Below are 72089 nucleotides of genomic sequence, written 5' to 3' on the forward strand. Positions count from 1 at the left end.
ATATTTTATACAATGTAAAGTGGAGGAATATATTGAACAAGTAATTTCCGCACTTTCCGATCACGACATTGACTAAAGAGTGACCAAAGAACTATCTATATTGGTTATAACCCCTTCTCTGGCTTGGTTTGAGGAGCAATGTAACCAAACAGATGTTAGAACCTGCCCATCAAACTTTGACAAGCAAGGTTGACAGATAAACTAAATTCATGAAACACCGCAACAGTGTGTCATTAATTAAATAAATGTTTCATTAATTAATTAAGTGTCAATCATTAAATAAATGTTTCATTAAATAAATAAATGTGTCATTAATTAAATAAATGTTTTATTTAATTCATGAAACATTTATTGATTGAATTTTGGCACTTTCAGTTCTCATAAAAATATTCTAGAATGAAAAAGAAAACAAATGAAATAGTCAAACTCCATTTATACTATGTATTATCAATATGTACATACTCAATATCATCCTGCTTCTTCTCTATAAAAGTATTTCATTACAACACCATCATGACACTCTGATCATTAATTTCCATATTTACTGTTTGTTGTGTATATATATTAGGAATGGGACAAGATCTCGCGAGATCAAACGCCACAAGATTTCTTTTTCGGGCAAGCCACGAGATTAATTTCCTTCTGACCTATTAAGAAGGTACGGCTTATTGAGCCAAAAGTGCAACGGAGGGCATCGCGGTTGGTGGATAGGCGTGAGTGCTATACTCGTACAGCAGGTGGCGGTATACACCTAAATGTTGTTTGCAATCCGCCATTAATTGAAAAGGAGAAAGGCACGATGCTCCGATTACTTTGAAATCATCTATGTGGCAACATTTTGGTTTTCCGACTGTGGAAAACGCTTTTGCATTGCTACTGGACCCATCAAGTGTGAGAGCTACCAAAACAACACAGGATTTCAGTATGTACATAATGCTCAATATGAAGCCATTATTCACGGAGGAAGGCAGTGGATTCACCCCCTTAAGCCGCGGTATTCAGGTACCGTCACAACATCACTTTTGTCACACAGTAGTTCCAACTAGGCATGGGCCGGTAAGCGTAATGGCATTATATCACAATTTTGAACGTCGCGGTTATTTAAAACCGGCCAAATTTGTCAAAAATGGTGAAAAAAAAAATAAAATTCTCTTTAGATTGTTAGATCTCGATTTTTTCTAGATCTAGATTCGATTTAGATTAATTGCTATTGAGTTAGTTAATTGCAGCCAGCTAAAAAAAATACAAAATCATTTTGAAATTGGAAAATTTGAATTAACCGTTTTTTGTTTTGTTGAAAATGTAAAAATCTCGTCATATCTCGTTCTCGTGGACTGTGTTGTGAGATATCTTGTATCTTGTCCCATGCATTTTATTTATACATATTTTATTTATACATATTATATATATATATATATATATATATATATATATATATACACAGTGGTACCTCGGTACTCGACTGCCTCTATACTCGACCAAATCGGTGCTCGACCAAAAAATTCAAGTAGATAATGCATCGGACCTTGAACAGATTTTCGGTTCTCGACTAGCCGAGCCGACCCGACCCGAACGCGCTCCCCGGCCCTTCTCGGCCAGCGGGTAAGCGCCAGTTCCACTCAGACCGCCAGCGGAGTAAGACGTTTGTTCGAGTATTTCTTCCCAGATTTAAACTTTTTCGTGTTGCTCTAGCCCTTAATAATGGGTCCAAAGAAAGACAGTGATAAGGGGAAGGCAAAGAGGAAAACAACGAGGACCACTATTGAACTGAAGAAGGAAATTATAGCAAAATATGAACGTGGTGTACGAGTGTCCGACCTCGCGTCGCAGTTAGCTAGCGTCATCATGGAGTAATCCTCCCTCCCGTCCTCTCCACATCCATTCCTGTATGCCATCAACCACTCTCCAAAACGTAAGTAAATTATACAAAATGGTTTATAATGCTTTATTTATCTTTATCTTTATCATGTACTGCTTGTGCACATTTACCTGTGCACACATACTTTCCATTATTTCTTATGGGAAAATTGGTTTCGGTGTTCGAACAAATCGGTGCTCGACCACCACCTCAGAACGGATTATGGTCGAGTACCGAGGTACCACTATATATATATATATATATATATATATATATATATATATATATATATATATATCAATCAATGCAAAAACAGACAACAGGCGCAACCCAAAAAGGTTGACAGGCAGGTAGGAGAGAGGATATAGAGAAGTTTTTGGAGGCAGTTCACTGAATCAAATGTCCAATGTGGTACTCCAGCTTCTGTTTCTTGACAAATATAGAGTTCCCTTTTTTTTTTTTGTCCAGCAAAAACAGCAAGTGACTACAAATGTAATGTCTGGAGGGGGAAGAGCAGCATGACTCTGAAAACCTTCCCAGCAGCACAAGCGATTGGAAGTTTAAGCCATAGTATACCCGTAGCTCCCACAATGCAGCGCAACCAGGAGGCGGTCCTTCAGGATCTCCTGGCTAGGGTATTCAGGCAGTTTCAGCATGTTGATACTGAAAACGAGAGAAACATCAAGAACTGCTGTGAGAACTGCAATAATACTCAGACCATAGCACATTGGTCATAGTTTGCCTCATGTGCAGAAGAAAGATCTTCCAAAAAATAAACAAAACAAATGCACAACAGTCTGTGCACGTGTCCAGAGTCAAAATGATTTAGAGTCTACACACCTCTAATATAAAGATCAAAACAAAATGAGACCAAAATACATTTTCACAACTTTAGCTGTTATAATCTCAGAGAATATATATGGTAGCAGGTGTGGGGAAAGTAAATTCACACAATATCTCAGTTGTATATTTTTACATCCACTCTCAAAAAGATTAGACTTTTTTTCTAAGTGTTTCACAGATTACAGGGAACGTTAATGGTGAACAAGGTTTGAAATTCATCCATCCCTTTTCTAGAGCAGCTTATCCTCACTAGGGTTCCAGGCTTGCTGGGGCATATCCAAGTTGTCTATAGGTAGCAGGCAGGGGACACCATGAACTGGTTGCTGGCCATTTGCAGAGGTTTGAACATATTTTTCCAATTTTTTATTTTTATTTTGTATGACAAAAACCAGCAGTGTGAGGTTGGCGAAATGCTATGGCTTTTGTTCTGTCTTTTGCATGAGAGTACTGTAGTTGATTTAGCATCAACCATTTTGAGCAGTACAAATTTGAGAAAATATGTTATTGTCATTGCTCAGTATCCTTGCCTCAACAAGCATCTGTTGTGCTCTCCGTCATCTGCGGTAAGTCACAACAGCTTGGTGGAATGCCTACTGAATAGGAAATGCATTGATAATCTATTTGAAGTCAAATAACTGCATGAGTAAGACAGAAGAAAGCTGCTGAAATGAGTTCCCCATCTCATTTATCATTGTGCTTTAGATGTACATAGCTATATAATGCCCACAATGACGCAGAGTGATTAGTGTCCTTTGAGATACTTTTGACAAGTAATCCGACTGCTCTTGCCAGCCAATATGGGATATTTGAGTGCTACTAGCTGGTGACAAATTTATGCTAGATGCTGGGCTAAATGTCCATATGATATCTTGACTGCTTATTCTCAAGGGTTGCGAGTGTGCTGAAGCCTATTCCAGCTGTCTTCGAGCAGGAACTGGCTGCCAGCCAACCATAAGGCAAACAAACGAACAACCAGTCACACTTGCAAACAAACCTAAGGACAATTTAGAGGTTCCAATATACCTACCATGCATGTCTTTGGAATGTGGGGGGGAAACCAGAGTACCCTGAGCAAACCCACGCACGCATAGGGAGAATATGCAAATTTCAGACAGGAAGGCCGGAGCAGGAAACAAATCTGTGACGTCTGCACTGTTAGGCGTGCTAAGCAGTCTGCCACTGTGCCGTCCCCATACAATACAATGTCTGCTGTTAAGCTGTTTCATGGCATCCTGAATTGGCAATTGAACATGATTTCAGAACAACACTGTGTTGTTTTATCGGGACTAGAGAGCAACCGTTTCTGCCATCGAAAGACGAGTCAAGTCAGCGATTACGCTGCAACAGGCTGCTGGGAACAACTTGAAAAATAAAAGCACACCAAGGCATTCATGTCTGTACAGCATCCTATATAATATTACCTTATTTGATAAAACAAGGTTTATTTTGAAGTTGGCCTTCTCAGTATGTTGGTGGCATGTTTTACTGTCATGGGGGCCATTAACAAGCAAAGCATTCTCCTGTGTACATTGCACAGGAGAGAAATCTTAGGGTGTTTTAATCTCGCAGGATAAAAGATCTCATTCCATCCCTAAATCACTTACATCAGGGGTGGGCAATTCCGGCCCTTGAGGGCCAGTGTGTCCTGCATGTTCTCCAGTTTTCTCTCCCTAACACACCTGATTTAAAACATTAGCTCATCAACAAGCTCTGCTGGAGCTTGAAAATAATCCTAATCATTTGAATCAGGTGTGTTTGAGAGAGAAAACGGGAAAACATGCAGGACACCGGCCCCGAGGCCTGGAATTGCCCACCCCTGACTTTCATAATACTTGAGAATAATCCTAAAAGACTAGATTGTTATGATGGAATTATGTCAATGGGTGTTTATGTCAAAGGGGATCCAAACATTTGGTAAACAGGCTCAGTCGTTGCTGCAATGTAACCAACCTAACAATTCACACACTTCTGCGTTGTTTGCGTAGAGAACAACCTTCACATGCCATACTGCTAGTGGGCAGTGTTACTTTTTGTATGCTTAGAGGGTGCTTGGGGAAGCGGGGAGTTCAGTCATTGCTGTGAGCGTGCAGGAGGCAGTTGCACAGAATAAAGTCGTATAGCGTTATAAAAAATGTGAGGTTGTTATTTAAGTTAACAATCTGCACATTCTGAACAAACACAAAACTGGACTGAGGTGAAAAATGTAGTGTGGGGCGGTTACCAAGTACTGGAGGTAGGCAGAAGGTTGGAGGTGTATGGCACTGCAGCAATTGTGAACTTTTGTAAACCGCTGCCCCCCATCAAATAGGCAAAACCACCATGAGGAACTCTGGAACTGAGAGTGAAGGGTGAAAGTGGGTCAAGGACATTACTTTAACAGACTTTCAAACAATGTTCTTAACTGTGAAGTGTCATTGGTGCAAACAAACCTCCCAGTGACAAACTGAAGCATCAGGATTCGTTCCTCTTGAGTTAGTTGGCGCACCACTTGCCAAAACCACTGTAATCCACAGTGGACAGTTAGGTAAGATGAATGCTAATAGCAACTTGTAAACTATAATGAATTGTTTTCCCCAACAAAACAAAACCCTCCATATTTTATTCATTCAATCCTATCGCAGACACTGTTCAAAACCCTGAGCTTTCAAAACTAAACAAAACAAAAAAAAACACTTATTGGTTTGCAGCAATAAGTAGAAGAAATTTGGGATTTGGCCTTGAGGGCTAAAATCTGTGTGTTGATTATGACAACAGCAATGTCAAAAACCCATGTTGATGTGGGCACATCAGAGCCAGATGCACTGACAAAATAAAGGTACCATCTGTCTCTCCCATATGACCAACTGAAACTGAACAACGAATATAACAACTCAGATATAAATATCGTTTCTCCGAAGGGATTTATTGTTTTTTGTTTATACTGTAGCTCGGTCACAAGTGTTCGCTGAAATGACCTGTGTATATGCATCAATCACATTGTAATTAACCAGTGTAATGCTGACAAAGTTACCTGAGAAAGCATAGCTCGAAACGAGCGCAACATCTTTGAGGTCTTTGAGGCAAGTGCAATGTTACTCAAGACATTGAAAGGCCATCAAACAGTGAATACTATTTAGTTTGTTTACAATTACAAATAGTTAACATATTTCTAAAGTTTTATGGCTAATTAATGATGGAAAGTATACTGAAAACATTGTCTGCAGGTTAGCCTGTAACAAATCATTTTATTTTCCAATTCAGTATGATGTACAGCTTTTTTTTTTTTTTTTAAATATGGTCAACATCATGTAAACAGCTCAGTCCATATATGAAAATCAGCATTAAATAAAAGTAGGCCTCTAGATTGCAAGCCGTCCTTTCAAGTCTTTTCTGATCAATGTGTTTGTACCGCTCGGAAAGCAATAGTCAAGATGAAGTAAACGAGTCTCTCATCACATCTTGAAGAAATCAGTCCAAGTGGCTGTAGTCGATAAAAAGCCCACCTGGATGACTAGCTCCTGAGGGTCATAGCCGCTGGTGTACTCGGTGTTCCTGCACCAATCCTGCACATCAATCTCTGGCATCCCTGACAGGAGGAGCTCCTGCGCACAAGCACAATATGCAGTGAGGGGAATTTATTTTACACAGTGATTGGCTTGTTATACGGAACGTTTCATCGCTAGTAATATGTCACAGCTGTTTGTGTATTTATGGAGCAATTCAGCATTCACTATCAGAGGTCCGTGAATCATTATGAATAAGCTGTGCAGCTGATCTGGCTGTGGTGTTCACACAGACAATAACAATAAGTTGAAGCTAGGCCATTCAATCTTTGTGGCACCAACAACGGCAGTGCACAAAAGTCGACTAGCAACACAATACTGAAAGGCAAGGATACGCATAACACATAATATTACTGTTGGACATCAAATTAAAATCATTTCTGTCATGATCCTTGGACATGAATGGGTGACTTAGAGACATACAATTAGATAGTGAGAGTTCAAGATCCTTGTGGACAAAAAAATAAATAAATATTGAATTTACAATGAAAAACTGCAGCAATTTGATGCAGGGAAGTGGCATTTTCAGAAACTCAACAGTATTTGTACAATTTAAGATTTTGAGAACAAAGTCATAGCTTGTAGTCAGTAATACAGTCGGCCCCCGGCTTACGAACACCCTGATTTACGAACAATTCGCCTTACGAGGGTGGATCACGTAGATTTTTGTCCCCCACTTACGAACAAACCTTTCGCCTTACGAGCAATCCGACATGCCGGCCATTAAGTATGTGAATACGTTTCTCGCTTAACTGCGTCAACAAAATCAGCAGATGCGTCATTTAAAGCTTCAGTAAATACTTGTGGCAGTAACGTGAACGCTATTGGTCTTACAACGTCACAGTGACTGTCTCAGTCACAGTGTGTAAATATATTACCATTTAAGTGTAGTGTTTGTACAGCTAAAGGGAAAAACAGCTGACATGAAATTAAATGTGCAGATTGCAGGACAAAGAATTGTCATTGGTTTAAATGTGTTTTTTTTTTTTAAATTAATTGTCAATACATTCCAACCGTTTAAAAAAAGTGCGAATAAGTATCAGTCAGTCACGGAGATGCCAATATGATATTGGTCGATTAAGGTCACCCGGTCTCACTCACGGAGATGCTATTGGCCGGCGTCACACGTCAATCACAGAAGTGCCGATATGCTATTGGCCGAACGCCTTTATCTAGCTTGATGGCACAGCTGGTTGGGATGGAAGGAAGGAGAGAAAATGAGTGAAAAACGGAAGGGAGGAATGTTGTGAAGACTTTGCAAACTTTATCTGTTAGACATAGCTTCCAAAATTACTAGCAGCGGTAAAGGAAGAAATAAGAGGATGATGTTTTAGTATCTCCGTGATTAGCACCCTGACTGAAAGAGTTACTGTGACACTGTAAGACCAATAGCATATCTACTTCGCCGTGTTAACTTTGAGCGATGGTCTCTGCTCCCCTCCGCTTCCACCCAGCTCAAGTCACGTCATTTCAAAGGTAAAAGTCATTTTTCCTTTGTACTTATTATTTAATGCAAATTTACAGTAGATTATGTCACTCAATTTTAATAAATGTGTACAGTCGTGGTGTTTTTACCTAGGGCTTTTGCGCGCGTTGCACGCATTCACGAATTAACATGGGTTTGGATTGCCCGTTATACGAGCAGTTCGAGATACGAGCGTACCCGCTGAACGGATTAAGTTCGTAACCCGGGGGCCCACTGTACTTGGAAATAAAAAAAAGTTCTCGTTGTTAAGAATGTTTGCTCAGAACAGCGTCTACCGTCAGTTGGTGTTTATTTATTGTTTCCCTGTTTCCCTGTTTAACAAAGTTAAACCTAAATGTGCCCCAAGTAATTAAACATGATACAAAACAAAGATCATTTATATCTCGTACAGGCAACAAAATAATTTTTTTCTCGAAAAGAGAGCCGGATGGGCGACATCTACAGGAAAACAATGGTGAAGCTGAGCATGGAAAGTCAAAAGCCCATTCGAAATGGACTCAGAAAGCAATCATATCTGAGGGTATCGCTGGCATTATGAATGTTAGACCCTATATTTACGAGCCAGATGCTTAGAAATTCCGAAAACGTTTTAGCCTGGCCGACGCGGAATGCAGACGAGACCCAGATTAGAAAAATGTTAAACTATAAAGCCTTCTGTTATTGTCTAGCATTTTTACTTTTTTTCTCTCTCAATTCAATGCTGTACCATGCTGTATTTCACGCAGGAAAAAATGACCCACTAGTCCATTTATTAACATTGCTAGCACAGGCAGAGTGGAGAAGTCATGGAGCAATCATATGCATTGCCTACATTCGGCTCATCCAGCTTTAATGGCGGCTCGAGTGGGAATTTAGACCAATATGAAAATAAAAATTTCCCAATACTGTGACATAACATTTGAAAAATCTTAGCTTTTCAGTATGACTGGTTTGTGCACTGAAACGGACAGGTTACAACAAAAACTGCAGTCTGTGTGTATGGTAGTGACCTTCTGACGTCGGGTAGATTAGTGTATGAATAAACAAAATATTGTTTCGTACTTTTCAGTTGGAATTCAACCAATGTGACCTTGTGTTTCGCTTCAAATTGAAATACATTCATAGTGTTGCAGGTAGCGACAAATGAATTTGTGTTGTCAAAACATACATTTCACAGTCAATACTTTCAAGTGAAGAAATGACGGCGTGACCGAGGCGTGTCTAACAAACGCAGGGTGGAATAATGCAATTGATCCATCTGCGAGTGAGAACATTAAATGTGCCGACACACAAACATCTGATAGAGCTAAATAAGGAGGAGGGGCTTCAAGGTGACCCCAGCCTCCTGTTTCCACCCCCAAGCTAGGCATGGCTAATCAATCCGTATATCAGATGCAAGCAGGACAAGCCAGCAGAGGGGAACAAGGAGAATACCAACTGTAAAAGAGGAGCACAATAGAAAACAGGCAAGGACAAGTACTTACCAATTCGTATTCATCAAAAAGCTGAATGAGCGAAGGCGGGATGAAAGTGTGGAATCCTTGCAAGAAGGCGTTTATCTGAGGCTGGATGGCCCTTGTCATTCTCAGCTCAGTGACCAGCTGCACATACTCAGCCTGGCATGCACACACAAAAATTAAAGTCTTTGAGAAATGTAGATAGACAAGTGAAAGACACCAGGCTCATTGTTATCCTGTACTTAACTCAGTCCAAACTTTATAGTTACAGTGCCATCAATAGAGAGAAAACGGTACTGCTCATCATGTAACGAGCACCCAGCTGCCATCAGAATCACCAACATACATACATGAATTCAAGTTTCATTTTGATTGCCTTTCTTGTTTATAAGTGTAATAAAAATTGCATTCTAGAATTCATGAAATAAATAGAACAAAGAACAAAAATATTTGAAAAAAAAGAACCATCACAACTCACAAAAATGTATGACATAGTAGCAATGTGAATTTTTTTTTAAATAAATAATTCTTAGAATTCAATAAACCATGAAAATCAGATAAAGTATTATGGAGAAAGGTTGCTTTTTTATGGAAAAAATAGAATACCACCATCATTTCTGGACACATCGCTACAAAATTTTACAGGGGAATGTAACGGTACTTAACTGTGCAGGATTCTAATTTGAAGTTTAAGAAAATGTTCAAGCAAAGGCTCACATTGACAAAAAAATCTTAGAGCGGGCTAAACCTTTTTGAGGAAAACAATGAGGCTCAGCTGTTCGAATTTGAACATTATGTATGCAATCAAAATCGAACTTTAAAATGATAGTAAATCTAAACATATCTGACTTGGTTGCCATGTTACAGAGATAATTCAGTGATTTCATCAGTGACTATTTCTCAGGGAAGGAGCCTACTTACTGGATTGGGCTGAAACTTGCTAGGTGCCTACATGAAAAGCTGTTGAGTACAAGTATGAAGTTTGGTGTTACACAAATTAATTTGACTTGATTGTAATTTGCCAAGCATTTAAAGCCCTTCTTTGGTAACCATGACAACAAACTTGGAACAATTTATTATGAATGGCTGAAAACAATCTTATTTGCCTTGAAGAAAGTATCAAGCAAAACCTGTGTATATTTATATATGTGTGTATATAGTTAGCTGCTATAGCTACCATGGACAGAGTAAATGTTTTGAGGATTAAAGCTTTGTGTCATTCGCTCAGTCAATTCCATTCAAACGGGTGGCTTTCTTCAAAAAATTATGTAAGAATATTGATATTTTGTTGGATGTGAGTATAGTTATTCAAACAAATTCCAGGGTAGAACCTACAAGACTACACAATCACTGTCATTTTAACAACCATAAGGAAAACAACCTACATCAACTGTTTGTTTTTTTCCCCCCTTTCATGGTGGCTTAAAGCAGTGAGTAGTTGAGCTGGTTTCTTCATTAGAGACAGGGACATGGAGATAGATACAACCATGCACATTGTTTTCTGTAGTTAGAAGAGACAATCATGCTTTGTTAGTGGAAGAAACAAACAAACGTACCGAAACTAAATCGATCACTACGCTTTTTTTTTTTTTTTTTTGTCGCCTGAGGACACGTTCAACTATACAGCTGTGCAATGGACGATATGCAACGGATCAATATTAATTGTTCCTAAAGGTTTCAAGGAATATATTAAGATTGGGAAGATATCGCAAGTTCCCACCCAGAAAGGCTACATTTTCCGTCAACTTTGACCTTGTTGTACAAATGTCCACAGCTAAAATTGTTTAATTGTGAGCGCTACTAGGAGAATCACTTCTTCAATTAGTTGACTCGTTTCAGCCCAAAATATTCATAAGTAGGCCCCAAGAGGAACGCTTAAAATAACTGTTACATTTCAAACATCAAAAATTAAATTTAAAGACTTAAATTTCACCAATTAAACACTTAAATCATCAATTATTTCTCATGGCTTTATCAGTTATAGGGGGTTATATTTGAGGTTATGTTTGAGGTGCCAAGTGCGGTTTTTTTTTGGGGGGGGTGGGGTACACCAAGATGACGGCTCTTTAAAAGTGAATTGTTGATTTAAAATCCTGTATAAATGAAACACTGAAAAGAAATGTAATAGCATACATAATTCAATTAAAATTATGATCAATCTATGCATAAATTAATGAATTTTAATATACGTAAACCTTTAAATTAAAAAATAAAAAGGCTTCTCTCATTCATAATTTGTATTTGATTTGGATTATGGTCAGTTAAAAACAATCAAGTAACAACTGCCCTGCATTTTTGGGATCATCCTGCCAATTGATCAAAATGTCAAAAATGCTAAAGTAAATCCTAAAAGGCAAACACTGTACTAGCTTTTGCTGGGGTGACATGCTTGTATATGTTGTTAATCACTGTACCTTATTATCTTGAGTCACAACAATGCTTGTGCCTCCTGGTTTGAGTGGAACTTCCTCCATAGCACCGAACACGTCTGTTTCCACGGAAAAGGTGAGCTCCAGACCCAGATCACTGATGTCATTGTCCAAGATCCACTGCAGGTTTTTGGCATACTCTGGATCAATGGATGACACATCCTGGTAGTTCACTGGGATTCCTGAAAGTCAAATGCATACAAGCCCCCAAAATAAGTAATCTATACAATCATATGAGTGAATCTCGACAATGCTCCTTGACGGTAACAAATGGCACGGTAGTATGGGAAGTCAAACAGGAGGTGAAGTTGAATGATACCATCTTTATTTTAACTAAAAACAAAAAGCCTAAAGGTTGTACTACCACCCCACTCCCACCCCAAACTAAGAACCAATCTAATGTTGAGACTACAAATATATATATATATATATATATATATATATATATATATATATATACACACACACACATACACAGTATATATATATATATTTTTTTTATATTCATATTGCAGCATTACTTTACCTAGGATGTGTTTGTAGAAGGAACGGGTGAAATAGATATTAACTAGCTGCCTGTGATACAGAGCCAAACCCAAAATCTGGCCTGCGAATCGGAAGTAGTTCAGGTGGTCTGGATTTACTGAAGAATTACTGTTGGGCTGGAAAGTGGTACCTGTATCACAACGTACATAAAAATCCACATTTTAATTGAGCAGTGTTTGTGTGCTTGTTTAATTGAAGGGTCAGGAGAAAAGATAGACACTGTGTACCATCAGCTGACTGAGTGAAGAGAGCGTAGTCTGGATTGATTATCTCGTTGGACAGGATGTCAAACCATTCCCGAACAACACCCTGACCCTGTAAAAAAGACAAGACCAAAAAAGATCCCTCAGAGACATCTGGGAAGGTCAATAAAAGTTTTCTCGCTCAAACAAACAAAAAAGACAAACGCCACCATTCAAAAACCTACCATCCCCTCCTCGCCATGAAAGCGGACAGCAATACCTTGCTTCAGTTTCTCGTTGGTAGACTTTGAAACCATCTCACAGCTGCTCCGAAATATTGAGTCTAATTTCATGAGAAGACAGTCAATTAATGAAATACCCTGACAAGACCATTAATGAACAAAACAAAACAAAAACAAAGGAAACAAAAACTTTATAACAAGTGTTTCTAGTATTTTGCCTCTCTTAGCAGGTAAAAATTAGAATACACACACACACACACACACGCACGCACACACACACAAACAATATTGTGTTTGCACCTCGATGGATGAGCAGGATGTCACTCTCATTGACTGGACGATGAACCATGTCCGAGTCTGGCTGTCCAGCCAGAAGATGCTCATAGAACCACTCGCAGCGATCCTTGAAAGGCTGCAGTGGAAAGCACAACAAATAGTGTATCACACAAAGCACTTCGCCTGTTCTTCTACCTGACCAGTCGGAATTGCTTTCAAATCTATGACAGTAGATCTAACAATATGAGTTTCAACCAACAGCTAGAAGGATTTCACTGTTGAAATATTTGTCTACTCTAAACTAAGTGTTATTTGCAAATTGCGTGCCTTTGTTCTTTAAGTGGGAGAGCTAGAGCAAAGGGTGAGCAAGGAAGAGTGAATAGCTTCATCCCTGGGTGCGGTGGGGCGTACCGAAAGAGGAATCAGATGAAATCAAATTCACCAGATTAAAGTTTGTAATTAAAACAGCGGCGTGCTCCCATGTGAGCTATAATCCATACGTAATAAGGGTTCAAAGCACCAAAATCAAATATGAATAAATATGACAAGTGAGAGGAACACAAAAACTTTTGAATTTAAAGAGGGGTCATGCAAATAGAACTTAAATGGGCAGTGTGTAAGATTTAGACCACTTTTCATTAAAAAGGAATAAGTGATAGTACATTTCAAAAACTTGCAAATGAATGTGTTCATAATGACCAACTAGTTATCATTAAATTATGTTACATGGGGGGGGGGTGACACATCTCCAGAGGTTTGTTATAGTTACAGACAATGGTAAATGCAGCACCTGCAGCACCTCCTGCTGTCCGTAATGAAAAACGTTCTGAAGCTTACACACTATCCCTTTAAGAAGAGTTAGCAAGATTTCATTTCTGGGGGACGGAAAAATAGTATCACTTAATCGTCATGTAAATTCTTCAATTTTTACCTCTGCATTTTAGTTATAAATGTGTTTTTTACATTTAAAAAATTTATAACACCCTTTTTGAAATTTTCATATATTATACTGTATTCCAGGGGTGGGGAACTCCGGTTCCTCGAGAGCCATATCCTGCTTGTTTTTGATGTGTCTCACTTTCAACACACCTGATTAAATGATCAAGATCTTTATCAGGCTTCCACAGGGCTTGCTGATGGGCTGATTATTTGAACCAGGTGTGAAAGACGAAGGAGACATCGAAAATAGGCAGAACATGGTTCTTGAGGAACTGGAGTTCCCTACCCCTGCTTTATATGCTCCAATTTTTAAGCAATTTATATGGGCAGAAGGCGCAACAACCGCGGGTCTTTGTAAAGAAAGCGCAATTTTTTTAAAGTAACTCGCCGCAGGGCTGCAAGACAACATTTTAACAAATGTCAAAAAGCAGACCCAGAAAGTCCTCAACATGAAACTTTTTCAGCATCACAAGATGCTATTTTGGGAATAGTTTGTCAGCTTCCAAGATGCTATTCTTGTGTTTAAAATTGTACATGGCATCGCACTACCTCTGTTCTCCAACTTCTTACACCTGAGCAGGAGGCAGACTCGATGTGACTCCTCCAATAATCTGTCAGTCTCTCTGAGGAACAGTTCCTTCAGACAATCGTCCTTTTCAGAGCAGTTTACTTTAACAATGCAATTCCACCACATACATGTAATGTTGGCACTCTTTTATACATTTAAAAAGTAGTATGGCAAAATGTGTTATTTTTGGCACTTGGCATTTTGAGCCTGGAATGGGGCTCCTCCCAGTTGCGGGCCATTCTAAAGGCTTCTTATGTTCCCCGGGTGGGGTTTATAAATTTGTCTATCCTCTTCTGGGACCTTTGTTCACGGGATGCCGTTGTGTATTTATGATGTTCTGTGGGGATGCTATCTGTGATTTCTTTTTCACTAATGAAGCCCTTTGACACTGTGGTGATTCAGAGCTATACAAATAAACTTGAATTGACTTGACTAAAATGTGACATAATGTAATAGCATTCAAAATGACCATTGGAAACTTTGTTTAATTATTTTGTGCTTCGTGCCTGCTTCTCTTGTACAGATGCTCTTTTTACTGTACCAGTACACATGCAACTGTCTTTTTTTATGCACTTTTATTAACTGATTTGATGTAATTTTCTTTTTAGCTTATGCATTTGACACTTTGAACACTGACCACAGTTGAAAACGTTTTTGCTAAAACGGGCACGTTTAAAAAATGTATATTAATGTGCACCGCTCCTGTTTGAAAATAAGCGAAAACAAATCCATCCGTCCTTCGTTCAAGTGCAGTGAGATTTATGGCAGGTGAGGTGGCTAAACTTTGAATGACTGTTTAATGTGCAATACATAGTGGTAATACTTGTCAATGAATTATCAGCCCAATATTAAAAACGAATAAACTGTTATTCGATGAAGCAATCTTGATTTAAGGAGAGAAAAAAAAAAAGGTTTAACACAATATCTTCCGTGTTTGGCTTTCACAAGGAGCAAACTTAAAACTGCAAGTGCCATGTGATTTTCACCACAATCAGGCCAAAACATTCATTCATCTTTCCGAATTAATTCCAACTTCAGAAGAAAGAAGATAGACTTTTCCATTGCATGAGAGAGGATGGGTGAGTCAGTGTAATGATTAGAATGGCTTAGTAATTGATGTGTTTTATGTGTATCCATTCAGAGTAAAATAGTCATTCATAAATAATTAAAATAAAAAAAAATATTATTATTTAGTATTTGTGAGATGTTTAGGGACACCTGGAAATGTTGAGGCCTAACTGTAACTGCACTTTAGTGAGGCAGAGCATTGCCTGCATAACCTTTTTGCGATTTGAAAAGGTGAACACCGTATTTTCCGGACTATAAATCGCACTGGTATGTAAACTACAGCAGCAAAAAAACATTTTTTTGTCACAAATAAGCCGCACTGTACTATAAGCCGCTGAACATAACATCAGATATTTATGCAAAAATATGGTAAATGGAATTTTTTATATTTAAATATTTTTAATTGCCTGTCAACAGCATCATTCTGTCTTTAACAGACTCAACAGGCCTGCATATTTAGCACCAACATATTTATCCAAAAATGGATCGATATTTTCAACATAACACCAACAGAATACCTCAGAGTTAAATAGCAGTTCAAACTCAAAATCAATACTGTACTTCGATAGCATCTTATTCTGTCTCCCTTTGTTTAATTGCTAGTTTATTTTAGTGAACATATAAACACATTGCAGATAAATCATATATACGATCATAAATATATAAACACAATAATATATTCTGTATATCAAATTTACAAGTCACAAACTTTTATACGCACTTATTAAATTTAGACATATTTTTTACTATTTTTAATACTTTCCTTTTAAAACTGTTTTTGAATTCAGCCATTGATTCGTATCTTTTCAGTTCTATTTCATAGTGTTCCATAAATTGACACCTTGAACAGATACACACATTTGCTTGACCGGTGGATTGTCTCCTGGTGGCTGACAATAATTAAAAATAAATAAATAATAAAATAAAAACACACAGGCACACAGATAAGCCGCACTGGACTATAAGCCACAGGGGTTAAATCACGAGGAAAAAGTTGCGGCTTATGGTCTGAAAAACACGGTATAGAAACATTTAATGCAACACTATACTACACTATACAATACTACTATACTATAGGCCACTATTAAAAACCAAGAAAACATAATTACATTTTTAAAGTTGCAGTCTCATTATTATTTCCTCTAAACAGAGAAGATGTCTGATTGTATCTCTCTTACCTGGCCCTTAATGATATGCATGAAACGTGACATCAGCTCTGGACATTCCAGCAGAAAATGGAAGTGGTTAAAGATTATCTTTGGATTCCTACAAAATAGAAGCACAAAGTGAGCAAAGACAGATATTAGGATGTGAACGATGGGCAAAAAAACAAAAGTCAAAGTGATCTGATTGATGTTTGTTTTGTTTTTTCTATCAATAGCCAGTCTCTTGGCACTGTGAGGAGTCTGATGCTTGACTTAGTCCTACACTAACTCACCTGTTTACAAAGCACTTCAGCACCTCGTCATGCTTGCACACAAACTCAATGAAGTGAGGGGATGTCATTCTGGGTGAGGAAAGGGAAGAAATGATGAGTGAGAGAAGGGGATGAAACGGACAGCAGCAACAATTCTGTGGCAGCCTCTGCTTTCCAATTAGATATAGATTACTCATCTGAAACAGCCAAATGTCCACACTGAAAATAACGAATTGCCCTAGCAGCCTAAACCTGACCAGACTCCTAATCAGGAGCAAGGTGAAAAACACAACAAAAACAGAAAGATTGTCATCGTATTGCATCAGGCAGGTCAACACAGGAATTGTATTGGCTGTTAAGTATACTTAATGATCTAATGGAGCATAGTTACAGACTGGCTGAGAGTTGAATGAACTAACGTTTGGAGAGAAATGTGAGTTCAAATAAGGAGGTGGATAGACAACCCAGAGGGTGAGGAAGGTTTTTATTTATTTTTTTTTAATAAGTACTATGATGGATTTTGCCCCTCCCATAATGTACAATCTATGACATCAGTGGAGCAATACTAAAAGATGGAATTGTAGGAAAAAAAAACATCAGTTGTAGTTGACTGAATATAAAGTTCAAAAATGCACATCATCTAATTTTTAAGATATTAAAGACCCTAAACAGGCCCAATTTTAAAGACCACAACAACACTTCACTACTTGTAGTAAGAAAATTGTCGAGTCTCTAAATAACAATTTAACCATCCCCTGTGGTACAACAGTAAATGTACAGCAAATGCTGAAGGTTAAATTACTTTCTGTAAAAAATAACAGAAACACTACCTTTCATTAGCATTTTGAAAAGGGACAAAATACTTTTGTGCCACAACTACATTCTGGATGAATTACCGTATTTTCCGGACTATAGGGCGCACTGGTATATAAGTTGCAGCAGCAAAATATGAGCAAAAAATGATTTTTGTCACGGATAAGCCGTACTGGACTATAAGCCTCAGGTAATAACATCAGCTCTTACGCAAAAAGATTGTATATGAAGGTTATAATTTATTTTTGGTTATTTAAATGTTTTCGTAGTTGTCTGCCAACAGCATCATCCTATCTTTAACAGACTGAACATGCCTGCATGTTTAGTTCTAACATATTTATAGAAAATGGATGGATAGATAGATATCTGCTAGTTAAATAGCGGTTCAAAATCGAAATCAATACTTCAATAGCATCTTTTTTGTCTCCCTTTGCTTGACAGTTTATTTTAGTGAACATAACACATTCTACATAATTCATATACAATCATAAATACATAAATAAAATCATATATACTGTGGACTGTATATAAATACAATATATATTATATATATATATTATAATATATATATATATATATATATATATATATATATATATATATATGTATATATATATATATTATAATATATAGTTTTAACTCTTTTTGAGCACAGCCACTGAGCCACTGATTCACATCTTTTCAGTTCTATTTGATAGTTGTTCCATAAATTGACACCTCAAACAGATAGACACATTTGCCAGCTGGTGGCTGAGTGTGCTCAGTTAGTACAACTAGTTGTTTATTACCTTTGTGCCCATTTTTAGATGGGGACATCTTTAGAAAATCAGTCTCTTAGTGAACTTCAGTTCAACACAACATTTGTTTTAGGTATGTGAAAGCATTATCATTTGATTCTATTTGTTGAATAGGTGAAAATAGGTGCCCAAAGGCAGACTGGGGCTTCTACCATTACAATGTGTAATGCTACAACTACAAGTTCCCTACAGTAAAAGCCACGCTTCAAGTCAACTCTATAGATTGATAATCATTGCAGTAGACAAACCCTTGTGGCATCTGGCAAGAGCAGCACATGTAGAAGGCCTGGATCACTGCACTGAGCCGATTGGCTGTCATGGAGATAACGTCTTCCCCATCAGCATACACTTCTGTTTCCATGACAATCTGAGGGTCCAGGGAACTGGGGAGCTTTGGTGTGGTGCTAGAGTGATCGACTTCGCGCTGCTTGAGTAGTAGGGAGGCTATCTCACTGTTGGAAGTAGTGTCTGAGGGGTTCCTGTTTCTGTCTAGTTCAGTGGCAATCAGTACGAGCCACTCGTCCAGGGAGTGCCAAAGCAACTCCAATGGCTGAAAACACAAAATGTGAGAGAGGAATGAGATCAACAAAAAGGCAGAGGTTATGTTTAATCAAGATAGAGTAAAATAGGAACTGATTTTGCCTTCAGGGTATCTTCAGGTATCACAGCTAAATTATAGGCTTTAGTTAATGTTTTATTCTATCAATGAAAAAATTTAAAGTAGTTCAAAGGATAATCCACCTCTGTCAAAGGCCACTATGGTAACATTTTCAATATTTCTAAGGACCTGAAGATTTCCTGTCATGCAGCACCACCCCACACATTTTTAAAAATCAAGATTTCTGCAAATAAAAAGGCAGGGGGAAAAAAATTGTGTTTTTTCTTAATGGTGTGTAATTCATAATCATACTCCAAATTAGCAGAATAGCTATCTTGGTCAATTTAAATTAATCCTGGGTAGTATGATTTTGCATCAGAATACTATTACGAGAGTTCTCTATTTTTCTCTTTTTAATGCATGTTAATTTCTTATTTCACGCATATGTAAAGAAAGACATTTAACACCGCTTGAAAACTGTTGGAATGATGAGCCTGTCAGGGGAACTATATACCGAAATCATATAATTGTTTGCCTAAACTTTGTGATTATATAACAAATAATATTTAAAATAATAACAACTGTAATCCCCCACAAAACAGTACATGATTAGAAATGAGGAGGGAACAGCTCATAATGTGAATGAGTTGACATAACACTGAAATAGAACATGCACATTTTATAACCAGAATTGACCTTACTACAATTTAATTGAGTTCTGAGGAAAAACTGAAGTTTTGTATGAATTGAAAAAAAGAAAGAAAAACTGGGTGATGATTCAGATTTCCAAATTTGATTTGGTTTCATTCCATTCACAAGGGCAGGATTTGATAGAAATCTCTTTGATCAATTTTTGATTCAATTAAGAATTTCACGCAGACATTTCATTTTTTTTTCATATGGAATACATTCTGAGAAGAGTGATGCTGTAAATTATAGAAACCTCTTTGTATAACAGTGATGGGTAAAAATATGAATATTTACTTGGATTGAACCCAATGCCGTTAATCATGTACTATACGTTTTATTGAAAATAACCTCATTATCAAAAAAAAAACTTAAATCAATTTCAGCCACACAGCAGGTGCTGTAAATAGTGTCAAAACACAATGAACTCATGACATTCACATTCCAGTGACTGCCACAAAATGAGGCAAAAATAACATTAAGATGTTGATATAAATTGAAGTTGAAAAAAGTTTATATAAATTTTTAAAGTGCAAAAAATGTATTTTAAATATGTTTCAACTTTCAAATATCTGTGACTCAATTTTACGATCAGTGATCAGATACTACAAACAGATGAATGTAGATAATAAAGTGAAGCGAATTGCACGCTGTTCTTCAAGAAATCTGAGCTCATCCCAAATATTTAGAAATAAATAAACAAAAACATTTTTGTAATGTAATGGTGATCTCATCAGAGGGCCGTTATGACTGAAGTTAAAGAAATTTTGAGTACCGTTAAACATTTACCTGGCCTTGAAATCAGAGGCCAGAAAAAAATGTTCAAAAGTGGGATTGTAAACAACAACACAAAATGCTTGTTGCCCCCCCCCCCCAAAAAAAAATAAATAAATAAAAGAGTAAAAACTACTTGCAAATTTGGTATTTTGGCCAGAAACTTGAAGTTGTAAGCGGCGATCTGCAGACAATATAAAATGATGTGGCAGGGCAGATCTGCCTCCCAGGCCTTGAATTTGACACCAGTGTTCTAGTATTTGCCATGTATTTTTTTTCTCAGACTCTTTTAACAGTAATTTACTGTAATCCATCCATCCCTTTTCTATATCTTTAATCTCGCATGGAGAAGTAAAAGGAATCAAGCAATCATACAAATCAAGGAACACAAAGCTTTGGGTTAGGCAACAAGGACAATATAAAGTGAAAGCAGAATTTTGTGATTACAATTTTTAACAATTCTTTTATTATTATTATGATTCATGACGAGTGATTTTACTTGAGTTAGTACTGGAAACAGATAAAATATTGACATTTTTGCTTTCAATTGCCTAATCCAAATTGTATTTGCAAAAGGATGTATTTGCAAATAAAAAAAGATCCAAGAGGAAAGGGGTTAAATCAAAAAGCCCAGTTCATAGAAAACCCCCAATGTAAATATTCATTGTTTGATTGCATAAAAACCAATAAAATAGAAATGTCCATGGCTCACGTCTAAAATAGCAGCTGTCCAAGTGTCTTTTGGTACAGCATCCCCTTGTCTCATACGCATCTGCAACCAGCAGTAAAATGCAACCAGATGACAGTTATCGGATGATATTATTATGGACGGTGTTTATTAGAAAAAGAGAGAAAAAAGAAAAAAACTAAAATTAGATGTACTACCATTAGTGTAATAAAATATTGTCTGTTCAAAAGTCGACCTTCCATTTGACAATGGTCTCTGGCATACAATTTAATCAGCTATTGAGTACACAGTGTGAATGCCAATAGTAATCACGTTTTGTAAAGCCAAGCGAATTTGGAAAGGGAAATGACAAAAAAAAAAATCATTTTCTAAAAAAAACTCTTTAGCAAGGATTGACAACCTGTAATATGCTTTGAACCTATTTCATTTTATTTAATCTGAACAACTTTATTTACACATAAAAATAAAAAACTGTAAATCATTCGCAAATATGTTATGTAGATATTTTCAACCTTGCATTATAAAAAGGAACAGTATACCCTTATTCTTGGAGCATGAATAGCAAAATTATGCATGTAAGTTGTATTCGAGTCAAACGCCATCGTTTAACCATCTTACACGAAACTCATATTTCTCAAATGTACTTGGAGGTATGCAATTTTACTAGTCATGGCCGTCCTCAGTATGAACGTGCTTTACAGGCTGGCATTGCAGTGAAGCCAAATGAAAGCGCTTTACTGCCATCTATAGGTCACAATTATAATAGCACACACACGCACTTGCACACTGGCCTTTAAGTAGCCAGCATGCCCGCGATAGCGGGCAAAAAAAATCAGCACATATAATGTAGTCCGCTGCACCACCAGTACAGGGTACCAACCTTAAAGACCTGACTACGGGGAGTCTTGTTGCCGTTGTAACCCATATCATTGCCATTATTAGGTGACGAAGGTCCCAGGCGGAAGACATGGCAGAAAATGCGAACAATCCTCAATAGGCTCTTCATCTGAGCATCGTAGCTGCTGGATAGGCTGAAAAGGGAAAGAGAAGGGATGGGTATAATGAATATTTACTGCATTCTGTCATCCCTCAAATCAAGTGTCCTAAATTGCACCACTTGGGTGAAAATTTAGCTAATAACGGTGATTAGTATTATTATTATTAATGCAGAGAGTAAAAAAAGGCGGGTTTATTTGGTGATTGGCGCTTGTTGTTGTCAGTGGTTCTCAAAATAGGGTACAGGTACCCCTGGGGGTACTTGAAGGAACTCCAAGAGGTACTCAAGTTTTTAAATCAAACAAACAAACAAACATGCAAAAATCCTTTAAAAAATAATTACAGTGGACCCCCAGTTTACGACGTCCCTGCCTTACATTTTTTTTCATCTTACGATGTGGACCGTGACGTTTATTTTTCCCCTCTATGCCATTTTTTTTTGCCTTATGACATAAAAATAAAAAATCTCTTCTCAAACATAGCGGTCAGTGTGTGCGGGTCTACTTGGGGCAATGCGCTCATACGCCACTACAGTCGTCACCACTTACATCAATAGAATGCTGGTCCACTATTGGCTGGCGCCACGACTCCCTAAGATACTGGTCTACTATTGATAAATGTCACGAGTCACTGAAATGCTGGTCTGCTATTGGTCAGCGCACTGGGTCACAAAGATGGCTGCCTGAAGACTTAATCTCTTGTGAGAGTGCTTTCAATATGGTATTTATTGTGCATTTTAGTGCTTAATTCAAACTTGAATTGGTTAACCATGGGTCCCAAGATTGCTAGTGATGTTTAAGAGAGAAGACGATGATTACTATGGAAACAAAGGCTACCCTCACTAGGGAATATGGCCATAACAAGCTCGTTATGTCAATTTGAAGGTAAATAAATCCATTACTGTATATATTTTTTTATTTGTGTTATTTATTTGTATACATCGATATTACATATAAATAAGACTTACCATAATATTTTGATACCAATTTTTAATATGTATAAAAAATGTTGATGTTTTTACCTGGGGTTTTACACGCATTAGTTAATTAACATGGGTTTGGATTGCACGCCATTCGGCGATTTTGCATCACGATCCCAACCGTGGAACGGATTTATCTCGTAGGGGCCCACTGTATTGAATAAAATATTTCAAGAAAATAGAAATTCATAAAATAAATTTTATGTTCAGTAGGTTTTCAAATTTCATTATTTTTAAAACACAGATTCGCTCCCATACTAGAATGGTTTCACCCAACTTGTCACATTCCGCCTTTATTTATATTTGTGAACATCTCTACTATAATCCCAATAAAGGGCATTTTAAATGTAATATTTTTCTGTGGACAAAAAAAATATTTATAATAAATACTTTTTGAGAACGAGTCTGACACTTTATGTTGATTATTTTTGTGGACAAATATTTATTAATAGTCAAATTAATGATTTATTTTTTGTGAACAGATCTCTACTGTAATCCCAAAAAATGACACTTTGTTTAAAATGTTTTGTGAACAAATATTAATTTACAATGATTTCTTTTTGAGCACAAGTCTCACTTTATGTTGATTTTTATGGACAAATATTTATGAATTATTAAGTTAATGATGTATGTTTGTGAACACATTTCTACTGTTCCAAAAGATTATGCTTTTTGTTTAATGTTTCTGTGGACAGGTCTGACACTTTTTTATTGACAAATATTTATGAATAATTATTTATTTAGACGTCTTGTATGATCCAAAGAGGAAACTATGTTGATTATTTTTTTGTGGACCATTATAAATACCTTTTGACAGGGTTATAAAATTTAATAAATCAGACACTGATGGCATGTTTTGTTTTATTTTTTTTTAACCCAAAAATGCTTTGCACTGGTTAAGGGGTACTTGGCTAAAACATGTATTACAGGAGGTAGGTACATCACTGCAAAAAGGTTGAGAACCACTGGTTTAAGTGAATAGACTAACTGAGGCATTCTAGTGAAGGCCAGGAATTGAAGGATACAGTTTGTAACTAAAGTAATCACGTCCTTATAAATAGTCACTTTAGGGAGAGCATTTAAAATACATAAATTGTCAGACTGCCCCTAGAATAACAAAGGCAATTTTGATGTTTGACAAATGACAGGTTAGTAAAATGATTAGAAAATATTACGTTTTGCTTTTTAGTTGAACAAACAAATCATGTTTAAAACACATACCTGAGCAGTTTATGTCCATTAGTGGTAGCAACTTCGGCCAGACTTGTCAATATTCTTTGATAATTACTGTCACTCTGCTGGGAAACATGCTCCAATACCTGCCTGAGCTGCACACAAATACACATTGTTTTAATATTTACTCAATGATGTTGATTCAAAGAATCCCCCGTCCCCAAATTTCTCTGACCATATTCTCTTTTATGTCATCATTCTGGGTCATCTGAATGAGTATCTGGAAGAGTCTGCTATGGTGCTGAATGAGGATTTCACAGGTCTCCCCATATCCTCCCTAAAAAATGAAATGGACAAATGGTAGCCGAAACTAAACAGAACAAGGGAAATTGGGCCTGAGGTATGCTGAAATGCTAACCTGCACACAGAGATCGAGAGGAGTAACACCATTTTTGTCTGCAAGGTATTTGGCTCCACGAGAAAGTAGGATCTGTGCTGTGTCTCTTTGGCCATGGCTGCACAGTTGTTTGAGTGTTAAGGTTAGTGCACTTCAAAAATGTAAATCCTTTAGTTTTTGGTCACAGCTTTTTGGACTTTAACAGAGACAATCATTTCCAGCAGTGCATTTTATCACATTAAAATGAATTTACTGTTGGCAAACCTGCAGGCAAAGTAAAGAGGTGTGGCCCCTGAGACGTTTGGTCGGTTGATGTTAGCTCCACTGTCCAGGAGGCACAACACCGTCTGATCGGGCACAGCACACATATCATGTATACCAAGTGCTAGAAAAGAGTAAGTCTTATTAACAATGACCAGAGTTTTAGCTATATGCAATAGGATCTGAAATATTGCCATGTGAGCTGGGAAAATGTATAGGAAGTTGTTACTTGGTAGGTCTGATACTGCAAAAGAATCAATCTGAATGCATACAATATGTAATTTTGTCAAGTTGGTGTGTTAAGCACTTAATTTGAAAAAGTTGAGTTATGCAGTTATGTTATTATTGAGACAATATTAATTCAAAGTTGCAACAGAGAGCATTAAAAAATACAAATTGTATTATTTTTCAAAATCATTCATTTTATCTTGCCAAAATCAATCATCTTTAACTAGCAGGCTGATGGATTCAACTTGTCAATTGGTGTGCAGATCTGTGTATGTGGTACTTGCAGCACCACATCTCCAATTACCATCATGATGCGGCCAAATTCAAAACTGTTTTCTCAGACATGTTTAGAAATAGGGGTATCACAGAAGATAAACTTGGCTGAGTAATTTTATATAAAATAATACTGCAATAATTTCAAACTTGAAAGTGTCTTACAGTTTTGTGTCCATTCTGACAGGCAACATGCAACGCAGTTTGCCCCATGGCATCCTCAACATCGACATTGGACACATGCTGGACGAGATCGTAAAGGAGCTCAGTACGACCATTCACTGCCAACCAATGAATCTAAATCAGAGAGGTGGACAAACAGGCCGTCAGTTCGAGAGCTCTGACCACCTTTGCGGAGTTGAAATAAAACACAATTTGAGTTTGTTTGAGAAACTGATTACTGGGATTTGTACAGCACATAAACCGGTGGCAACTGGACTACTTTATATGTCCTAGAAGACATTTACCTCATTTGAGAAGGCTTTGTAAGTTTATGCAACAGAATAGGCCAGTCTGAGTTGGTGTGGAAAACCCAATTGTGCTCTAAGTTGGATGCACGCCCCAGCATCGAAATTGGGAATGCAAATGACCATCATTAAGACTTGAAGGGAGGCTTATGTTAATCAATATGTCAAAACGCTCTCATTAATGTTCCTTTCAAACATTCCCAAGAGATGCAATGATTATCCTTCCTACAAACAATGGGGCCCCTATGACTGCAGAGGTAGCTCCCAAGCTTTTTAGAATTGATGAAGCCTTCTAAAGTGAATGGCACAATGTCTTCTAAAACACCCTAGTTGGGATCAATTCAATGCCCTGAGAAAAAAAACAAAACAAAACAAATGAATGAGAATATCCACAAGCATACATAAATGAGACAAATATTAACCACTTACTGCAGTCAGTCCCTCATTGTTACAAATGTTCACATCTGCGTTATATTCCAGTAGTTTGCCCATACATTTCTTCTGGCTGAAAGAAAATGCGCAATTTCAGCTTTTGAAGAAAAGGTTTTTAACAAAGGAACTTTCTCTATTTAACACAGTTATTAGACAAACCAAGCCACTGGTTTGCACCCTCTCGCCTGACCAAGATTTTTTAAAGGGGCTTTTTCACCTTACCACTGTTAACATATGCATATAAATGATGAAATCTTACCAGTGGCACTGCGTGTATTTCTTATGAAATTAAATATGAGTTTTCTTGGTGGCTGGATTTCTAAACAGGAGTGGAATGGCTTGTTGATTGAAACCCCGCCACTCAGGTGTGGCTGCCCACCCCCTTCTTGATGTCGTTCTAAAGCCTTCCGCCACGATAAAACAATAGCAAAAAGAGCAAACGTTGCAGCGGAAGAGGAGTGAAGGAAGAAATCAAAAAAAGGCATCTTACTGACATTGAAATGAACTGGAGTTGCCAAAATAGCAAAAGAAGAGTCAAGAGAGCAAACAAGCAACAGCCATTCCTCCTATCAAATTGGTCTCCGTGGGACACAAGTGTTCATAACAGCAGCTTAGGCTGCGGGTGAATTATTTAACACAAACATTGATTGTGCAGCCATGTGCTCCCAAACACACATTTTTGCCACTTTTTCAACAGGGAAAAAAAATAAATAAATAAATGAAACGTTGCAGTTTACCCAAACAACTTTGTGCCAAATCTCTCCTCCTCAGTTTGCACGATCTTTCATTCATATGGATCAAGACATTAATTTATGTTTTGATTATTCCCATCCATCCTCCGTCGAAGAACGCAAACACAACAATGAGTTCTCACTTTATAATCGATGCTAAATAGGTGTAGAGTTTGAAGCTATGTCTTTATTCACTTTTAGTATTTTTTTCAACCATAAACTGCAAGATACTTTTTTGTTCTCAAGCAAATCACTGCTTCTCGTTTTATTGTATGAAATTTACAGCAACTTACAGCTTTTCCTTTTCTCATTTTCTCAGATGAAAATGTGCTGTACATAGTATTTTTAAAACTATAGTTAATTTAGTTTAAACTGTAATGTAGAGCTTTCTTACATTTTATAAATACTGTAAAAATAAATCAATAAATAAATCAACAAATACTGAACTGTAACCCAAATACAAATGCAATTCAAGATACACACCTTGAACGGGGTAGGAGTGATTGTGGGTTTAACTATAGCTATAGCTTAACAGGGGGTCTCTTAAATTCACAGGACCTTATTTCAAACACCAAAAGACAGGCAGACTTACCCATTTCTTGCAGCAAGATGCAGTGGGGTACAGCCTGAGATGTCCTGGTAATTTGGGTTGGCACCTCGCTTCAGTAGCAGAACAAGGCACTCCACTGATCCACAGCTATGCCGAGACAATCAGGGGAAGCTCGAATAAGCATGACATTCCAAAAAGAACAAAAAGATGTAAAAATAACAATGTAAAAAAAAAAAAAATCTTTCATCTACCTTTCCAATTCTTTTTCTCACTTATACTTTTTCACCGTCAAACCTCTGTGTCAAGACGCATCAAGCACAAGCGTTTTTTTTTTTATAAAACTATAAATGTTGCAGTTTGACTGAGTAGGATTCATTAAGACAATACATTGAGAGTCTTTTGTCCCTTTATGAAAAATCGGATTTAAAAGAAAATTGAAGGCATTTTTTGTTGCCAATTTGTGAAAGTAGTGCACAGTGGGGGTAAAAAAGCTCAATTTGTCAGATGAAAGAAGGCCTTACTTGGCAGCAATGTGAAGCAGACTTCTCTTCACACGTCCAAAGGCATAGTTTACGTCAAACTTGGAGTTCAGTAGCAACTCTGACACTGACCTTTAGGAAGCAAGAACCAACATTTAATGTATCAAATTAGTTATATTAAATGGCACAACGGTAAATTTTATGAGGATTTTTTTTTTTTTTTTAATTTGGTTTGAATCCCTACCTGTGTTGGTCCGCCATAACCATTGGCATAAGCGTGTACACCGCAGTTTCATTGTCTGTGGATGAAGGAACGATGAGAGGAGAATTGTCAACATTATATGTCATTATAAATCAGAACTAAGCAAACTTACTCTTCCAAATATGTTTATGCCACGAATGAACCAGCAAGCAAAAGTGAGTAAACCAAAAAACACAAAAAACTGTTTGACGTGTTCTTCAAAAAGCTAAAAGGACTGAATAATTAGAAAGAAAAATACCTACAAATCCCAAGAAATATTGCCTTTAGTGAATGGTAAATGGTAAATGGACTTTCACTTATATAGCGCTTTTCTACCTTAGGTACTCAAAGCGCTTTACACTAACTAATCATTTACCTACTGATGACGTAGCATCAGGAGCAACTGGGGGTTCAGTGTCTTGCTCAAGGACACTTAGACATGGTCTTGATGGTCGTGGGATCGAAACCACGGCCTTTCGGCTGGGAGACGACCACTCTACCACAAAGCCATGCCGCCCCAGTGAAGAGGCAAGATCAACAATTCCATTGACTACGCTTCTATTGCCACAGGTGCAATGCATGCAACAAATCCACATACCTCCGCTAGGACCGAAAAAAATGTGTTTGGGAACATACAGCCTGACAATTAACGCCAGTCGTAAATAATGTACCCGCCATCAGAACTATTGTTATGAATACTGCGTTCCCACTGGGATTGATTGTATAAAAGGAATGGGTGGTAGTAAGAGCAGTGTACTGATGCTGTTCCACATTTTAAAATCAGTAAAACTCCTTTTGGCCCTGTTATTCACACTGTTAGAATAGTCTACATTAAACCTTGACTGGGCACAGCTTTCGACCTTTAGTCTAAACAGGCAAAAACGACCTTTATCAGGCACACATTTTTCCATTTTTTAAGTCCTATTCAGGCAAGAATTGTCAAGATTTTAGAGAAATTTAGGGGTACGTTAGAATAAAATCTGGCTGTTACGGACACCTCCGGCCGTTTTGCCTGTTTAGACAATTGGCCGAAAGCAGCTGCTGTGCCCAGATAACGGTCTAGGTAATGGATGGATGGATGTTTTGTGGTCAGCTGGCATTCAACGACGTCATGAAGGGGGCTAGGCAGCCACACGGTGAGGGGTGCGGCCTCTGCAAACGAGGCATTTTACTTCCTGGTTAGAAACAGTGCCATAAAACTAGTATTTAATTCGAAATCAAATCACCAATGTGACAAATATAATATATGCAAATAAATTACATTTGGAAAGTGGAAAAATACCACAATCTATGCCCTTTATTTTGTTTCAATGCCAGTCCACCAAAACTTGACTTTACTGGTAAGCTGTACGTGGTGCAAAACGTTTCTGACCACTGCGGTAAAGGAAGTGTATAGGATCTATATTATGAATGCATTAAGGTTGGTTGCAAATGGCACCTTTTGTATTGTTCAAGAGTGAAAATTATGATGACAGGTGAGGGAGGGACCTATCATTTGAAGCGAGTGAGCGCAATGGCCTCCAACAAGTGAGGGCAAAGGTGATTAAGTCTCTACCATCTCTGGCAGTTCTGGATGGGGGGGATGACCCCAGCGAAAAGGCTTTGTTTATGTCATGTGAAGTGTAATTGCAATAAAATAAAAGTTTTCACATTTTCAGGCACTTTGATATACTTAGTCTTTTTTCTGTTAGACTAAGTTATAACCCACATAGACACTAGAAAAAAAAAATCAACAGTTGTTGAAAGTTGATTCCTATTGCTTTTTTTTTCTTTTGTTAATGGGGGGATGTAATTCTAGCACTCGTCTATAGGAAGTTGAGCAACAATCAAAAAGACGCCCATAGCGGCAAGTCCTCATAAAAGCAATATTTTTGGACAATTTGGCATCATCACAGAAGATCAGAACTATTACAAAGATCCAGTTTAAAAACAATGAATTAATCTGGTCGATATATAACAAAATATATTCCAATTATGGGAAACGCGGGGAAAGGTTTTAAAGGAGACGTCAATATCTCAATCTCACACTATCTAAACTCCTTTTAGACTAACACTCGAATATTTATGAAGTAAATTACAACAGTTGTATGGGGGGGGGGTTCTACGAAAAGTTTGGTTCATTTGTTGCCAATAAAGGTACAATTCTCGATGCAATACAAACTGGATGGCACACAGACACATAACGTACAAACACGTTAACCAGCAGCGGATGCCCACATTGTAAGAGAATGACGAGTGCGATGCTACGTCCGTCTGGTGAGGTGACCATCACCATGATCATTTCTGTGTTACCTTCGGGAAGTTCCACAGTCCTAGCCCGACGAAGGGAGCGGGTCAGTCGGTTGAGCTGTACGTTAAGCTGCTCCATCGCCCGTTCCATCATAGGTGGACAGTCAGCTGTGAGAAATTTGGGGGGAACCGCCGTGTCATCCGATCAATTTATTTGCTCCAAATTCGAATACGCTGTCCCTGGGCGTCGCCCATGGGCGCTGCGGGGGTAGGACTCTTCCCTGATACAGTACACTACAGCTAACTCATTATTTCCCTTATGTGCTGCCCTCCTTCACGCCAACGTTTACTGCCCCATTTCATACTTCCTGTTATGATGACGTCTAACGGCCATAGTGTTCCATGGGTAACGTAGTCTTTTAAGGTTTCCCGGTTTCCACCCACCTTTGTTTCAACTGAGACTATTGCAATTTGAACAACCTCATATATATATATATATATATATATATATATATATATATATATATATATATATATATATATATATATATATATATATATATATATATATATATATATATGTTGCCATTTTAAATGTAGCTCATTATGCTCATTACACGTCCAGTGAAAAGTTGGCTTAAGCCAAAAACCAGTACAAATCATTTCATCTGTATTTTATTGTAAATCTTTAAAGCCAAGATACAAAATTGTTTTTTTTGGTTTTTTTTTTTTTTTTTTTGGGGGGGGGGGTATTTTTGTATACAGTAATGCATTGTTTATGCTATAGCCAAAAACAGTTTGTGTATTTCACAATTTCAATGTTAATATCTAAACTCAAGATAGCTAGGTTGGCTAGGTTAGACATATGTTTAAAAAATAGATGGTTTTGGTGGGACTAACGTTAGCAGCTAGCCTAAATCATTACTAAGGTGTTTGACGTACTGGCTACCATGAGTTTTGTATGCTTCATCTTGATGCATATTGAACAGTGAAAATTAATGTTAGCTTAACTTCTCATTATTGCGAGTTGCAACAGAGATTTTGCTGACAAGGTTTCCAAATGCTAGTGAATCCACCGTGGAAAGCAGCAGCATATCTCCTAACGAATCTTCTAACCTCTTGATGTCGAGGTGTCATCCCTCAGCGAGAGGGCGAAATTTTCCGCGTCTTTTGTTTTCGCAAACTTCACTATTACTATGGCCCCCGCTCTAAATAGTTTGTCAAATTACTGGTCCTATTTCACGTAGTGGACTTTAGGTGTTTACTTTGTCTTCTTCTCTGAGGAACTGAAAGTAATGGTCACATTACAAGTAAACATCTTGTGTCCATATTGTCCATATTGTCTATATTCAACATAATGTTTCATCTCAGCTGCAGTAGATCAGCAAGTAAACATTTTGCTCCGGACCTGTCTCCTCTGATTCTGCTGCTGTGTTTTTTTGGTGAATTGGGGGGGGGTGCATTGTAATGAATTACTTTACACTCATTTGTAGTGAGTAAAATATTACTGTTTTTTGTATTACATATTTGATTGTTTTTTTTATTTTTTGATAGTGGATGTATGATGTTCAAGTAACAAAGACACATTGCACGTGAGAATTTATTTTAACTTTTTTGCCAAAGATGCAAAAATGAACACCTGTCTATCCATCTCATGGATATACAGTATGTACCAATACACCCAAGATAAGTAATTACAGCACAATGTGAACCTCCTAATTTTGTCTTGGTGAAACTGACCGTAAGCCTGGCAGCACATGTCCCACGGAAAAATTAAAATTGGTATGAATTCCTGGTAGATATTTGTCTCAAACTATAGGACACTATCTGGTGGATCAATTATGTCATTCATTAAATGTGCAAAAATGGTGTTGTATATTTAGTACAGTCAATGATTTGGTGGTGGTACTTATCTGGGCCAAATTGTCATCAAAAGCTTTGACTTTTTAATCATCGGTCACAGTTCCTGCAGTCAACTCTGCAATGTGTTGCCGGTTGCATTCAGTTATTCATAAATTGTACTACATTGGCCCCGGCTAAATTATTAAAGATTAGGATATCAATAAGATCTGCCCTTAGAGTAGTAGTCAAGTCAAAAAATTCTTTTACAATAATAAAAATATCACAATTCCACAAAATTCAGAACGTCTTGGTCACATCATATAAAATAGACAGCTAATAAAATGTAATTAACTTTACTTCGTTGTTTAAAATAGCACATGATGGGTGGGTAAAAACTCCAAAGACCTAAACAATTAGCAATTAAAACAGTTCCACAATATAAAGAATAATGATAATGGATACGTAGAACTAATACAGTAATAATACAATACTAATACAATACTTTGCCCTTCTGGTAGCTAATTTCAGGGGATGCAGTTTGTAGTCATGAAGCCCTATCAGACACATTTGCGATTAAGGTTTATATAAACAAATTCTACATATTTCAGCACACTATTACAAAAACAATAACTAGCCAAATCAATTCATTTATCTTAGATATTTTTTTTTGTGTGTGCGTATGCGTGTGTGTGTGCGTGTGTGTGTGTTTGTTTGTTTTCCCCATGTTAGACTTCCTCAGTAGATGTACTGGAAAGACGACAGGATTTGGAGGGATGAGAATCAACAAAAACATCATCCTCCATACCTTCTTCAATCGGTTTCATTTTTGAAGAGGCTTTGGCACCCGGTGATTTTTCTAGCCAGAGACAGAAGAAAAAAGAGCAATTTGATGCGAAAACAATTTGCAACAGAATGACATCTTAGAACAACTCAAAACAAGATAAGCCATTGTTACTCAAGCAAATACTGTAATCCACTTTTCAGTGTGTTAATATCCACAATGTGCCCGCCGCCTCTAGAACATTGTGGATATTGTTAAACTATAAATAGAAGTTGATTCCATCAACACAAACTGTTTCCATATTTTTGTGCTAAATAAAATGAGACTCTCTTCAGCAGTTAAAAAGCCTCTTGAAGGACAACAACCCTGTGTGGTTTTTAACAGACTGACTTTGCCTGCAAAAAATATTTGGTTTAATGCGTGTAAGTACTTAAATGACATCTAGTGTTATAGTGAGAGCAGGGATGCATAAAGAAAAAACACATTTCTTCATGATCTATACTAAATACCGTTAATAGAAGTTCAGTATTAGCCACTGTGTCAGCAAACAAATATTGTTATGGTAAGAAAATTAGGCAACTAGTGCTAGAAAAAGGCAGGTCATATGGTAAGGATAAACACTAAGTAGCAACAATAGTGATTAGAAGGTAAAAAAAAAAAAAGGGAATGACTTACTTGTGGAGATAACCAGGGCAAACATTTCTTTATCAATTTGTAATGCAAACACTCTTGAAATATTAAATGGTCTGATTTAAAGTGGAGGCTGCAGAATAATACATTTTACTCATGCTATCAAGAGATTAAGGCATGAATTAGGATTTGTAGTTTGTGATCAAAATAATCTCCTTTTTTTTTAACCCAAATATTGCACAGAAAAATACTCAATTTTTCATTAATTTGTATACATTATGTCATCGTGGTAGAGCAAAAGATTGACATACATAACGCATTTGTAACCATCCATCCATCTATCCGTTTTCTATCGCTAGTTATCCTCACTAGGGTTGCAAGCTTGCTGGTGCCTATCCCAGCTGTCTTTGGGCAGTTGGCGGAGGAAACCCTGAACTGGTTGCCAGTCAATTTCAGGGGCACATAGGGAGAAACAACCAGTCATACAGCCAATCACACAGGGACATTTTAGAGTGCCCAATACACCTGCCATTTATGTCTTTGAACTGTGAGGTGGACATGCAAACCTCTTCCATCGAGGCAGCCACCTTCACTATTTATCTTCTTCTTGTCAATCACATAATATTTAGTGATTAACGGAAAAATAAAATATTATCCATCCTGTCTGTTACAGATTTGCTCAAATGAGGGGATTTTTTTACTTTAGTTTAGCAGGTTACATTAGTGTCTTTGTTTTTATCGTTAGTTGTGGCTGCAGTCGTTGCTGGATGCTTTGCTTTTATGTTGTCACATCCTGCGTCCCTAATGTGTTGTCCTGTTTGCAGATTGGGGAGCAGAACCACTGGCCGCACACCTGTTCCTCACGCCAATCAGGAGACTATTTAGGTGTGGTCAGACCTGGAGGGTATCGTTGGATTATTGCGTCTGTAGCCCTCTCGTGTACATGCCAGTTCCTCGTTCCCTCGATTCCTAGCGCCTTTGCCCTAGTGTTTTATTTGCTACTTTTCCTCCTTGCCTCCAGTCTGCCAGTTGGTCAGCACTTTACTTTGTTACTTTGTATTTTCGGCGACGCCCTCCTACTGGTTCTGCTCCCCAAGTCTTAGTAAGTTACTTGCTCTTTTGCATAGTCTCTTTTAGTTGTACTTTGAGTCCCCTTATCATCTTTTGTTGTACTTTGAAGTAATTTTGTTAGAAACCCACGCGGTGCGTGCCTTTTGTGTTAATAAACCGTTGTCTCTACTCCACGCTGTCTCCTGTGTCCCGGGGTTCACAATCAACCCGCCCGAGTCACAATTGTGACATATGTGATAGGTTAAACTTGAGCTTTATTAAGTGTTATTAATTCACAATTAATCTGGTTATCTGAAACCTCTACTTTTTATAAGAGGTGACTCATAAAAACCTCACTGACTTACGGAGAGAGGATCCTGCAGATCCTCCTCTTAGGATTTGATTAACGACATCATCACTGTCACTGGTGCTGGCCATACTGTTCCGCATTTGCATCATAGATAATTGGGAGCAGAGGCTGGGCTGGCGATCCATCTTCTTCACTGCCTGCAAACCAGCAAAAAAATCCATTTAGAATCTGGTATACAAACATGCGTTTTCAGAAAAGGCAAATTCTAGAGTGCCAGTATATTTAGCATTTTCACTCACCTTTCAATTCTGACAGCGTATTGTGTGCTATGTCTATGTAAACATGGTTGGTATCGTATGAAAGATTGATTTCCATTCCATACTTAAAATTACAAGTATGTAATGTAAGTGTAGTATGTATGGTAACACTGTTGCTCAATGCTCAGTTATCACTAGAGTGTTCAATTGGCTTAATGTTAGATAAGCACATGTCAAGGGTGTCAGTTACCCTCCATATAAAAAAAAAAAAAATCAGAGGTCATCTTTACATCGTTGCGCATACCTTGTCGCTGAGTGTAGGGTCATTGAGAGAATAGAGCTTGTTGGTAATGTCCTTGCCAATAAGGTACCTAAAAACCTCATTGAGGAATGTATCTGACTCCAAGAAGTAGGTGAGTCTTTCTCGAGACCAACACAGGTATTTAGAGTCCTCCTCCGCCACAATTGTTACCTGTTAGTCATATTAAAAAAAAAAGACAAGATACATAAATGTTTCATTGAATATTTAGATGAAAAACAGTTCCAGTTCTGTTTATCGGTGTAAATTATGTCGTTTTCTACTGCATATGTGTAGTCCTAAAGCTGAAGGTTGCTTGCACAATACTATAAACTAAAAAAAAAAAAAGATGTTACTGGGGAATAACCCCTTTTGTTCTGACTAATTTTATATACATTTTAAGGACATGTAAAAAAAATAAAATAAAGACCTGGAACTTTTCTCCTCTGTGCATTAAAGTGGACCGGAACTCTGGGGAATCAATAAATGCATTGATATAGATGTTGTGAAGAAAATGGCCTCGATAGGACACTTTCATCCTGTTGCAGAGAAATTAGAAAATCGGAAAATACAAAACATCAGAACAAACCTAAGCTAACTAACCCTTGATTGCCATGCATCCTTCTAAATATAATCATAACATATTCATAATGACTTTAAAAATATTCTTTTCTTCATTTACTTTCATTACTTCACTAATGAAGTAAAGTTAAGAATCCCAGTAACAGTCACGAAACAGTACATACTTCCCTTTGAGAAGAATGCTGAGTCGTTCGTCCACAGAGGTCTTATCCTCAGCAGCATAGGCCTGCCCTTTCTTTAGCACCTGTATGGTGCAGAACTGCCCCGTGAGCCTCCGAAAGAGAGCCTCATTCACATGTAGGGGTTCAAACATCCGCTTATACACTGACCTCAGCTCCCGGTCAATTTTAATCTAAATGGAGCAGAAACATTTTTTCATTTATTTATTCTTTGCAAAACAAGACACTCTTGAATTGACATAAACATACATAAAATATATCATCTGGTGCATTTAATTCAACACAAAAGAGTTGGCGCATTGGCTGGTCTCGAATTGTATTCTGAGGTCCTGCTCTGATTCTGTCACTTTGCTGCTGGCACATTATTTCCCCCAAACCCCCCAGAGGTCCTTTTCTATTTTATCAAACTTGTATCACATTACTACAAGGCAGAACCAAACCCAGGAGGATACATGTGACCTCCTTCCCAGACAATGCAAAAACTGAAGCCTAAATGTCAGTATAAATAAAGACATACGTCTGGGGATGGGACAAGACAAAAATCCCAAAAGACGAGGCCTCTCATGAGGTTGAGTCCATGATAAAGAGACAAGATGAGATTTTGCAAAATGTCTACAATATTATAATGCCTACTACAACTTTTCCAAAGTTTTTTCCTTTTTCCAAAGTTTCCTTTTTCCTGAGCAGATTGTAAAAACATCAATGATACAGGGTGCAAATGTAGACATGAAATGAGACTCAGCCTCATTTTTCAGCAGCAGCTGAGATCATTCCTTTTACTGAATAGTTCAACAAAATCCATGTGATGTGTGGGTTTATGTTTTTTGTTTTTTCTTTTTGCAGTGTCTATTAACTCTCTGGTATCTGTCAATATTTCAGCCATGCTTTACTTCAACTTGAAAACCAAAATTTTGCCACAGGTGATTTGACAGTAACTAAGGCATCCTGTTTTTTCTCCTGTGGGGCTGCTTGGAAGTGTTTTTGGTTTAAAAAACAAATAAACTTTTTGCTTGGTAAAAACAAATATATTGACACAAGCCCAAATGACCCATTTCCACTTAATTATGAATGACCAACACTTTTTTAATAATCAACAATTTTTTTAATTAAACATAAGCATTTTAAACAACTCCTTGGTACAGACAAAGTGACGAACGAAGTAAGCGGTACGAACGGTAGTTGTCTCGGCCTGTCAAAATTTATTGTAAGTGTGCAGAGTCATTTGCATATCTGTCAAACTGTTTTTGAAAAGTTATCCGACGACTCTCCCATACCTGTATGGAGCACTCCAGCGCTGCTAACTTGTGTCTGATTCACGCTAAATGCTGCACTATTCAATGGCAACAGGCACCGTATGATAAAATGTAAGTGTGATTTTTGTGTGTGTGTGTGTGTGTGTGTGTGTCCTGAATAGTGGATTGAATGAGATTTCAGAACAACGCTGTTTTTTTTTGTTTGTTTTTTTTTTTTTTATATATATCGAGAACCACAAATGGCGACTTATACATGTGATAATAATTCTCTACAATCTACAATTTTAAAGTGGGAGCAACAGTTTGTGCAGTAGTCAAGTTAGCCATTGTTGCAACATGCTTCCACGAACAACTTCAAATTAAAAGCACACAGAGGTGTTCATGTTCATACATTATTTGGTACGGTGAGATTTATTTTGACGTTTGGTGGCACAAATTAGCCAGAAAGAAATAAGATTTCATGCTGAGCAAGCTCGAGAATTCCCGTGCCTTTCTAAACATGCAAAATTTCATTGTACGAGATCTAGTCCCATCCATTGACACTTCGGAAGCCAAATGAAGTTAAGTTAAACGTAATGCATAACTCACCGGCCTACGTTTGTACAGAAGAAACAACAAGTGCATGGTGTTGATCACCAAAAAAACCACGTTCCAAACCATCACGTCCATGTTACACCTGTAAAATGTTGCCCAAGCAATGAAGAAGCCACATCCTGTAAGGGTAAAATAAATAGAAGAAACAGGAGCAAAAAAATTTTTTACAGTACATTGAAATAGAACATATCTATACTAAAAAGTAGCTTGAGAATCCAGCTATCCGATATTGTGTTTGTTTCTGTTTGTCTGTTTCTGTTTGATTTTTAAGTGACCCCTTTTTCCTTTGCAATCCCTCTGAACCATAGTTCTATTAATATCCTATAAAAAAGGACCATGCACGAGCACTTCTCCCATGAATCTTGCTACTTCCTGTCCACTGTCTGTTTCCAAGCGGAAGATAAACATGTTGTAAATACATTTTCCATCCAACAGCATATTGTCCTTTTCGCTCTCATTTGTTGGAAATGTGCACAAGAGACCATAATTTTTATGCATAGTTATACACCCTTCAGAATGCCACCAGAAGTGTTTCAGACAGACCTGTTGCTAAAAGGAGACGAAGCAGGATCATGTGCAGACCATGCGTGGTGGGGATGACCAGGCCGACCAGCAGAGACATATTGCCCAGGTGGAAAAGAAGATGGTGGGTGTGTTCCCACTCCTGGCAAGCTGTGGCATTGGCTTCCGCTGATGGGAATAATGTGGTGGCTGAGTGGAATGGGGGTAGGGTTGAGAAGAGGAGGGGGGAGGTCGGCCCAGGGGTAGAGGACATCCTGCTGCAGGGTCACCTTGGAGTAGAGGGCAAAACTATATGCCAGCAGAAGTAAAAAATTACTCTGGGTTGAGGCACTGAGCTTTGCCCCAATTGGATTTCTTTTCAAAAATTTTTAAAGGGTAAATATGTTCTCGGATTTCAAGAATGCAGAGAAAGCAAAATTGCTAAGGTTTGCAAACAGCTGTTTTGTTCTGGATGATACGGAAGTACCATTGTCTAGGAAACGTTTTAGCAGCAGATGTTAATAAAATGACATTCGATTCCAACATACTGTATTAATAAAGTTGTTTAAACATATTGGTAACGTCTCAAGTACCATTATGGAGAAAACAATGCTCTTACCAACAAGCCCATTTAAAAAAAAAAATGTCCTAATGATATTACCAATATGTTCAAATTCCAATACTTTCTTTTGTGTTGAGACACTATCAAGACGATGGAATAACTGTACTACTGGAACGACAAAGCCCAGTCAAAAATGTTTACTCCATGCTTCTTAGTTACTGTACATGCTTCTGTAGAATGAACTCTGTGTCAAATTTGTATCTTTTTCTGACTAAGTACAGTCAGTGAGCTGATTATGGATCCGAACGGACAACAACAAAACAGTTTTACACAATTTACCCACAGTAAAACATGTTAGTAAAACATGGAGAAAAAAAACCCTTTCTAAATGGGTGTAAGCACCAGATAGAACTTATAAATACAAAATATACAAATTCTTTGAGTGCAGTTTAAAAAAAAAGAATAATATTCGTTTAATTTATTATGTGGTCAAATGTACTTGCTTTTGGTTCTGTTCATTTATCATATGCAGTTAAAGCCTAATGTTTTTGCAGGAAGTGCCACAATAGATTTTTGTCAATCTATGGTGAAAGGAAATAGTTTATTTATTAAACACTCGATCACACAATACAATCGTTTCATATCTTTCCCAAAGATTGTCTCTATCAGATGCTGTTTGTGAGCTCAGCTACAGCTGATGTGGCCAGCACTGGAGGGGGCAATTTTAAAAATAGACGCGCACATGCTCAGTTTCCAGCGTGGAATTTGTCACACCTACAACTTTCTGAGTTTTTGAAGAGAATATAGATGTGTTACTTACCGATTCAGCAGCAGCCAATAGGTTATTCGTGAGGAGCAAGGATGGAGGAAAGGGCTGTGAATGAGTCAAACAAGGAGCGAGCAACAGAGCATTTGCAGAACACTCTGATAGGAGAGTGGTAGAGGGGAGGGTGTGTGTGCGTGTGCGTGTGTTGAGGGGGGGAGTGGCGGGGGCGGGAGGGCTGCCTAGTGCCTGCATGATGTACGTCGCACATTCCACGGGTTTGACAAGCAGAGACTAAAATGGACAAGGAGCGCATCTGTAGTGAATAAGTACTTCGACAGGGGGAGCCAGAACACATTTTGAACAATATTTTTTGAAAAATCTCCGATCCGCCAATATGTAGAAAATAACCCCTTCAGCACACCAACATAAGGTAATAAATTGTACGATACTGTATACTATATTATATAAAACAAAAATATTTATTAATGCAGTCAATAATGTTCACATTTATGTTATGATAAATTGTTCTATTCATTACTTGTTTAGTTGTTTGACCCATTTCTTATTTCTCAGAGAAATTCAGTGAGCCAGCTCAAATTTGGGTAGAAAAAACAATTTGAAAGTTTCTATTTCTGTTCAAACGTTGAACCCGGAAAAACTGTCTGAAAAACACTGTCCGCCGAATTGTTATTCATTACATGTCTGTCTATTACAATGTTGTAATATTGTTTACTTAAAAATAATAAAAAATGTTGACATGTCCTACTATCTTTATTAACAAACCCAGTGCAATGCACAAGGATGTTTTCATTAGACCATTTGCACATTTTGACGACCCACAGGATATTGAGTTTATTATCTTGTCTATACATCAAATTTACTAAATGAAAGCATACACTCTCTTCTTTCACCAGAAGAACAAAAAGTTAGCTTCTGCTCATTTGTTGTTGTTGAAAAAAGGTAGGTTGCCTGAAAGACAATTTCTCCAAATGGACTCACAATATGTACTGATCTAATTTCTAAAATGGGGCATCAATATCATCTAATGTTGGCAATGCATCAGTAAAGTTGTTTCCAAGTTTGAAATTTACAGGGGATCAGCAGCAGTTGCTTTCCCAGTTATCCCTTTTGTAAAACATAATGGAAAAGTGTAGCGTAGCCGCCTTGTCAAAGGCAGTGAATGTGTAAATACAAAACTTTTCAAAAGAAACCCAACCCAGTAGTAATGAAAAGGGTCTGCATTTAATGGCTTTGTTGAGGTGGTGACCTCGAACCACTCTGGCTTACTTTGGTAAAGAGGTGCACACTTGTACTGGTTGCCATTTTGAATTCTGTCCTACTCTGGATAGAAACTTGATGTTGGAGACTGTCACCATACAGCTACTGACCTACAGTATACAAAATGGGATACACACATTATTACAGTTATTTAGGTCAAGATATTGACCTATTATTTGGTAAAATTGAGTGGTGCATGCCAATGGCTCCAGTAATCCCGACTGTGTAAGGTCTATACAAAAAGTTACGACTTCATCAAATTGAAATGCACCAGAAAAAAGCAGTCAAGTGAGTTAACTCAGTGTGGATCACTGATTTCTTTTTTTCATAATGTTGCAGAACCACAAACAAACAACTGAAACATCAAACTGCAACATCCTTGGTAAAGGTAATTTGACATTACACTTAAGTATGTATATTATTTAAACAGCAAAAATGTTCATCTGTCTAGCATCTTTCTAACTTTATATAAATTAAAACATTGACAATAACTATAAAATACTAATGCATGACAACACAACTACAACTGCATCACATACTGTATATTGTGCAAGTTCTTTTTTGACAAAAACTGTAGCTGAATGAATAACCCCGGTCATTTCTATGTACAAGACAATAATTCACCTTAAAACCACAGATTTAAAATAATTATTATGATGCACTAATTTATAAAAAATGAACAGTGAGAAATCCTATTTTGATCCCATTATATTTGAAGTTTACACCTCGATACATTTTATGCTCATTTATTAAGATTTAATATAAATATTGTTAAAATGGATGAAAACAAGCTAGCCTACATGACACCATATAGCGTTTGTGTGCTCAAGCAGACATTTCAATCTGCACTGATTCTTTCTCTGGGACATCAGCTTTTTCTAATTCAGTCCTTGGCATGTGACAGTAACTTGGTAAGCGGAGATCATAGCGATGCCCAGAACAGTTAAACGCGCTGTCGTTAAGGGAGTACAGTTTCTCTGCAATATCATTCCGCACAACCAGAGCAAAGATCTTTGCTATGTAGCGGTGTTTAGCAAAAAGAAGATACAGTTTCTTCCTCCTCCATGCCACATAAGTACATGGGTTATCAGCTGATAGCGTGACCTAAAGACAGAAAAATAAACAGTAAATGATAGCAAAGTGGTTGCACTGGAAATGTTTGTCTCAGTAGATTTCTGACCACTAGGGATGGGACGAGATCTCGTACAAGGAGATCTCACGAGATTAAAACACCATGAAACTTTTCCATCCATGCACAACATGACAGCTTTCTTTTTTTTTTTTTCTTTTAAGGGCCTCAGGTGCAATGGAAGACAAAGCAGAATGTGCTGGATGCTGGATTTTTTTTTTTTTCACCTTAGAATGTGGACCGAGATGTTTTTTTTTTGTCCCCTCTTTACGCCATTTTTTTCGATTAGTATGGAAACAAAGTTGGAGATAATCAGGAAATACAAAATGGCTAAGGTAGCCTAGGCTACCCTCACTAGGGAATATGGCTCTAACAAGCTAGTCACGTCACTTTGAATGTAAATACATCCTTTATATATTTTTTATTTATTATGTTATTGAATTGTATACACATAGCACTTTAATATGTATACACGATTTTGATGTTTTTACCTGGGGTTTTACACGCATTAGCTATTTAACATAGGTTTGGATTGCCCACCGAATTCGCGTTACGATCCCAACCATAGAACGGATTAATCTCGTAAACCAGGGGCCCACTCTGTGTGTGTGTGTGTGTGTGTGTGTGTGTGTGTGAGTGTGTATATATATATATATATATATATATATATATATATAGTCAAGCACTGCAGCTAACACAGCTGCAACTGAAAAATGAGCCTGTAACAAAAGTGACTCTCCTGTTTATGTTCACATTTTCACTTTGATTAATATTTTTTCTTGCCCAAATCTCATCTTGTCTTGTTCTTGTGGATTCAATCTTGTGAGACATCTCGCCACATGTTTCTCTTCCCATCCCTACTGACCACGAACACAGTGACAGTGATGACATCATGGGTTAAAGTTAAACCCATCGTATACAATTTTGCAAGTGTATATGAATGGGAGTTGACCTGGAATACACCTTCCTCTGATGGTCTGAGGGAGTCCCATTCTGGTGAATCCAGAAACTGGAATGGATAGATGTAATGCAGAAACTCGCCGTCGACAGTCACTCGGATTCTGTAGGACAAAAAATATAGACATCAGATAAGTGATATTTTTAGACATTTCTGCCACCTATCAAGCAAATGTATTTAAGCCCGTTTTAAGGAGGGAGGTTTTTTTTTTATATATATACTGTATCCCTTCTTTCAACATCATTTGGAAGTAGAAGTCAACCCCATTTTCAGTGTGACATCAACACACAGTCTGATTGATCAGCAGCCAATTGCAAAACAGTTTTGAATGGGAATTGATCCCACATCGACTGCATGAAAATCTACTATATAAATTACTACAATTCCAAAATCAATTATTTGGGCTCATGGTTTATTTTGTCCATAAGTTAACCATATAGATAGCCAAAAATACTCCAACAGGTACTGCTGGATAATTAGACTACTAGAAAAACATTTTGTTTACAATTGTCAAAATGGACATACTAAATTGTCCTTTGGTGCGATTGGGTGTGTGAATGGTAGTGCGTCTCTGTGTGCCCTGCAATTGGCTGGCAGCCAGGTGAGGGTGTCCCCTGCCAACTAACGGAAGTCAGCTGTGATAGGCACCAGCAAGTCTGCGACCCTGGGGATAAGAGGCTATAGAAAATGGATGGACGAATGTCAAAACTCATGCAAATACATTTATTTAAAGCTGAGCAATGCATGCAAGATGTGTAAGTGATGAATTTGTTTTTAGAAGTATTATTCTTCATTTAAAAAAAAAATAATAATTGGGGTGAATACTATAGTTTCTGTCAGAGGGCCGGGATGACTGTGATAAAATACATTTTGGGTGTATTTGTCACACTTCCTACTAGTTTTGAAATCAGAGAGAGGGTGAGAGCAAAAAGCGCTTGCTTTTCCCCCCAAACAATTTCAAATTGACTTACAAATGTGATATTTTGACCGGAAACTTGAATTGGAATGGGCATTTTGCGAGCCACGTGAGATGATGTGGCGGGCCGGATCTGGCCCCCGGGCCTTGAGTTTGACACCTGTGCTATAGTATGATGACATATTGATGAATTAAGTTTTTCCCAGTTCACAGCTTTGCACCAGTTCACAGCTTTGCACACTTTAGGGAACATTTCTTCAGTCAGCGTTAAGATGTGGATGACTTTAATTTCACAGCTGTGCATTTTCAAGGTAATATCTTGCATTTCTTTAAGTGTTTTAAGTGAGATCATTTTAATCTGAAGATGTTCCAAAATTTTTGTCATGTATTTCACAACTAAGCTTTATGTGCAGTTTGTATGTACATCTAAGTTTTTTTTTTTTTTTTTTTTACTTTGTTTTGCTACTGCTTGCTGCCAGGTCAGCTTTGCAAATGAGAATCTTGGATGAATAAAGGTTGAAATAAATGCAAACGATTAAAAGAACGATTTTAAGTAGATTAAAACAAGCTATAACCTTTATTATTATTATTATTATTATTATTATTATTATTATTATTATTATTATTATTATTATTAACCACATGAGCCAAAGTGTTTATGATTTGTTTGCCTTCACAAGAACATTAATTGCTTGTAAATGAGCAGTTTTCAAACATGCAGATTCATTATATCAAAAGAGACAACAGTCTGTGACCTGCCGGACATGAGCAACGATAGCTTATCGATGGCGGTCTTCCCTTCTACGGCGAAGCAGTGGTCCTTCTCCAAGGTGTGGATATCTCTGTCACAGCAAGAAACTATTTTCCCAAACTGTGTGAGTGACACTCCGATTTTCTTGAACACACAGTTGTAAAGGTCCTGGAAGTCCTTGTCGAATGAGACGCTCCTAATTCTGTAGGTAACGTGGAGAAGCTGACCCAAGCACACGAAGCACAGCGCCAAACACCAGAGGAACGCGTCGGTGGTGCACGAGTCCGTCCAAGCCCACAGAGTGGCACAGAAGAAGCCCAGAGTCAGAAAAGTCAACACATAGAAGAGTCCGTAAATACCGCTGCCTCCCATGTAGCCGAGGAAAAGAAAGACGTTGGCGAGGTGGAACACCGAACTCTCCGAGCCCTCTCTCCATTTATCACACTGGGGGTATCCGCTCTCTGCCGGCTGTGCCGTCATATTCATGGTATCAAAGTCAGGACGCTCCATCTTTTTAAAAGTGATCAAAACACAGTTCTAATTTAACGCATTCCACCGTCAACATCAAGGCTCCCGCGGACATAGTGAAACGAGAAAGACAGTCACCAAATGACAACTGCAGGTAGATAAACTCACTGTCGACACCTGTCGTTGTCAATCGACAGAGTTCTGTAGCGGCAGCACCGGAAATAGGTTCAACTGTCAAACAATACAAACGGAAGTTTATGAGACACTTCACCAGATTTTATAGCCGCGGTAGGACTTTCATTGACGACATGAAAAAATGGCAAATGTTATATTTGAGTAGGATAAAATGTGTTTATTTATCCAGATGACTGTCCTAAAGTGTGTCCAACTTTAGCTTTTTACAGGCTTAATGACGTGACAAAAACTTGGAAACGAATTGGAACACTGGAATAAACTGAGCATTCGCAAAGAAAGGTTTGCCTAAAGCTGAATAAAGGACATTACTATCTAAACGTCGCCGCATTTTACACAACCGAATTTCCATTACAATGTCTTGGTGGACATTAAAGAATGCAAAAAAACAAAACAAAAAAAAAAACGTCTTTTGTCAATTTACCACTTCACAGAGAAGAGTTTTTAACAGACCTTCAAAATCTGAATAAAATTGTTTTTTGTTTGTTTTCCCGTGGCATGATGATGTCAGTCAAACTTGTGGTGTGGTAGCTTAGGGTGAATAGAATAGAATTATTTTCATTATACAGCAGGTATACAGCGGAATTGGGAGTGCTGCCCCCATTGGCACATATTAATTCATGAACAATAAATAGAATATCATCTGTAGTTTCATAGGAATGCTATTGTTATTATTATTATTATTATTATTATTTTCAGTGTTTGTGTTTTCTTAATCAGAGTGTTAATGCCAACGACAAGAAAACAACTATTTTTAGGCATAAATGTGCAATATTATGCTCTTTCCCCTCTTTATATTTTTGGCTTGAGTTAAATTCAAGTAGTTGTGTTGAGTAAACAATTGGTGTCCTTGTGTACCTACCTCATGAATGTGACTGATGTTTTTCTGCATGCAGAAAATGAGAGGGGGTAATAAATCTGGAGCAAAAAATGAGGACAGAGTATATTCCATATTCCCATGACATATGGCAAGAGTCAGGAAGGACACTCTTGCTGGGTCTGACCCCTTTTTTCAGACAGGGACACTATAAAACAAAATAAAATGTTATTCCAGATTGTGAGAAATTTATAATACTGTATACTGAGATATTGAAGGCACATGATGGAATTCTGGAATTACTGTATGTATGTCTATAAGGTGTGTGCATATATTTTTGACAAGATGCCTAAAGCTTTGGGAATTATCTTCACAGTGCTCAGATATCACCAGACAGCCAACACCAACTATTTATAGCATACTCCACGTTGGTCTCATTGCTGTGTATGGTGAGTGCAGTACATGTGACTTTTAAAGTAAAATGGAGGTACAACCTCAAAGGCCACAATAATGGGTTGTATCAACATAACATTTATAAAATGTAAACATTCACAGATTAAGGGTGGCATGGATGCAGACTGGTTAGCACATTTGCTTCGCAGTCCAGAGGTCCTGGGTTCAATTCCAGCCTCTGCCTTCCTGTGTGGAGTATGCATGTTCTTCCCGTGCTCGCATTCCAAAAAAAAAAAAAAAGCATGATGGTAAGCATATTGGACACTCTTACTGCCCTTAGGTGTGATTGTGAGTGTTAATGATTGTTTGTCTCTTTGTGCGATTGGCTGGCAACCATTTTAGGGTGTTCCCTGCCTACTGCCCAATGACCACTGGGATACGCACTGATAAATCGTGTTTATACATTGCCAGTGTGCTTTCCTTTTTACCTCCATGTAATTTAATAGAAGTAGACAGTCATTTCCACCCTCTCATCCTTAAACCAAAGAAGCAACAGTCATGATGGGTAGAAGTTCATGTTGATTGCATGAAGTGATGAATCATAGCATTCTTTGATGAGCAAAATGACTTTGGAGTGGTTGAAGACCACTTGATGTGCTTCCACAGTTACATGATGGATTGTAACCAGGACAACCAACATGGTAGCCTCAACACAGTCTATTACCCACTGATTACTGGCTCCAATTGACATCAAGTGACATTTTGTGGTAATTTCCATCCTAACAATTTGTAGGCCCAAAGCCCAGTTTGGCTTAAAATAATAATGATAATAATAATTAAAAAAAAGGAAATCAACATTTGATAAACAAACAAAGAAAATTCACAGCAGAGGGATTAGTTTGATTTCCAGTTCTACAGACATTATTTATTGTTTCACTGCTGTGACTGGTACCATTCTGTGATGTCATAGCAAAAAAAAAAAACTTTAAGAGAGGAAAAGCGAAACGCACTTGTGTTATTTTGTATAAATGTATGCTCATTTTTCTCCGTTTCAGATCTGTGATTTGCGGCAGTAATAAATTCTTTGACATTAACACTGATTGGATGACGTCACATAACAAATGACATACCTGACTGAACCAGTTAAAGCTTTTTCCACCACCTAGTGGACAAAAGCTGAATGATCCACTCAATGTTCCTCCAGCCTACGAATGCGATTTCGGTTAGCATTTATTACATACATACGTCAATACAACACACTCACATTGTGAAGAAATTCTATTATTAGTATTTTTTAAAAGATAGAATAATCGCATAAAAAAGCCCTGTTTCTTATTATGAGACGATGATGAATTGCTTTTCCCCCAATGAAACTATTAAAATGTATGTTCTACTTTTACTTGGGTTACCTTTGTGACGTATATTTTTGGTCGTCTTTAACATTTAAAGTGCAGAAACAGGACAAAAAGAAATGAGGATTTCATACCACTCTAGCGGGACAAATATCTTAGGGCTGCTCTTGATGCAAGTCAATGCATAATTAATACATTTTAGTTTCATTGTCTTTTCAAACTCTATTTATACACAGTAGGAGATACATTTTTTGTTCCAGATCAATTCTTTAAATGTTCCATTAATTGCGGAATTAATTCCTTTGAGTCTCTTCAAAAAGAAATGAAACCATAACCAAATAATATCCATCTAACTTCAGCGCGTCAATGCTTGTTATATTCTTCCCACTGGGTGTCACTATTGTCCAAGACTGTTTCCCTTTGTACAGCTGGTGAAGTTCTGCTGTAAACGAGTCTGAACTTCAGAACTACTAGCATTTCCAAAAAGTCGTCTTTATTAGTGGATCAATAGAAAAAGCATGTAAAAATACTACATAAAAATTTGAGAAAGAGAAAAAATGAATATCTATCCCATTCATTCTTACACCCCTTAGTCCTGAAGCGTCAAACTCGAGTTGACAATGGCCTGTGTTCAGCATGTTTTCCAAGTCTTCCTTTGCAACAGACTTGATTCAAATGATCAGACCCATTGTGGAGTTCCTGCAGAGCTTGATGATGAGCTGACCATTTGAATCAGGTGTGGTGCAAAGAAAGACTTGAAAAACATGCAGGACATTGTGGATTGGAGTATGATGGTTCAAGACTGGCAGAATAGTCATTGTGTGGCGTTTGCATATTCTTATACCCACATTCCAAAAGCAATCATGTTAAGGTCACTGAAGAGTGTGATGTGTCTAAATGTCAATGTGTGTGGGAATGTATGATTGTCTATTTGTTCCGTGTGATTGGCTCAAGAGTAGTCCAGAGTGTACCCCACAGCTCACTCAAAGTCATATCGGTTAGACTCCAGATCACCTATGAGCCACATGATGATAAGTGGCATACAAAATGGATGGTGAACCATCTTCTGGCACAGCAAGAGGACTGAAATGAATTTCACTTTTGCTTGTATTCATTTATCTTTTGAATCTAATGGGGTTATTGTGTCATTACTCTAGCTATTGCTAAATGCTATCTCGAATGATAGTTCAACAGTACTGAACAGTTCAATGTACAGACCATTAACCAACCTTTTTCGCTCCATCCTGGTCTTCTGCCAGTGTAAAATTTGTATCCTCTGACAATGCAACTTGAGTTAAAATGAAGCTTTTTTGACATGTGGCTAATTTTTGTTTGTCAAATAAATGATAACATGTTTCCATAAACTCACTGCAACGTGCTCACGGACAAGTCATTGCTGTTTAGCGCACTGAATAAGTATTTCTATAGGTTTCTGAGAGTTACTACCGTGTGAGAGATCAATGAATGCACCTCCAGTGAATACAGTACTCTTCACCAGGGAGCTAGCACTTTTTTTTTTTTTTTTTTTTAAAACCTTATCCATAAAACTAAAAATCAATTTGCACAATATATATTGTGGTCTCACCTTGAAAACCACAAGAAATACAAGCTTGAGATGATCTGACATTATTTCCCATGATTTTAGATACAGAAGCAGAGTGGACTTCTAGTTCCCATGAACTTAAATATTTTAAAAAGTCTGGGGCATCAGGATGCACCCTACATGTAATTAAAGCAAGACAATGGAGTTCAGCAAACCAGTGGAAACCCAGGAGACGAGGATCAAAATCAGGACTGTCACAATTAAACTTGGACATCAGAGCACCCAAGATATGACAGCACTGTCTCCAAGTGCCCAGGCAGTACAGCAAATAAGGGATAGCTAGGCTGAAAAAATCTTGTTTTGGCTTCTGTCTGCTAGGGGGAATTGATCAAAAAAAAAAAAAAAAGAGCAATTTAGCCGGACCTCAAGGTGGAATTTCCGTTTACAAAAAAAAAAAAGTACAAAACCTTTGGAAAACTACTACTTCGATTTACCAACTATTCTAATGTAAACAAGTTTCACTCTTGACACATTTTTTTTTTACTTTCTTTGTTATATTTTTTCTTCTGTGAATAAGCCCTCAATGTGGGCCCAAAGAAAGTGAAAAGTGCAAATGATTGTGCAATTGGAAAGCCCTGGAAAGTGTCATGGTTGTGATCGCATCCAGTGAGCTCACGCCAGGTTGTGGTGGGTGCGTGCACACAATGATGAAACACAATGAAAACAATGATTCTTGTAATTAACTAGCATTGATTTACACAGATTTCAGTTTTAGATTTGTTTCCGATACAGTGTCTGATAGCAAAAACTATAAGGCATTATAAATTTTAATAGACATAAATAATAGTAATAATGTGACAGGCACTGCACGATTATGGCCAAAACAATAATCACGATTATTTTGATCAATATTGAAATCACGATTATTCGTCATGCTTGGTCAAACATGTCTTTTTGTTGCCATTTTTTAAGCAAGCAAAATATAAACAAGGCTTCAAGGCTTGATACTTACAATTAATAATAGTAAACTAAAATAAATAAAGTAAAGAATAATTGATGGAAAAAATTTGTCACACAGGGCCTGACAGCTACAGTAACTTATTTGCTGAGTGCAAACCAATGAAAAAATAAGCCTGCTTAAAACAAAGCACACTATTTACTTTTAAGCAAATTTTAATCAATCAGCAGCCAAAATGCCATTTTCGGTCATTTCAAGTCAAATTTATTCCAACTTTTTTCCAATCAGATTTTTTTTTAAATGGGTCTCAATTGACAGCTTGCACTGTAAATATTAGAAATCGGGTGAGAAACTCAATGTCATTTCACACTAAAATTAGATGCTTTTGTCATGCAAACTTGTGGGAAACATTCCCCACAGGTGGTAGTGCTTGATTTGACTTGTAATAAAAAAAAAAGAAAAAAAGGGCTCGATATTTTACATGTTAATATTGCCGTGGATCAGCTTAATTAACCGTAGCAGCCAATATCGTGATCGCGATTAAAACTCAAATACTTGTGCAGCCCTAAACATGACTATCAGAAATGGTCATGAAATCGACAGAGATGAGACCCTATAGCAAGGACTGTCAGCAATACTGTAGGTCAGTGGTCCCCAACCCCCGGTCCGTGGATCAACTGGTACTGGGCCGCGTGGGCTGCACCTGAAATAATGTTTTGGAGCTGATTTAGTTTAACAGTTCATAAGTTTGTGCTTGATCTTTGTTTTTTGGCGCCGCCTCTGTTGATATTACATACTGTACATACTGAGAAGGATGATGTGGGGTTTGTAGAGTAGCCAGCAACGAAGGCGTTGACCGGTCCGTGGCGATCAAAAGGTTGGGGACCACTGCTGTAGGTACATGAAACGGTGACAATGATGTGGCAAAATACTTGCGAAATAGAAATACATAACAGTCGGCAAAAACAGCAGTTTCTGTTTATCACATGCAATCAAGCGACTGTGGCACTCCCATCAGTTAGCAGACTTGGCTCCAAAGCGCCATTATGTGGAAGAGGATCAATCATGCAGCACATGTGTGCACCATCAAGGGAGAGGCAGACTTCAGAAAGCAAACAGCAGCTATGCAGCTAAAAGTTGTGAGTTGTCCTGACACCAAGCGAGTTGCAGGAATTCTTTGCAAACAAGCAAGGCCACTGATTTAGCAGTAAAACAAATGCTGCTTTGATACACACCCATAGCAGCTACTGCTTCATAGATTGATGGCATCGGGAGAAGGAAGGCAAGGTGACCTGAAAGTTGAACTAAAGCGCAAGTGAGGAAACCAGAAGGACACTTATGTAGCATGGCTTCAAGTGATGATAGGCTAAATCACCTTTCCTTTTCAATAAGAGAAGATATTATTTCTACTTGATCATAAATGGAAAATTAATTTGTTGTTTATCAGGACATATTGCAGAAGACTTTATGACCACATGTCTGAATGGAAGCTGAACAAAAGATAAGTGCTGCAACAGCACAACGAACCAAAGGACAGAGATAAATCACAAACAGAATGACTTGAATGGGGGGGGGGGTCTTTTGAAGCGGGCCTATCAAAAAATAAAAGATGGTGTGGAAATTATCTAAGCAAACATTTCACATAGGTATCCACAAGAATATTGCTGACAGTTTTGTTCCAATTGCCCCTTACCATTTTTGAAGGTTTGATTTGCAAATTCTGGACACTTGATTGAGGATATTGCTGGCAAGACTTTGCTTAGGAATTTATAGCAGGTTGATTCATCCATTCTTTCACTGCCAGGATGAAAACACTCTCCTGAATCTGAAATTTGACTTCCCAATGGACCCCTCTTTCTACAGAACCCCAAAACAGACCCCACCTGTGAGGCTGAGAGCATCCCCCCTCCAATCCCGCTTCTTAGAAAGGGGAATCACCAACCCAGTGGCACTGTTTCCAATGTACAAGCTATGTTGCAGAGATGTGTCAAACACAACAGTTCCACAACCTACAGCTTTTAGAAACTGGCTGGATCTCATCCACCCCATGGGCCCTGCGACCAAAACAGCTTTCTAAGTACTACACTGACCTTAACCCAAAAAATAGGAAAGCACAACCAAGAGAAATTAAGATAAATTATATTCCTCCACTGATTAAGATTATAAAGACGTCGATTGGACATCGCATGTGGTGCGTTCACATACAGTCGGACATTTCAAAATCAGAAAGAAAAATAGTCTGTCGATGTCAAAATAGTCTGTTAACGACTACAATTGTCTAAATCTAGGGTCTTCAATCCTGGTCCTCGAAGGTCGTTCTGTTGGATGTTTTGTATGTCTCCGGGCTACAACACACCTGATTCAAATAATCAGACAATCAGCATGGTCTGCTGAAGCTGGCAAAAAATTCTGAGCATCTGAATTAGGTGTCTTGCAGCAGGGGAGGCATACAAAACATCCAGGAGACTGATCCTCGAGGACCAGGAGTGAAGATCATTGGTCTAAATCAGGGGTCACCAATCTTTTTGAAACTGCGAGCTACTTGTTTGGTACTGAGTCATACAAAGTCCTACTAGTTTATGTGAAGACACTGATCATGTTCATGATTTTTCACAATAATTAAGGAACAGCACTATTAAATTCGTAAATCAAGTGTAATCTGTGATGTAAATATAATACATATATAATTCTTTGTAACCTGCAGTCTACTCATGTGATCTCTGGGAGCGACCTGGTACCAGCGGGCAGCCCGTTGGCGACCCCTGGTCTAAATAATGTGGACTTCCTATCAAGATATAAAAGCTGACATATATCAAGAAGAACTATGGGGGTGAAATTCCTTCAACATTTTATTTAATTACAATGTACTTAAATACAATAAATCTAGTTACTTATATTTATTACACCTAAGCAAATATTTAGGCTTCCATTCTAGTGATCGGTATGTCAGAGTCAAAATAAAGACTAAACCTGCCTGTGTTATATATAATTATTATAATCATTAGATTAATTAATCGAGCACATTAAATTTCGTCCCTGTTAAACAGGAATTGAAACACTGAACAAGAATAGTGCTTAGAGCCTGTGCAGTTTTACCGACCCGTGCAGGTCCAGAAGTTGATTGGCTTTGGCGATGTGAAGTTTTCAGAGAAGCGTTTTTTCTTTTTACTCTTGTTTTTCTGTTAAGCCAAACATTTTTATTTTGGTGCATTCCCAGAAAGCACCATTCAATTCTCCCAGTCACCCAATTCCATGTCTCACTGTCAAAATGGTAATTGGACTTTGACTTATATAGTGCTTTTCTCCCTTAGGTACTTAAAATGCTTCATACAGCATCAGGAGGTTCAGTGTCTTACTCAGGGCACTTCGACATGGGCGCATTGGCAGAAGATCGAACCTACAATGCCTGGGATTGTGAGAAAACCACTCTACCACTGAGCCATGCCGGCCAACATAGGGGCCTTCCCTCTACTTGTACTACCTTTACTGTAGCGGTTCTTGTCATTGTATTAGTGGATGTAGTGCTAATGGTGGAAAAAAAAAAAAAAATTCTAGTCCATTGTCCAAAGTGATTGTGATAGAACAAATAAATACATATTGCACTTTCTAATATTTCTGTAGTCTACTAAAAAGCAGATGTACAGCTTCAAATTAATTTGAGCCTTTTCTGTTATAGACAGACAGACAGGCAGACACACATGCACGCATGCACGCCATCTGGCCAACATTGTGTTTTTCCCGTGCCAGCAGTAATGAAATCAAGGTGCAGATGTGATCATGGGAAACAAAGGGAGGATATGTTCACAATTACAAACAGTTTGTTACAAATCTGTCAAAGGCACCGAGCACCAAAAACCTTGACCCCAAAAGATCTGTCAGACTGCTATTATGGCATCATGAATTTTGAATGTCTCATATGTTGTGAAATTAGTAGCTCAACCTATTTTGGAAAAAAAAAAGAAAACGCTTTTGAAGATGCAAACCTGAATCATAAGACAAATCTGTGTTTGAGCTCAGTAACCAGCCAATTGAGAAATTTGAGTTGTATGTGTGTGTGTGTGTGTGTGTGTGTGTGTGTGTGTGTGTGTGCGTGCGTGCGTGCGTACGTATGTACGTATTTATTTATTTATTTATTTACGTATTATGGGGACTTGTTCATTTATACTTGATTTCTGACTTTCACTTTTGAAGATGCCTTTGTCCAAACCGCAAAAGTACTGGGAAGGCTAGTCAAAAGAAAAAATCTGTGCCGATGACAACAATGTACTTACCGCCAGCACGTGAACCGTAAGTAGATCTAATTTCAGCCAGCATCAAAGGATTAAGTGTGTGTTTGCATTTTTCTTATGCCTTTCGAGAATCAACCCTAACTGTACAACAATGAAAGTGGGAGAAGAATGTAAAAGAAATTTAAGCACGCGAATATAACTTGAAAAAAAAAAAAAGATGTATTGGACGTAAAGCCATATTTAACCATTTAGAGTAGAGCAAGGGTGGGCAACTCCAGCCCTCAAGGGCCGGTCGGTGTCCTGCATGTTTTCCAGTTTTCTCTCCTTGACACACCTGATTTAAACCATTAGCTCATCAACAAGCTCTGCTGGAGCTTGAAAACAATCCTAATCATTTGAATCAGGTGTGTTTGAGAGAGAAAACTTGAAAACAAGCAGGACACTAGCCCCGAGGCCTCGAATTGCCCACCCCTGATTTAGAGTAGACTTACAAAAAGTAGATGCTTTTTAATATGTTTTATAATCATAAACAATAAGAATTATGGTACCTGTGTGCGCTGCGATTGGCTTGCAACCAGTCAAGGCTGTCCCCTGCCTATTGTCTGGAGGACAGCTGGGATAGGCATCAGCCATCCAGCGACCCTAGTGGGGACAAGAGGCTATGAAAAACACATGGATGGATGAAGACATGCACCATTCAGGCCTGCAATGCTCAGAATTTGGCTGCTTGCCTCTTGATCAAATCCACCAAAATTGTGTTACACTACTTTCATCGGGGTGACATGGTGGAAGACATGTTTGCACATCTACCTCGCATTTCTGAAGTTGCGGGTTTGATTTTGCATGTTCTCCGGGTGCACCCGTTTCCTCCCACTTTACCAAAAAGCTACATGCTAGGTAAAACCACTCCAATTTTCCAAGTTGCAAGGTGTGTAAGTGAGTGTGAATGGTTGCTCGTCCATATGTGCCCTGTGATTGGCTGGCAACAAGTTCAGGGTGTGGCTTGCCTACTGAATGAAGACCGCTGGGATAGGCACCTCTGCCCTGTGACCCCCATGAGAATGAGCGGTCATCATGATGGATGTATACTTGAACCAGTTCAGACTACTTACAGTGCAGCGGCACTCCCAATTACCTGTGTACAATGACAAATTTGACAAAATTCCCTAAAATGCAAATAGGCCTGTGCCTGAATAATCTTCAATATGTAAAACATTTTCTGTCTTGGTTCTTGTGTGGTGTCTGCAAAAATCGAGCCGAGATGTGAGTGGGAATGATTTGATTTGATTTGATTTGTTTGACTATTGCAGACCCGATCCGTTTGGTAGGCATGGTAAAATCACTTGCAGATGCATCAGAGTTAGAAATTTGAGCAGAATGTTATGTGATTGTTCCTCCTACCAGTAATTTGTAATAGTCAACATCATACATAATACACATAAATAAACTAATGATCGTCACAAGGTCAAGTAGGATAGAAATTTTGACTTGGCACACATAAATGAGCTGAAGCATGGATGAATGCCGATCAATATGAGGGCAGTCTGTAGTTGAACAATGACTTAGTGATTCAGTTACAATCACTTTACTTTTTTTTCAGCGCAGTTCTGATTCTTTGTAGAAAATCTAAAGGCTTTTCTTTCTGGAACGGGTCACAATAGGCTCCAAGAATCTTTAAAAACAGTGACTACTTACTTTATTTAGCTGTTTTCAATAATAAAAGTAAATATTTGGTCTGTAGTTCATTTGATAACAGTTTTTTTTCACGTACATTTGATAACCTTAAAACTTGCGCATCTTTTAACATACTGCCGACAGAAAATTACATGACCAGTGCTCAAAGGCTAGAAAATGGCCCATCATTGCTCCCCTGTTGGGCATGTGATATTCACAAGCTGAGCTTGTTCGTTACGTTAGCCTTCGGCACATGTGATGTATTAACTTTTTATTGCTAAAATGGCTATATAAGTACACCATCCCTTTGCAGCCCTTTCCTATCACCAAGCCATACTGATTATTATTCCTTTCCCTTCGAATTGTCGTGCACTATGAACTTTAGAGATATTTTAGACTGATCCTCAAGAACTCAAGTCAAATTGAACAAAATACCACTCTTTTTATTTGTGGAATAATACTTACTTATGGAGCTGTATTTCAAATACAAATTAGTTCTGTTTATGATTCAAATAATTCCTGATGAAAGCCCAACACGATACTGTACATAATTGTATTTAATGCGATGCCGTACAATATGTATGTTTTTATTTAAGCGCGGTCAGGCTTAGATTTAGACGAGCGAGGGTTTCAGTCAGTTAATATGCGTGACACCAGACAAGCTGGAATCCTGGCTCCATCAGTACAATAGTGAGTAAGCCTTTGTATCTTAAGTGGATGATGGTTGTGCAATGGGATATGCGTTTCAAATTCAAAAACAGTGTCAGAGGCTATGGAAGAGTCTACATTTAGTGACAGCTGTATCAGAACGCTCATCACTAGAGTACAGATAGGCATCTTTGGCCTGTATACAACTTGTTGTGAGGCTGCAGTCTGATCTTAATGATCACTTTGAGCTGACATCAACAAGACAGGCAACACAATCTGCTGCAAAGTACATGAGAAGTTGTTTTGCAGACAGAGTTGTACAGGCTGGAGTGTGCTGATGACAACTGATAAAAAGAACTAAGAGTGGTCCCTAAAGCCCCAGCAAAACATTCACATGGTTCTTTAGGCTCTAAATGTTGGTAACCCAATCGCAACTTTCAGCCAAAATCGAAAATATTGTGGAGCATTCTGCTTTTCAAAATGACAGGATTCGTGAGTGCTGAAAATAATGAATGGCACTTCTCCCACATCTACATGGAAATTAACTTGACTTGAAAAGTGTGTGGCAATAGTTAAAAAAATACTATACAGTTGATTTAGGTTTTCTCAGGGAATGACTCACAAAGAATCAAATGAAACACAACTACATACATTTAAGCTCACATATGTGACATTTATGACTCAAAGATCTGTGTAGGCCCGGGGCATGTTGTTGCAGGTAAAGAGGAGCAGATGAGGTATGCCATCAATCCTTGCTTATCGCCATGTCTGTGACTTTGAAGGCTTATCAGACACCTGACCATAACAAAGGTATATTCAGAGAGAACTCATGCAAGAATACACTGTAACATTCTGGTCCATGCTTTCACACTAGAGGATGAGTTTGACAGTTAACATATGTTTCAAAGACTTTAGGAAAAACATATTGTCATTCATATGAGTGTAAAAACATAGAGATGTTAAAAACAAAACAAATATTGTATATTTATACACTTTCAGCTAAAATGTCAATATATTATTATAATTATACAACAATGAATTAAGAAAAATGTTCATTCCGCATATTTCATAAATACAAAATTTGGAACACACCACTGTGACACGTTGTGACAATGTTTGAGACCAGAGCTTTTTTCAGCAAAAGAGTACAAGAGAGCGCAAAGTGAAAAAATGCACAGTAAAAGTAGTATGTTTTATTAGTTGCAACACAGTTCAATCAATGATGAGACATACACATGTATTCCCAAAATAATGTTGTTTTTAGTAGAACGACTATCCCTTCCTTAAAAAACGGATCAATTTACTGTTTTAATTAGGTGACAAGATTTTAAAAACTAAATCACTTCGATTTTGAAACTCATTTGCAATAAATTCTCAGCAGAAACTCTTTGAAACAAATGTAATCAAAGTCAAGGTAGTGACTGGTGCTATTACTTTAGCTAATGCTAATTGCCATTTTGAATGGCAGTTCAACAGTGTGAAACAAGTCAGAAACTTTATATAACTTTGTTATATAACTTTTATTATTATTTATATTTATTATTTTCAATTATATAACTTTTTCATACTGTGTTAGTGGTCATTAAAACATCTAGAGTCAACTGCCAAATTCAAGTTTGTACAATACTTGCTTTTGCTAATCCAAGCTGCTATCGATCATTGAATACAAGTGTTTGTTTTTTCTCATGAAACTGAAAATGACAATATACAAAATGCTTCGCGGTCCCACATTAGCAACGTGCCCCCTGAAACGCTTAGTTCCATTTGATCCAACTTAATTCCTCAGGAGTTTTAGACATGGAAGAAGTAAGTAGTTCTGGTTTAAGGCAAACATGAATGTGAAAGGAATTTAATGGTTAAATTCCTTTTTAGTTGATTTATTGAGTAACTCACGATGACAACTGTGTGATTGATATACATGTGCCCCAAATAATTGGGTGGATGACTAGGTTTTAAAAAAAATATAAAAATAATCACGGGAATCACACTCGTTTGGGAAGGGCACACCTTTGCTCAGACTCATGTCTTCCCTAGACCACAACTATGGGATCTAGTACCTTGAGCCTGGGCCACTGTCTAATTGCTACACACAGTCCTTGTGATTCCTTTATCTTCTTGGGCTGTCCTTTCAAATGATTTACAGGATAGATAGGCAGTGTCGGGTTACTTCCGCCATACAACAATACCGTTACCTGCCTTGCATTTGTCCAGTTAAATTAGATCAAAAAATTGAGAGTAATTTCAAATTGTAACATACTTGTATCCACCCTGCAAAGTGCTGAATGTTTGACTCCAAACGTGGACGCAGGACGAGGCACCATCAGTTGTTGAGAGGAAATAACATGAGAACAGCCTGAAGAAAATAACTGCACCTGATTCTGATTATCCCTTCCACATAGACCTGTTGTTTTAAGGCGCGGTGAAGCCTTGGGAGTTGAGACAAATTCAGCAGATTTGTAAGGTTTCTTTTTTTAAAGCCAAGCGTTTACCTCCTAATGTTAGAACAAGGAACCCTTAATTGTAATCAATTAAAGAATTGTGCTTTAAAAGATTTTATCAAAAGGCAGATGGCTGTGTGGTTTCACCCTTGAGAAGGGGTGTCAAACTCAATTTAGCAGGGGTCCCATGAAGGAAAGTCGATTCTCAAGTGAAGACAAAACAAAGTGAACGACATTATGCAAGAAATTGATGTATGAAAATGAATGCTTATTGTAGATTTGGCAATTTCTATTTTCAAAAAAGGCTTTGTTTTTAACTTCAGTCAAATTGTATTCCACAACACGTTTTTTATGTTTTCGTCGGAGACATAGATTTGCTATTTTGAAAAGTTCCCTGGCTGCAAACATGATTTTGTTGTAGAGTTCTACTGTATACAAACTGTGTGTGTGCATGTGTGTGTGTGTTTATCACATGCTTCAGTTTATAATGTTAGCTGTTTTTTTTTTTTTTTTTTTGGGGAGAATCTTGGTCCTCGTCCATCTCAGTTCCAAAATCCCATCAGCACCCTTATTGTTTCTCTGCACCAGCAGTCATTTAAGGCCAACCAATGTGGGCTTAATCATTTGGCAGTGTGGTGTAGTTGTGTTCTTTGATATTTAAATGGGAGAGGTTTGGTTATAGAAACAATGAAAGGAATTTTTGTCACGAGTGACTGTGAAGCAACTGTGAAAAATGTGTGACTTAAATGTAAGGAAGTGTGAGGAAGTGATTTACAGTACTTACATTACCAACTTTAATCAGTGATTTGTAGGTTAAAATCAACCCTGATGAAGTTATGGGACAAGCAGGCACGCTGAAAACAAAAGAGTGCTTAATGTCTTCTCTGAGTCCCTATCAAGTGTCGCTGCAGCGTAAATTAAGTCTAATTGTGCTCTCGAAAAATTTTTGCCAAGCATGCTTTATGTTACAGGAAATACTGAGATGAAACTGAACTCAACACTGTAGAGTCAGTGACAATTCAATATTTTTATTTTGCTGTGAGAGCTCTATCTATTACCAGAAAAATCCCACAGCATCTTCCTTATGTCTCATATTATTCTGAATTCGACTTATTTTCAATGGAAGATGACACAAATCAATGAGGTATACTATATGTTGACCATATTTCACAATTCGCAGCATGGTGGATGAGTGGTTGATAAGTCTCCTTTAAAGTTCAGGGTTAGCATCTCAGCTCTGGTATTCCTGCCTGTTGTTTGCATGCCCAGCTTCCTTTTTTTTTTTTTTTTTATTGGTATTTCCATCTTCCTACCACATTCCAAAAAACATCCAAACATCCATGTCTGTCTCGATATTTTCCCTGTGCCTGGCAGCCAGGCCAGGGTGAACCCCACCCTTTTCCAGTCAACTGGGCCAGTCTCAAGCTTACCCCCAATCTTAATGAGGATAAGCATTATAGAAAATGACTATTAATGCTATTTCACAATGTGTCTGTGGAAGCTATGAGCCAGCAGACGACGTAAGACTTCACCCCACCATAGCTCTACCAACCAGAGCCCAGGCTAATATCCCCCTTTCTCCTCACCCTCCCCTTCCCTTGTGGTCTACGTGCCGAGTCGCAGCATCTCAACTCTCTCTCCTCTCTATTTGATTGAACACCCCCCCCATCCTCCCCTTCCTGTGTGAGCTAGAATCACCCCATGTGGCTGGCTTTCACCATCCGTGTTTAGTACACCCTCAGCCATTACATTTTTTATTGTAACATTAAGTAAAATTGACTATGTAGATTTGAAATTTAATAGTGACCATTTTTGTAGACTTATAGAAGTGAATTATGAGAATCGTGGAACTATTCCATTCATTCATACATCACCTGGACATAACTATAGGATTCTAATTTTCTATTTGGCATTTGTTTGATTGCGTTTTCTCATGAAATTTCAGCTAACGTTCCATAATTTTGAATGCTAGTTTGAATTGACACCTTTGTGTGAGACTTGTGAGAGTGATCAGTCCAGAGTGTTTGCTTGTGATTGGGAGATGAACAGGGTAGGAAAAGTCAAAAATGGGGACAGGGCTGTCGTATTGAGTTCTTCTGTTTTGCTTGACCCATTTTTGTATACATGAGGCAATTTATTTGACAATTAAAAATCATTTGTCAACTTTACTGATTTAAAGAAAGAACAGGACCTGAATGCAAATTGAACTGTACCACATCTTCATTTAAATGAATTATGAATTTTGTGTGTTTTAGACTAATTTGTAGGGGCGGTATAGATATGCTGCCAATATGCCATTGACCAAGTTTTCATCAAACCTGTCGTTTTAAATCCTGTGTACGTTGTAGGAGGCCATGATTGCGGGTTGTACATGTAAGCAAGAGAACTAGAATTCAAACACATACTATACCATTCAGATGTTTTGTCCCACAACCACAAGACATTTTTTACCCGTAAGCGTTATTCATTTGTTGGATGTCATTTTTATGACCAGGAAAATGTTAATCTAGTTTTTTTTAGGGCCTTGTACAGGAGCTGCTTTAGTGAAAGAGAAGCGCTTACGGAAATATATTGACAACATTTTTGGTCAAATCATCAAATTAAAAGCCCTGCTGGTAAAAGCCAGTCATCACATGGCTTTCTTGAATCACGCGTGACACCATTTTGAGGAATAACTTGGTGAAATAACTATGGGTATTCCCAAAAATGTTGGCAGTATGGGAAAGTTCCAGTTTCCAGTTACTCCCGTCCTTTGTTATTATAGGGTGCAAAATTTGCCTCCTACATATTTTGTTAAATCTGCCTGTGAGCACCATTCATTTATTCCATGGTTATCATGATTCCCATAATAAAGGTCTTAAGAATGTCAAAATACATAAAGTGTTTCCTCACCAGCTCGGGTGCGCAAAAGCTAGTTAAGTGTGTCAGCACCTGTGCTCAAATTAAAGGAAAAGTATAAACAATACCAAGAGGGGAAACAATAATTGTATATTCAGTTCCTTTTGGACAACATCCTTTTCTTACCAAGTTTGTGTATCTTACAATACACTGGCATTTTGTATATGCATGGGTCAAAAAGGTTAACATGATTTTCTGTCCCAAAACAATACATTATCTTCACTTCCTAAACCCTTTCATGGCCATTGACAAAAAAAAGTCACACAAAATACTTTTGGTTGTGTGCCTATGACAAGAACTATTATATCCACTACTTTTTTTTATGAATGTTTTCCTTTGACGTTAACCCATACAAAATAAAAAATTTATTAATATCATATTCTTTAGGAAACACATTAGTTATTAATGCTGAACCAGTCAGCATAACACAAATACATCTTAAATAATCAAAACTTTAATTAATTTGGAATTATTTTTGTATCCATTCAAAATATATTCATTCAAAATCATTGATTTTCACAGAATCACAGATTTCTGTGAATTTTTACAACATGTTCTTACCATGCAATTAAGTATGGTTTTATAAAAACAGATCACTGTCAAGATGATAATGCTTTGGAATAAGATGTCTTTCTCACATGCGTACCACTTTTGTGCATTTCTGTATATACTTACGCAAACTGTTATTTTGCCGTCAAAAACCCATTTTTACTGTTTTTGTTCTTTTTTTCCCCTTTTGTTTTATCAAAGGCAAAGACTGTTGAGATGGTTCAGATGCTACTAAAAATATTTGTGTCCGACTCACTGTTGTGCAGAAAAAACATCTTCCCAAAAAAAGCAAATTTTCTCCTTAAGTTCAAAATAGCTAGGTGTCACTCAAATGACTTATTTTCAAAAGTTAATTACTAAACAACGGAATAAATACTTACTTTTTCTAAATAAATAATGGCATCCTATCTTTCATATGGTACCACCAATGTGATAAAATACAATATTCTGTCGACCTTGAAAGAGGCGACAAATCTCAAAATCGTCTGTCACACTCGGGGTTGTTTTTCAGATGACGCCTGGCACTGAAAGAGTTATCATGTCATTACGTTTAAATTACATAACACTAAAAATCATCATTATCTACCAGTTTTGTGTCCTTTAGCAAGACACTGAACCTAATTTCTCTTCACAATTTCTCTTCATAAACAGTTTGGTAACTGACATTTACACAATTGTATTTTAGTGAACATTGTCATTCCAGCCTGTGACCATGGGGATGAGTGAGCATAACAGTGATTAAAAGAATAAAGATTATGAAGTCAAAGCTGTTGGAGTGATTGCGTTTGAGATAACTCTAGTTGACAACGCTAATATTAGCGCTTGTTCCCATGTTAATAGACTCATGTGGCATAACTTTTATTGTTCCATTGTCATTCAGCAATAAACTTAAGGATTTAAACAGTGTTTAACTTGTTGAATATATTATTGTGGATACTGTTTCTACACTCTTGTGGCCATCAATAATAGCAATATGGTAAACTCATTGTCTGCACAGGAACCAAATGTGTAATCGTGCTCACAATATTATGGTGGGAATGGCTGATTTTACATCCGTTATTCCCAATAACGGATTTTATGTCGAGGAAATGCTACCAAATCAAAGATTCACCTGCATCTCCAAAATTGATTGCACTCAAGTGAGTGAGTAGACATGCTTATTTAACCTTGGGGAGACATATCAGATCAATAAAAGAAAGGCCCTTCCCTGAGAATCATGACCAGATGCTGCAGATTTTTTCAATTTATCTGGAATTCTTTCCCATCCTTTCTCCTTCTTCAACACCAGCTTGTCTTTCTTGCCGGAGTCATTTGATATGGAAGAATGGTCCAGTGAAGGTACAGGAGTTTCTTGGTCAAGTTAACGGTATAGATTATTTATCCCATGCGTATATTAACATGATCGAAAATGACTGATATGGGATGTCTTAATGTCTATCAACATAATACTGAGAGGCACTCAAAACTCTTTTTGGCATTGCTTGGATTTGAAGGCCTTGAAAATGTGCAACGTCATGCTATCCTTCACTTGCCTTGATCTGCTGTATGGGAATTCATAAACAATAATTATGAAGGACAGGTACCTCTGCAAAAAGTTAATGTTAAACAATTCCTTGTATTCTTACAAAGTGAACACAGCTTCAAATGACCAACAGTGGGCCTCTGTAGAGCAGTGCTATGTCACTCGTAATTACGTCTGTCATCTTTAATGGATCTTTTTTTTTTTTCAATGTGATCTCATTAGAAAAAAAAAAATCACTGCAGTATTTCAATTTATGTAACCTTTTGTGGGGGAGCCTACTTATGTTATGTATAAATGGCATTCCTTCCACAGTTTGTAATCATTCCACAAATTGAAGGTTTTGAACATATGATAATGACGTTCCTCATGGTTCGCACATCATCTGATAAAGCAACGGATTAGTAGATCAATGAGAAAACTCTGCGGTTTATGGGGCTGTTCATGCAAATCCTTTGAATCCCGGTGGGCATAAATTAATAAAAGTTTTGTTTACATTTAGGGATAACAAAGTCTAATGACTCCAAAATGTTGTCTCAATTATACTGTGTTCAGGAGAAAAGTTAGTTAAGGTTCGAGAGAAAGCATGCAGAATTGCATTCAAAAAGTATTTTTAGCTAAAAGTAAATACTCATATTTAAAATACAAAAGCTGTGCAATGCTTGGGATTTTGGTATTGCTCGATTGCTCGATAGTATTTTGAATCATTTGTCCTAAGAGCCATTTTTATGCTCCAAAATGGTATTAAACAAAACTGAGAACACAAATGATTTGAGCTATAGCATGATAAGAGTGACCCAGGCGCATTCACAAAAAGGTATTGTGTGGGAAAGCAAAGCAAATAAATATAGGATCAATACTAACACTAATATCCATACAATTGCAACTTTAGGATCAATTCTATCGATACTTGAAATCAATCTGAACAGCCCTACAACACAAGGTACTTTGGGATGATCCAACCTCATCAGTGAACAAAAATCCAAAAGGTAGGTCCAAAAGGTACAGGAGTTACAAACAAACACTCTACAATAGCAGGGAACAGGGACACAACTGACAAGAACCTCTAGTGAAACTATCAATGCGAATAAAAATGCAAAAATATCCAGAAAGTGCTGAAAGGAGAAACGGAACTGCAGTCAGTACAAAGACACTAATGACACAACAGGGGATTCCTGGACAAGACACAAGCGAATGAAGGAGCTGATAGAAAGACACAAAGGACTGTGTACATGTGGACATGTGACACACGTGGACAGAATGACCTCATGAAAACAGGACAAGCCATGAACCACAAGAATACAAGAAATAATATGAAACAAAACGGAATCCAAATGTGAACAGAAACAGATCCTTCAGAGTTAAATCATTCCCAGAACAAAGCGTGCTATATGCATCAAAAGGTACCTTACATATATTATTTATAATAGCCCAGGAACTGATACCTGGGGCACTCCACAGATTACTTTCATTAATTCTGATTTGATCTAATTGAAGTGCACATGTTGTTTTCCGTTTGCAAGATTGTCAATAAGTTATGGAGGCTGGAGTAAACATTTGTGACTGGCACATCTTCAAACATACTTGCAAATATGTTTAAATTCGTTTCCAAGTTCATTCAAATCTCTTTTAAAATACCTTCAAACATATGTGGAGGTTAAGTGCTAAACAGATTGCATTTGAGCAAAATGCCACAGGGTACAGATGTACCATTTTCTTTTTCTTTTTTTTAACATTTGGGCTACATTATACCATTATGTTCAAAGATAAAGTAAGTACACGTTGTTTCTTAGTAATTTCATGGTTTATTATTATGCTATTCCGCATTTTTCACATAATGCCATAGGGCCTGCACATGTTCAAGTCGATAGGCTATGTTTTTAGCATTTAGCCTACACATACACACAAAACATTACTCACTTGCAAATACACTTAAATATATGTTTTAACATACTGTGGTTGCAAATACATTCAAATATTTGCACGGACATTTAAATGTTGTCCTTTGAACACTTTTGCAATTAAGTAATGTTACTTGTAGGGTTGATGCTACAAACAAATCGTTTTTCCCATAATGCACATGGTATTGACTACACATGCATATGGGGAAAAAATGCTGAACGAACATATAAACATAATAAAACCACAGGAAGTACTAATAACTCATTACCTATTTGATCACAATGATCACAATGATGGAGCATTGTGTCTATTTAAATAGCATGTTTACTTAAAGCAAATAAGTGTGTGCTGTTTATAAAGTATCAACAAAAATAGCCATATAATATTTAGAAAATAAACTATTATGGGTAAAAACAACATGTCATTTAGAAACTTCCAGAACTGGCCAGATTTTGTGAAAGTTCAGTCAGCTAAAACAAAAACAAAAGACAGAATACATAGATGCAACAAATTACCAGTGCTTTTTTAAATTTGTTTTTTTCTTCTATCTTTTTTATTTTTTTGGTACCATATTTAAATTACGCTATACCAACCAACAAATAAATATGGCAACTCGGGACCTGATGCTACAGCAAACGTTTGTATAACTATAAAATAAACAGTCACATGAGTACAAATAAACCGTGTAATGTTTCCTCTCAAATCATTTATACAAAACATATTTTGTGATGACATCGTTGATTAAATCCCAGTTTGATTTTTCTTTTAAATTTCCAAATAGAATTTCGGTTAAACATGCCTTTTGCGTTTCATTTCATGTAATCCTCCGATGGCTAAGAAAGGTCACTCAAATTATGTGTGAGTTTTTACAGTAAGAGCCAAGAAACTTGGCTGTGATGGTAAGAAAAAAAGTGCAGGCCAAAAAAAAAAAAAAAAAAAAGTCAATTGCAGAACGTAACCCCACACTGCATGCACTGATCCTGTGCATTTTTGTTCATTTTCCCTATGCTGCGGGAAAATCAGGCGTGCTACAAGACAAGTACTTTACCCGTTCGCCTTATTCAATCTTTCCTGCATGTTCACTGCAGACGTGTGGTATGGCTGCTAACAACAAAACCATGTGACACATGTGGCAGGTTGTGAGTGAAGCATTCATTGTAAAAGAAAAATGTTGAGAGGAAAAGCACACAGCTTTATCTGGATCCATACCAACAATGGAATGGGACAAACTTCGGCCCGATCTTTGTATTTTTTCTTTTTGTGTGTGTGTAAATTGACCCTTTTTTGGGTTGATCATTTGTATTTTATGTTTTCTCTGTAAGTGAAAACGAGGTTTAAACTAAAATACTGCGTAAAAACTCTTGGATTATTTTAGCTGGGTTTTTTTTTTTTTTTGCGTCGGTTTTCAATGGATTCTTCTGGTATTCTGCCAGACAAGTTCATTGAAGGCAGAAGACAAGCATAATGATTCCTGGCTTGGTTTGTCACATTCAATTATCATCAAAAACATTGAGCAATTGCCATAAAAATCCATATGCACATTTCTACTCTTGTCCACTTCAACTTGTGACAAAATGATTGGCACAATATCAAGGATTTTATTTAGGTGCTGATGGGGGGGAAAATAGTCAAGTGATGAAATTAGAAATTTTGTGATATTTGTTTTTATCCTTTTAGAGGTTGTTTTTATGGTCTTTGGTTGTGGTTTTCAAAAATTTAGACAAGCTTTTATTGCAGACTGCCAGCTTTTTGGGCTCGAATGCCCACTTCCCTCAGCGGACTAGCTCGTAAATCGAATTGTCTTCCCAGCACCGTTTAGGTCCTAATAGAGCCAAGGTTAGCGGGATTAAATAGTCGTCTAACCGTGGGGATACACGGCGCAGGTTCCCATCACTCATCGGTGCTGAAACGGAGCAAACGCTGCCATGTTTCCTTCAAGGAGTGCAGCACCTCACTGAGGGGTGAAGTGTGAGCGCAGCCCTAGTGAGTATGGATTTATTGACAGTTTTTGAAAAAAATTCAGCACCGGACCTCCAGCAATAGGGCTGACTTGACAGCTGAGTATGGCCTGCTTTGGATAAGTCATTTTGGCATTGAGTTACAAGCAAAGACCCAGGAGCTGGGCACTCTGTGGCATTAAGATTAAAAATGCCGTTTTTAGAATTTAGTCTTCAAGTACTGTACTTTGAACATATTTGCAAATGTGATGGAATGCATTTGTCGGTCAAAAATGTTTACTTTGTTTTTGCAGCTCTGTTACTGTAATTTTAATTTGCAATTGGAGAACCAAAAATCAGCATAACATCATTTAAACCTTTAACGTCAACCATGACAGGTCATCTCGTATGAGGCAAAGCAAGCAAAATGCAACAAGCAAAAACCTAGTTATTTCTCGTGCTGGATGCCAAACTGGAGGAGTGATTAGCACAGCCACCTTACAGTTCTGGGGTCACCTTTATGCCAATTGTGCTGGCGTTCCTTAGTGGAGTTTGCATGTTCTCCCTCTACCTGCATGGATTTTCTCTAGGTACTTTGGTTTCCTCCCACATTCCCCAAAAACATGAACAGTAAGGTACGATGGGCACTCTAAATTTTCTGAGTTTGAATGGTTGCCTGCATCTGTGTGTCCTCTGGTTGGTTGGCAAGCAGCTTAGGCTCCAGCACGCCTGCAAACCTAGTAAGGATATGGGATGGATGGACATCTGGAGTCACCCTCCAAAGCAGGAAACATTCCCGCCTTGTCGCCACCATGGACTGAAAACCACTTACCACATAAAAAAAAATAACAACATGGTAGGATAACTGTAAACTCTTATGTGTCTGTGGCTAGATGTACCCTAAAATTGATTGGTAACCAGTCCAAGGTGTCAGCATGTCTTCTGGGATAGGCTTCAGCGCCAACTGTGATCCTAAGCAGCGGAAACATAAGAAAATGAACTGAAATGATTTGTCCCACTTGTATGGCAGTCATCAGTGTAATGAGTAAAAGCAGCACTGAGCCTCCACCCCAATTGAGAGTTGGTCAAATTGTCTGATCAAACTATTGTTTACTTTTAGAATTTGGATTTGGTTGTCTGGAGAGTAAATAATCAAACAGACATAGGAGTGGGTGTTAATGGTGTTACACTGTTCAGACATTCACAGAGTATACATCTGGGCTTAGTGGGCTACCACCCCCACCAACACTTATTTCGTGTTAAGTTGCCTTGCAATAAAACCAGAACAGGATAAAAGCCAGATGGTGGAGAGTGTTTCTGTTTTATGTCCTGCTCTAGAGTTTTGTGGGTGTGGAAGAGTACGCAGGACGATCAGTGCATTTGGGGGGGGTGTCTCTCATAAGTCATTTGTTGGTGTATTTTATTTCTATTTTTGACTCATGATAGTCATAAATAATAATCAGGTAAGAGAAAGGACATGTTTCCTTTCCTTGAAAAAAGAAAGTCTCATCTGTTTAGTTAAAGTTTTTAAAAAAAATGTTCAACAAATAATAGCATAACCATTAACACCATTGTTAATACCGTACACGCAATGGGAACTTCGTTCACACGAACATACCCCAACTGTGCAAAAGTTCTGATGAACCCTACCTAATTGTTTGGCTTTGTGTTGACATGAGCGTATTCATTGAAAGAGGGGTGCATTACCAGAGCCAGTTTAGCAACATCCCCCAACACGGCTGAGTTGAGGCTTTTCCTGGGTGGTTGGGTGTCATGCAGGGGCACTATGACATCATCTCTTCATGCTTCACTTGCATCAAGACTGGCAACACAGGCAGAGCTTTTGGAACTCATTGACCCCAAATTAGCACAAGATGGCCTATCCCCCTCCACATGCAAACACAAATACATTTAAGCATGAAAGGTGTTGGTCACCTTGATCACAAAAGCAACAGCGCGGAGCAAAAATAAAGATGGGCATTATCTGTTCATTTATTTACTCTGTTGTTGTTTCATTTAAAGCGTACCATATTTCAGCTATTTTAAAAAACAAAGCAAACAGACTTGTCGGCTGTCGCGATCCATGCAGAATTGAACAAGCTTGGACAAGTCAGCTTCTTTTTTTAAAAGCGCCACACCCATCTGCTTTAGTGCAACAAACAGCACATCAATGACAATCATGTGATGACAAAAGCTGCATATTATGAATGCTTTACAAAGTATGCACATTTCTGCTCTTTTCAAAGGCAGTTGGCCAATAGAGGTCACCATGGTCACCACATTGCACACATTGACATGACAAAATGTTGAAATTGTTATTCAGGGATGTTAGTAAGCTTTTCTAGTTGTTTGACTGTCTGTGTGTGTGTGTGTGTGTGTGTGTGTGTGTGTGTGTGTGTGTGTGTGTGTGTGGGAGGAGGGGGTTCAGAATATGCCCCAGGTTTTTTCTCTAGCGCACAAATTTTGCATTATAATAAAAATTCCAAATATAGAGCACACCTGTGTATAGGTCGCGCCCTTAATTTTAGGGTCAAATTTTGGTTCTTTCTATGTTACAGTGTATAGGACTCACAAACAGTTTGGGAACAATGTAAAAACTATGGCAAAACAATGTTAAGCTCATGTCCGTAAGTTCTTTTTTTGTTGCCCCTGAAGTTGATTACAGAATACAGCTGATACAAAAATGCACATCTGTGCGTCAAAACTTGACTTATGTGGCTGACGGATCAATCTTCCTCAAATGGTGTTGAAAAAAAAAAATCAAATCGTTAAGTTACCGTTTACAGGACACACTCATACACACACTCTTTTGGCCTTTATTTTTGAGGGAAAAAAGTATGTTTTATATTTTAGGAAATACGGTAAGCAATACTTTGAGCAACAGGCAAATTTACATTTCTGAAACATTCTAAAATGATAAGGCATGGTAAAATCCGGGTTGTGCATGATGTTATAGGTTATGTTTAAGGTGAACTGCTTCACCATCCAGAGTCATTGGATGGTGGACTAGAAATTACTTGAAGCTGTCCAAAAGTCGTTTTCCATGGCCTCAACTCACGCAGCCAAGGTTTTGTTCTTAGCAAGCACCAACAGCATCCCTCACCACCATCAAGTGCGGTTAACTATGCATGTGTTGTGACCCGTGCAACAAGACATCTGAATTGTCGAATGGCAATCAAAGGACAAATGCCAGAGAAGTTATTGGCGGAACTAGTTGTGGTAAATCCAATAACAGAGGACTGACATCATGTTTTTTTGTTTTTTGTTTTTGTCTGACCAGCTTGCAATCAATCTAAAATATCCTTGCAAT

At 37.6% G+C, this 72089-nt stretch overlaps 3 protein-coding genes across 7 annotated transcripts; all 3 read right to left on the bottom strand.

Annotated features, from left to right (window-relative positions):
* Positions 1-427: 427 nt before the first annotated feature.
* Positions 428-30972, bottom strand: hace1 (HECT domain and ankyrin repeat containing E3 ubiquitin protein ligase 1). 3 transcript variants are annotated; one of them, XM_088411351.1, is made up of 25 exons: positions 30689-30972; positions 28400-28454; positions 28198-28287; positions 27719-27823; positions 26393-26468; positions 25662-25793; positions 24999-25081; positions 24756-24852; positions 24573-24674; positions 24386-24492; positions 22070-22220; positions 21214-21273; positions 18691-18992; positions 16854-16922; positions 16594-16681; positions 12865-12976; positions 12568-12665; positions 12368-12455; positions 12121-12270; positions 11580-11776; positions 9193-9324; positions 6184-6282; positions 5131-5201; positions 4923-5036; positions 428-2521 (listed from the first exon to the last, which is right to left on the bottom strand). In XM_088411351.1, the coding sequence occupies exons 1-25, from the start codon at positions 30777-30779 to the stop codon at positions 2419-2421; spliced, it is 2772 nt and encodes a 923-aa protein (XP_088267477.1). In that variant the 5' UTR covers positions 30780-30972; the 3' UTR covers positions 428-2418. The 3 variants fall into 3 exon arrangements, with proteins under 3 accessions (XP_088267477.1, XP_088267480.1, XP_088267479.1); XM_088411354.1 differs by lacking the exon at positions 28198-28287; XM_088411353.1 differs by lacking the exon at positions 21214-21273.
* A 1235-nt stretch (positions 30973-32207) lies between these two features.
* popdc1 (popeye domain cAMP effector 1) lies at positions 32208-40416 on the bottom strand. Of its 2 annotated transcripts, none has more exons than XM_088412146.1 (8): positions 40285-40416; positions 38945-39192; positions 38396-38520; positions 36540-36727; positions 36224-36332; positions 35800-35967; positions 35294-35435; positions 32208-33323 (listed from the first exon to the last, which is right to left on the bottom strand). In XM_088412146.1, the coding sequence occupies exons 2-8, from the start codon at positions 39174-39176 to the stop codon at positions 33193-33195; spliced, it is 1095 nt and encodes a 364-aa protein (XP_088268272.1). In that variant the 5' UTR covers positions 39177-39192; positions 40285-40416; the 3' UTR covers positions 32208-33192. The 2 variants fall into 2 exon arrangements, with proteins under 2 accessions (XP_088268272.1, XP_088268273.1); XM_088412147.1 differs by having other exon boundaries at positions 38945-39211; positions 40285-40403.
* A 779-nt stretch (positions 40417-41195) lies between these two features.
* On the bottom strand, positions 41196-45941 carry popdc3 (popeye domain cAMP effector 3). 2 transcript variants are annotated; one of them, XM_088412149.1, is made up of 4 exons: positions 45869-45892; positions 45267-45772; positions 43590-43698; positions 41196-42612 (listed from the first exon to the last, which is right to left on the bottom strand). In XM_088412149.1, the coding sequence occupies exons 2-4, from the start codon at positions 45770-45772 to the stop codon at positions 42334-42336; spliced, it is 894 nt and encodes a 297-aa protein (XP_088268275.1). In that variant the 5' UTR covers positions 45869-45892; the 3' UTR covers positions 41196-42333. The 2 variants fall into 2 exon arrangements, with proteins under 2 accessions (XP_088268275.1, XP_088268274.1); XM_088412148.1 differs by having other exon boundaries at positions 45267-45941.
* Between the last annotated feature and the right edge of the window lie 26148 nt (positions 45942-72089).

The sequence above is a fragment of the Hippichthys cyanospilos genome, chromosome 3 (assembly GCF_059441005.1).
Source record: "Hippichthys cyanospilos isolate Australia breed blue-spotted pipefish chromosome 3, RoL_Hcya_1.0, whole genome shotgun sequence".
NCBI lineage: Eukaryota > Metazoa > Chordata > Actinopteri > Syngnathiformes > Syngnathidae > Hippichthys > Hippichthys cyanospilos.

Coding starts and splice junctions, on each gene's coding strand:
- hace1 (XM_088411351.1), bottom strand. CDS start 30,779: ATGATGGAACGGGCGATGGAGCAGCTTAACGTACAGCTCAACCGACTG. Junction 6,283..9,192: donor TTTTTGATGAATACGAATTG/GTAAGTACTTGT, acceptor GCTTGTGCGCAG/GAGCTCCTCCTGTCAGGGAT. Junction 2,522..4,922: donor CTGCCTACCTCCAGTACTTG/GTAACCGCCCCA, acceptor TCTCGTTTTCAG/TATCAACATGCTGAAACTGC.
- popdc1 (XM_088412146.1), bottom strand. CDS start 39,176: ATGTCCTCTACCCCTGGGCCGACCTCCCCCCTCCTCTTCTCAACCCTA. Junction 36,728..38,395: donor TTCTGTACAAACGTAGGCCG/GTGAGTTATGCA, acceptor TGCTCCATTTAG/ATTAAAATTGACCGGGAGCT. Junction 35,968..36,223: donor ACAGAGGAGAAAAGTTCCAG/GTCTTTATTTTA, acceptor TATGACTAACAG/GTAACAATTGTGGCGGAGGA.
- popdc3 (XM_088412148.1), bottom strand. CDS start 45,772: ATGGAGCGTCCTGACTTTGATACCATGAATATGACGGCACAGCCGGCA. Junction 43,699..45,266: donor TCGTTGCTCATGTCCGGCAG/GTCACAGACTGT, acceptor TTTGTCCTACAG/AATCCGAGTGACTGTCGACG. Junction 42,613..43,589: donor CAGAGGAAGGTGTATTCCAG/GTCAACTCCCAT, acceptor TTCTGTCTTTAG/GTCACGCTATCAGCTGATAA.